At 42.7% G+C, this 70,178-nt stretch overlaps 5 protein-coding genes and 1 long non-coding RNA gene across 23 annotated transcripts in view; 1 reads left to right on the forward strand and 5 right to left on the reverse strand.

The window, feature by feature from the left end:
• The first annotated feature begins 1,940 nt into the window (after nucleotides 1-1,940).
• Nucleotides 1,941-13,235, forward strand: Znf235 (zinc finger protein 235). Of its 6 annotated transcripts, none has more exons than XM_078031928.1 (5): nucleotides 2,065-2,168; nucleotides 3,576-3,624; nucleotides 5,576-5,702; nucleotides 6,545-6,628; nucleotides 10,534-13,235. In XM_078031928.1, the coding sequence occupies exons 2-5, from the start codon at nucleotides 3,610-3,612 to the stop codon at nucleotides 12,447-12,449; spliced, it is 2,142 nt and encodes a 713-aa protein (XP_077888054.1). In that variant the 5' UTR covers nucleotides 2,065-2,168; nucleotides 3,576-3,609; the 3' UTR covers nucleotides 12,450-13,235. The 6 variants fall into 6 exon arrangements, with proteins under 6 accessions (XP_077888055.1, XP_077888057.1, XP_077888054.1 ...); XM_078031930.1 differs by having other exon boundaries at nucleotides 2,076-2,141; XM_078031932.1 differs by lacking the exon at nucleotides 2,065-2,168 and adding an exon at nucleotides 3,199-3,222.
• Nucleotides 5,986-14,202, reverse strand: LOC144370789 (uncharacterized). Its single transcript, XR_013430744.1, has 2 exons — nucleotides 14,159-14,202; nucleotides 5,986-6,467 (listed from the first exon to the last, which is right to left on the reverse strand). It is a non-coding gene; the product is annotated as an uncharacterized LOC144370789 (long non-coding RNA).
• A 7,089-nt stretch (nucleotides 14,203-21,291) lies between these two features.
• Nucleotides 21,292-30,996, reverse strand: LOC101963856 (zinc finger protein 235-like). The gene is made up of 6 exons (XM_040279141.2): nucleotides 30,889-30,996; nucleotides 30,104-30,173; nucleotides 27,357-27,438; nucleotides 26,053-26,179; nucleotides 25,803-25,874; nucleotides 21,292-22,488 (listed from the first exon to the last, which is right to left on the reverse strand). Exons 3-6 carry the CDS (start codon nucleotides 27,369-27,371, stop codon nucleotides 21,431-21,433), a joined length of 1,272 nt encoding a protein of 423 aa, XP_040135075.2. The 5' UTR covers nucleotides 27,372-27,438; nucleotides 30,104-30,173; nucleotides 30,889-30,996; the 3' UTR covers nucleotides 21,292-21,430.
• A 6,551-nt stretch (nucleotides 30,997-37,547) lies between these two features.
• LOC144371124 (uncharacterized) lies at nucleotides 37,548-47,865 on the reverse strand. The gene is made up of 2 exons (XM_078033338.1): nucleotides 46,391-47,865; nucleotides 37,548-37,699 (listed from the first exon to the last, which is right to left on the reverse strand). The coding sequence occupies exons 1-2, from the start codon at nucleotides 47,367-47,369 to the stop codon at nucleotides 37,548-37,550; spliced, it is 1,131 nt and encodes a 376-aa protein (XP_077889464.1). The 5' UTR covers nucleotides 47,370-47,865.
• A 905-nt stretch (nucleotides 47,866-48,770) lies between these two features.
• On the reverse strand, nucleotides 48,771-63,709 carry LOC110599477 (uncharacterized). The gene is made up of 5 exons (XM_078033339.1): nucleotides 63,575-63,709; nucleotides 62,440-62,549; nucleotides 62,294-62,354; nucleotides 49,848-49,972; nucleotides 48,771-49,092 (listed from the first exon to the last, which is right to left on the reverse strand). The coding sequence occupies exons 1-5, from the start codon at nucleotides 63,707-63,709 to the stop codon at nucleotides 48,771-48,773; spliced, it is 753 nt and encodes a 250-aa protein (XP_077889465.1).
• Nucleotides 61,184-70,178, reverse strand: part of Znf227 (zinc finger protein 227) — a 25,991-nt gene continuing 16,996 nt past the window's right edge. For 4 of the 13 annotated variants that reach the window (XM_005338193.5, XM_078031925.1, XM_078031926.1 and 1 more), the window contains one exon: nucleotides 61,184-70,178. This exon is cut by the window's right edge and continues 6,391 nt beyond it. The gene's annotated coding sequence lies outside the window, so the exon portion shown is untranslated. The other 9 variants (XR_013430734.1, XR_013430732.1, XR_013430733.1 and 6 more) reach the window with 9 other exon arrangements.

Here is a 70,178-nt window from a genome sequence, read left to right on the forward strand (position 1 = left end):
GCTTCACCCATTTACTTTATATTTTATTCATTTATTTTTTATGTGGTGCTGAGGATCGAATCCAGTGTCTTACATTTTCTAGGCAAGCACTCTACCACTGAGCCACAGCCTCTCATCCATTTACTGTTAATCTATATATGTCTTTATAGTTAAAGTGATTTCTAAAAGCTGGGCACTGATGTGCATGCATATGATCCCAGATACTCAGGAGGCAGACACTTGAGGATTGTGTGTTTGAGCCCAGCCTGGCTGACATAGTGAGACTCTGTCTCAAAATTAAATTAAAATTAAAAGTAGGTTTCTTTTGGATAACTGTCAGAAAAGCATTTTTTACCTCTGGTCTTACACCACACTAAACACAGACTTGTGATGCCAGGTGTGTGGGGATTTCCTCCCCACCAGCAAGTAAGCAATAAATTCTGCAGTGGTCACCAGCATGGCCTCTAATCTAACTCAGTTCATACTCTCTTTTCCTGGAAACCTATTAGTTCCAGGAGTTTGTTTTTTTTTTAAATCAATCCTTTGTTATCTTCTCCACAGGCAAACATCTCATTTTTCAAACAAAGTTTGGTTCTTTTTTATGACTAGTGAGTATCTCAAACTTCCTCCCTTACTTCAGATGCCAGCCACAAGCTCCAGATGGTTTTACCTGTGCTTCTGAATGAACAATTGTGAACTGGGGTTCCTACAACCCTCCTTGGGTTCAATTAATTTTCTTGAATGACTTACAAAACTTGGAAACACATTTACTGGGTTATTGAAGAGGAAATTATAAATAATAAAAGAGATGCATGTGATGAGGTATCAGGGAAGGACACAGAGCCCTCTCTGGGGCACCACCCTCCAGGAATATCCACATGTTCAGATATCTGTAAGCTTCTCAAATGCTGTGCTTTTGGAGTTTATGGAGATTTCATTATAAAGGCACGATTGCTAATAGACTTTGTGGGGAAACCCAACAGACCTGTATATTCATATTCTTCTTGGCTTTCTGTGGAGCTGCCCTCCTTCTAGGGTAAGGGATAGGACCCGTGTTCCCAACTCACGAATATTCCTTTATCTTAAAATATACATTCTGGTTCACTTTTTATTTGCTTACATTATTTTTTAATATTTTCCTACTACGAATTATGTGGGCCAAGCTCATGCTCAAATACCTTCCATTGGACCTGACAAATGATTTCTGGGCTCAGGAGAGCGCTAAAATATTAACAGACTGGGCCTTAAGATTTCTTGCTCAAAAAAATATTCCCTATTTCCATCAATCCTGGACTGTATCCTCCAGTTCCTTATGCAATCCTAATCAAATCCCCCACTCAAAAGACCCACCTGAACTCAAAAAATTTTCAATAATTCCCAACCTTACATTGGCAGCCCCGACACTTAGCCCCGTCACGATGCCAATGCTGGGGAGGTGGTGCTCTCTTAATACAGGAGATGATTCCTTGAGCCTTGATCTTATCAACGGGTTGTAATGTTGGTCTTTGGGGAGCCGGTATTCAGCACGAGTGTTCTTACTTTCGGAGTCCAGCGCAGCTCAGCCTGCCATTCAAGTTTCTCATTCTCGTTTGCTTCCCCTAAAAACCGTGGATTTGAAACTGACTTTCATCATGTCAGCTTTGCTCTTCTCCCTCCCGCTCTCTCTTCCTTCCTCCTCAGTATTAGGGGTGGAACAGGAGCACTCTACCAGCCCTTTCTAGTTTTAATTTCACAGTCTTGCCATGCCATCCAGGCTGGCCTTGAACTTGCAGTCCTGCCTCAGCTTTGGAGTAGCTGGGATTATTACCTCCACACACACAACTGTTTTCGCATGAGCTTTAAGAAACGGACAACAAAAAGGAATCAGCCAGAGACGTGAATAACCCCAAACCCAACTCGCTTGAGTCAAACAGATACCCGTAAGGCGCAGCGCTGTCCTGCCAATGTTCTGGGAAGTATAGTTCTGGAGGAGCGTGATGCCAGGCATTCCGCCTAGGGATTCTGGGAAGTGTAGTCCCGGAAATACGTTTTCCAAGCACTTCCGCTTAGGGATTCTGGGAAGTGTAGTTCTGGAGGTGTGTGATGCTAGTTGCTTCTGCTTCTGGGAAATGGAGTCCAGGGACTGTGGGCGGGAGGAGGCACTTCCGCTCCCAGAAGGCGAGGTCGGTTCCGCGATTGCTCTGGGGGAGGTGAGCCAGCGGCGGGTCCCTGCGACCTCTCCAAGCCCTCTCAGTCTGGGCTTGAGGCCAGCGGTGACCTGGTCCGCGGCCTGGATAAAAGAAGCCAGCAAGGAGGGCGGGGTTGGGAAGCGGCGGCGTTTTGCGTCCTCGGGGGCAGAGCTTCCCGTGTTGGGGGTGGGCTTGTGCGTGCATCAGTTTGAGGGTCTTCTGTGCCCTCTGCTGCCACAAACCGCCTCACCCACACCGCCGGACGTGCTTGTTCCTTGCAGTAAAGTGCTGGGCAAGTTAATCTCGTCTTATCTCAGTTTCCTTATGGCTTTAAAGGTTAAAAGCCTGCCCAGTGGTGTTTTGCAAGAGTTCAGTGAATTTTTTTACGTGTATAAAATGCTTAAAAACATTTTCATGTTGCATGCTCTCCCTCTGTTGTAATACTCAGAGTGGTTCCGGTTTGGAAATTCCTCTGAGTCCAGGGTGGAGTGGGAGCTCCACACGCAGAGCCACTGTTCCCTTTCAGATCCTTGCCAGATATGGGGTTCTGGGTTTCCCGATCTCATTTTAAGAAGGAGTAGCGGATTGCTTCCAGTAGGAGCATGGAGAATGCCCTCTGTGTTTAATGAGACAGAGAAACTGTCATGCTCTGATTTCCGCTTTGCAAGGTGACTCCTTTAATAAGTGTTACAAAACACCATTTCTTAGAGAGTTGTAAGTTTTCGTTGATCATTACCTTCATGCAGATGAAAAGAGACTTTGGTGAGGTTCTTCCAGCTTAATAACTTGCAAAGAGATTTACCTATTAGAGGTAAAAAAAAATGTTGACAATTTAGTTACTATTATTGATGGAACAGATTGTGAGACAACTGGCCACAATTACAGACTTTTCTGAGGGTAGTGATTACTCACATGACAGTGATCACTCAATTCTGAGTTTCCTTAAAGATTCACTTTTTGAAAAGCACATTGCCATGGCAGTTTTATGAAGCATAATAGTGCTTGCTTGTCTGAAGCTATAGGAAATAGCATCTGAATATTATTATCCCTATTTACAGGTGTACAGGTGACCGAGGTGAGGCACAGAGACATTCATAACTTGCTTAAGCTTTACACTGCTGTCTGTAGAAGATAAGTACAAATGTCAGAATTTGAACCCATTATGTTACCCTGTGTGTCTGCTTCCCATTTTTAGATACCCAGGTTCAGAGGTGCTCAGCGTGCTAGGAACCGCATCTGGGTTAGGACTGTAATATGGATGGTTAATGAGCAAAGTCAACTGTCCGTAGCTGGCTCCTGGCTCCTGTTCTCTTCACTAACCTATGTGCAACTGTGTCCCCTGCAGAAAGGGGCACTTCTTTCTCACATGAAGTGCTTGTGAACTAACTGCACCCCTAGCACTCTCTCATGATGTCTTTCCTTTTGCAGAACTCTGCATTTTCCCAGAAGGAAGAGGAGAACAATGACCAAGATTCAGGTCAGTGGGGTTGGCCTTTCTGTTTGTTAAAATGACATCTCCTTTCACAAAGATCAGACATACTTTTATCTTGTTTGGGAAGGGTCAGAGAGCACCAGGCACACTTGAGGGATTGTTATATGCCAGGATCCTGCCTTTTATTTCCAAATATTAGTGTAAAAACTAACAGGTTTTTTCCCAAATGAAAAGCAATTCCTACTGAAGCCCACTCTGGGCCCAGCTGACATGTTCATGGCCTAAGCCAGGTGTTTCAGATGTTCCTTTCTGGTGAATGAAGAACCAGAAGAAGTGGGAGTTCTCCATTCAGGAACCTAAGGCCATACTGCATGTGTGCCTGGCACATCCACATGGACGAAGGGCTCCAAATGTAGCATTGCCCTTCACCTGGTCCCCTTTCTTACTGCCTTGCTCAGGTGTCACACCGGTCATTTATTACGTAGGTGTTGAGAATCCCAAAACAAATGCAGAAATAAGCAAAATCTTTAGAAATTTCCATGAAGAAAAGCACTATATACAAAGTTATGGGACAAGTAATAAATAGGGATGGAAATGTGAAATTGTACATGCCTGAAAGAGGTTTAATATTCTTGGTAGGAATCTTCCTGATGCACAGTATACTCCAGAATGACTGAGCAAAGTAGATGAATAGACAATATGTGAACAAGTCTTTTTTTAATTAAATAAATGGAAGTTTTTAAAAAGAATTGTTTTATCACTTACCAAATTACCCAACATTTAAAAAATGAGGTAATGTTCAGTTTGGGCCAGAATCGAGAAGCTTCAGGATTTATGATCTCTTACAGGACAAGTTATTTGGGAAAATTGCTGTTATATTAGCAAAATAAAAGTGCAATTTTTTTTTTGACAGTGCAATTACCACTCTTTGGAACTTATTCTAAAGAAATAACCAGACAAGTTTGGCTGAGACCTATGTAAAAACCTGATTTTGTAGAATCATTTATAGTTTTTAAATTTTAAGTTTTCAAATTGTACATTATCTGGAAAGACCAAATACACACAAAGTCTTCAGTTTTTGGTGCAACAATGAATATGATGAAATGGATGAAAATGATAATACTGATGATTGACATTTGTACATCAAGAATTCCCCTAAGTCCTTCACATGGTTTCACTCATCCCTTCAGGGGCCTAATGATGTAGGTACTGTTCTACAGATGAGCAAACTGAAGTATCTCAATACTTTAAAAACTTCTCAAAGTTAGATGACTTGTCCAAGTCACAAAGCAGATAGAGGACAGAGCCTTTGAATGTGAGCTGAGGCCGTTGGTTTCCAGAGCCTGTGCTCTTAACCTTGGTCCTGAATGCAGCTGCAGTTGACAGATATAGCCTGTTCCTGGGAAGACAGAACTAGTTACACACCTGCCCCAGAGGGTTACAGAGTGCCTGTTAGATTGGCAACAAAAGAGTGATAAGGTTGACTGTCCTTTATCCAAAATACTTGGGACCAGATTTCAAAGATCTTTGGAATATCTGCATAGATTTCTCTGGTTGAGCATCTAATAAAAAACCCAGAGTACTCCAAAATCTAAAACTTTTTAAGTAATATTGTTGCTTGGAAAATGTCAGATTTCAGAGCATTTGGGATTGTGGGATGTGGTGTGTTCAACCTGTACTGCCCAGAGAGAGAAGGAAATAGTTCCTATCAGATGCTATTGGTACAAAATATACACAAACTTTTTGACAAGATTTGGTACTCTCAGATTGTAACATGTAGGAACATCGTGATTTAACAAAGGCAGTTACTGTAGGGACTTAACTATGTGAAGGGCAACAAGTTACATGTACCAGGAGTTTTCTTTTTTTACCTGACAGCCCCCAGCCTTTTGGGTATGATTGTGGAAGGAAAATAACAGGAACTCACTTAAAGTGTTTCTCAGGTCCCAGTGGCCAGTGAGTGTAAGATTGAGGGTACACGTGCTTGATGTTATAGGAGGCAGTAACATTCAAGGACGTGGCTGTGGTCTTCAGTGAGGAGGAGCTGAGGCTGCTGGACTCTGCCCAGAGGAAGCTGTACCGAGATGTGATGCTGGAGAACTTCAGGAACCTGCTCTCAGTGGGTGAGGACAGGTGCCTGTGTAATTGGCATCAACCCTTTGAGCAGGGTTCTCGATCTTGGCACTGTTGATATTTGGGGCTGGATAATTCTTTGTTGTGGGGGTGAGCCTGTGCACTTTAGACTATTTAGTAGCATCTCTGACCTCTGCCCATGATAGTTTAAAGAGTAGAACTCCTCAGAAATCAGTTTTCCAGTTCTTTTGGAAAGTAGAGATAAGGTATTGCTGATGTTTGTTCTAAGGCAAACTTATCTTTTATAAATGAATTAGAAATGAGCAGTTGAGCTTAGGCTGCTTCTGGGTCTTTATTTCTTATCGATGGATCATGAAATTTAGTGAGTTGTGTCACATTTGTGTAATGAGAGGGTAACAGTGTCGGAGCTCCTTGGCGAGAATGCAGCATGTTGTAGCAATAGCTGTAGATGCCAGCAGTAGGGGACACAGGGCTGGCAGGGAAGTGATGGAAAGAGGCCCAGGGCTGGGGTTATGGCTCAGTGGTAGAGCGCTCAACTAGCACATGTGAGGCCCTGGGTTCGATCCTCAGCACCACATAAAAATAAATAATAAAATAAAGGTATTGTGTACAACCCCAAAAGTAAATATTGAAAAAAGAGAGAGAAAAAGAGAAAGGCACTGGTTAGAAACTGAGCATTAATTCTTTTATCTCAACAGTGTGTATAAAGTATTTCTAATGATGGTAAATATTTCTTACCCTGTGTCGTGATAGAAATGTTTGATAGATGCTGCTGAGAGGTGGGCAGGCAGAGCCTACAGTATGGGATCAGAAACAGAGTTTTTCAGAACTTTTGGCCTTAAATATTTTCACTTAAATCATCTTTTCACAGGACATCAGTCCTTCAAACCAGATGTGATATCCCAGTTGGAGCGAGAGGAAAAGCTCTGGATGGAGGAGATCCACACTCACCCAGGTAGGCTCTCAGATGCGAGCTGCAGCTGGAGTCATGGTGGGCCCATGTTCTGCCTCCATTTGGTATGATTTCTTCTCCACCCTCCACCAGAGAGACCTTAAACCTGTCACACCACACCACTCTCCTCTTCAGACCCCCAAAGGCTCTCATTCCACCAGTAAGATCCAGCCTTTGTACGGGGCTTGTACGGCCAAGGAAGGTTTGCTCATTCCCATTACTTTACCATTCTCCATTTTCCTCCTGTGATCTCCCTCCTTGTTTATCTCTGCTGCCCTTGTTGGTTCAGATATGATCATTATGGTTCTGCATCAGAGCCTTTCCTTTTTCTCTGGCTAGAATGTGTTTATCCAATAAACCTCCAACCCCTCTTTCTGTCCCTCCCTCCCTCCCTCCCTCCTTCCTTCCCTCTCTCCCTCCCTCCTTCTTTCCTCTACTGAGGATTGAACCCAGGGGTGCTCCACCATTGAGCTACACCCCCAGCCCTATTTGTATTTTGAGACAGCGTCTCCTATATTGCCCAGGCTGGCCTTGAACTTGTGATCTCCTGCTTCAGCCCCTTTCTTATTTCATTGGTATCTGCTCAGAAGTCTTCATGAGAGGCCTGCTCTGATCAGCCTGCTAAAAGTGCTATCTTCCCCTCCCTCTCCATGGCAGCTTGCCTCAGTTTGTGTCTAAGCACTGTGCCACCAAACTAGCTAACATGTTTGTTTTTAGTTGTAAAATATATCACATAAGCTTGAGCATTTTAACCATTTTTCGGCATACTGTTGCACTAAGTACATTCACATTATTGTGCAGCCATGATAACATCCATCTCCAGAACTTTCCACTATTCCAGACTGAAATTCTGTACCCATTAAGCAATGACTCCCTGTTCTTCCTATCCCTCCAGCCCCTATTCTGCCTTCTACCTCTATTAAGTACTACTCTAAGTACTTCATGTAAGTGGAATCATGTATTTGTCCTTCTGTGTCTTTTTTCAGTATGTTATCCCCAGGGTTCATCTATGTTGTAGCATGCATTGGAATTTCCTTCTTAAGGCAAAATAACATTCAACTGTGGTCTGTACCGCATTTTCTTTTCCCATCCACCTGATGGACATTTCGGTTGTTTTCACCTTTGGTCTCTTGTTGAATAATGCTGCTGTGAACGTTGGTATACATGTCTGTTTACCTTCCTACCTTCCTTTCTTGTACGTTGATAACCAAGAAGCAGAATTGCTGGGTCTTATGATAAGTCTGTGTTTAATTGTGAGAAATAGTTAGTTTTCCCCAACAGCTGCCTCTTTTTACATTGCTACACCAGTGCACAGGGATTCTGATTTCTCCACATTCTTGCCAATACTTGTTTTATTTTTAAATAATCATCCCGATGGGGTCAAGTGGTATCTCATTGGGGTTTTGAGTTGCATTTCCCTAATGATTACTGATATTGAGCATCTCATGCTTATTGGACTTTTGTGTTTCTTCTTTGGAGAAATGTCTATTCTAGTCCTTTGCCTATTTATTTTTAAATCTTTCTTTTTTTATTGTTGTTAAGTTTTAGGAGTTCTCTGTTTTTTTTTTTTAATTGAGTTCTGTTTTAGACTGGATTTTAATCCCTTATCATATACATGATTTGCAGATCTTTTCTCTTGTTGTGTTTGTTGCCTTTTTAACTATTTGGTAGTGGTTTTTGAACAAAAGTTTTAATTTTTGTGGACTCCAGTTTTTTTTTTCTTTTGTTGACCCTGTGTTTGTTTTCATATCCAAAAAATTGTTTGTAAATCCAAGGTCGTGAGGCTATTTCCATGTTTTCTTCTAAGAGTGGTACAGTTTTAAATCTACATTTAGGTCTTTGCATTTTGAGTTGACTTTTGTACATGGTATAAGATAGGTTTTTTGATTTGTGTTGTTTTGCAAAAGCACTTTACCCCTAGGCTTATCTTCATTTTTTGCATGTGAATTTCCAGTTACTGCACAACCATTTACTGAATTTGTTGAAAGAAAAAATTGTCCTTTTGCCATTTATTTGTCCTACCAGCTTTATCAAACACCATTTGACGGAAAGTGTGAGGCCTATTTCTAGGCTCTTATTTCATTAGTTAGTAGGTGTTTTTGTATGTGTGTGTGGGAAGGTATACCAGGGGTGAAACCCAGAGGTGCTTAACCACTGAACCACATCCCCAGCTCTTTTTATTTTGAGACAGGGTCTTGCAAACTTGTGGAGGCTGGCTTTGAACTTGCGATTCTCCTGCCTCAGTGTCCCAAGCTGCTGGGATTACAGGTGTGCGCCACCGTACCTTGTCTTTATGTATTTATGTCTTTATGCTAGTACTACATTTTGATTATGATAGCTTTGAAACCAGGAAGTATGCATTTTTTCTTCTTATTAAAATTGTTTTGCTATTTAGGTTCCTTGAGAGTCTATAAAAAATTTTAGGGTGAGTTTATCTATTTCTGCAGGGAAAAAATATGATTTTAGTGAGGATTTTTATAGGGATCTCATGCAATGTGCAGATTACTTTAAGTAGAAGTGATAATATTAAATCTAATCTATGAAAATAAGAGGTCTTTCCATTTGTTGATGTCTTTCTTAATCTCTTTCATCAAGTAGTTTCTGGTGTACAAGTCTCTTACCTCCTTAGTTAATTCTTGTGTATTTTATTCTTTTTGATGCCATTGTAAATGAGATTTTTTTTATAGTTTGTTGTTATAATGTAGAAACAGCTGTTTTAGGGTGTTTTGTATCCTGCTACTTTGTTAAATTGATTTATTCTATCAGCTTGTGCATGTGTGTAATCTTTATGATTTTCTACATATGTCATCTATAAACAGTAAAAAATTTACTTCTTCCTTTCTAATTTAGATGCCTTTTTTGTTTTCTTGCCTAACTACTCTGGTCATATTACATTCAATGTAGAAAGCATGCATCCTTGCCTTGTACTGATCCTAGAGGAAAAGCATTTATTCTTTCAACATTGAATATGTTTGCTGTGGGGTTTTTCATTTATAACTTTTATTATGTTGAGGTGGTTCTGTTCCTGATTTGTTAAATGTTTTTATCATGAAAGGATTTTTAATTTTGTTATGTATTTTTCCCACATCAATTTAGAGGATCATATAGTTTTCCCCCTTTGTTCTGTTCATTTTGTATATTACATTGATTTTCATGTTAAACCATCATTACATTCCATGAGTAAAACCCATTGTTGTTTCTGGGCATGTGTAGAGACTGAGAGAGAGTGTGTGTGTGTGTGTGTGTGTGTGTGTGTGTGTGTGTGTGTGTGTGTGTTCATTCTTCCAACTCCTCCACACACTGGGAAATTAGATCTTTAGAACCAGAGTCAGATCCCATGTCAGGGCCTGAAGGGTTCTGTCAACACATCGCCTCTGTTCCCTCGCTGGGCCTCTTGGTCCCCCTGCAGCTATCCTGGCCAGTGCTCACTGTGCTTTCTCGTGCATTTTCTCATCCTTAATCTGCATTGGACCCCAACAGACCAGCCTTCATGTAGCTCACATGATGTTAGAGGAACTTCTCTGCTCCCTCCAGTTTGGGGGTAGGTACTGGATCCCTGCTTCCTTCACCATGACACACAATAAATAAAAATGCATTGAGAAGTGGCTTTGTAAACTGGAAAATGGGAAAGGCACACACAGGTGCAGAGAAGCACATGCTCAGAGGAGAGGAAAACTCAGGTCTGGCCCCGGCTGACCATGGATTTCATGCCATTTTAAGCATGGTTCCTTCTTGATTCAGCATTCTCCTTATCTCTGTAGGCCTTTGTTTTCCAGAGCGCCTATACCGTGACTGCAGCAAGTCTTCAGTGTTTTAATGCTCACAGAGGGGAAAGAGGGCTCGGAGCTCCCCAGTCCCCATCATTGCTGCTGGCACTTTCTGTCCTTAACTCCTCTTTGCCCTTTCAGGAGGCAGGAATCAAAGCAGGGTGGAGAGTCGTCATGAAGCAGGATGGAAGTGCCTTTCCTTGGGAGAGCTTTCATGCTGGCAAATCGGGAGACATGTTGTGAACGGAATGACTGAAAGTCAAGACTGCGGGATAGACAGTCAAGGGAGGTGCTGTCAGTTCCCCAAGCAGTGCGGGGTCTCCTGCCACGTGGGAGTGGGAGAGCCCGTCCAGGAAGCTCGGGAGGATGGCTCTCTTGTGAATCTCCTTGGGGATCATCCCATTATTGAAAACCAGGGGTTTCCAACTGGAAGAGCGCAGAGTTCTTGGAGTGAACTGTGTTGCAGTGAGACACAGAACCATCAGAAAAGTTGTAAACAGATGAAAAACAGACTGTGTCTGTTTGCCCCCCATGTTGACGTTTTCAGTTGCAGTTCACACCGCCACAGTGATGCGGGGCAGGACAGGGCGAAGGCTTCCCCTCTGACCGAGCATAGCCTTCACCCAGGGCGGAAAACTCAGCAGACGGCTGGACATGAGGAAGCCTCCAGGCACAGTCCCAGTCCTGCACGTCAGCAGGTCCTCTTTGGAAAGAAGCCTCTGGCACGGAGCGTTCATGGGGCCGAGCCCTCGGGTGTTCCTGCACTGCAGACCGTCCACACGGGAAAGAAGCGCTACTGGTGTCAGGAGTGTGGCAAGGGTTTCAGCCAGAGCTCCAACCTGCAGACCCATCAGCGGGTCCACACTGGGGAGAAGCCCTACACCTGCCCCGAGTGTGGCAAGAGCTTTAACCAGAGCTCACACCTGTACGCCCACTTGCCTACCCACACGGGAGAGAAGCCCTACCGGTGTGAGAGCTGCGGGAAGGGCTTCAGCCGCAGCACGGACCTCAACATCCACTGCCGCGTCCACACCGGGGAGAAGCCGTACAAGTGTGAGGTGTGCGGGAAGGGCTTCACCCAGAGGTCCCACCTCCAGGCCCACGAGAGGATCCACACAGGGGAGAAGCCATATAAATGCGGGGACTGCGGGAAGCGCTTCAGCTGTAGCTCCAACCTTCACACCCACCAGCGGGTGCACACGGAGGAAAAGCCGTACAGGTGCGAGCAGTGCGGCAAGTGCTTCAGCCTGAGCTTCAACCTCCACAGCCATCAGCGCGTCCACACCGGGGAGAAGCCGTACAAATGCGACGAGTGCGGCAAGGGCTTCAGCTCGGCCTCAAGTTTCCAGAGCCACCAGAGGGTCCACACAGGGGAGAAGCCATTCCGCTGCAACGTGTGTGGGAAGGGCTTCAGCCAGAGCTCGTATTTCCAGGCCCACCAGCGGGTGCACACTGGAGAGAAGCCGTACAAGTGCGAGGTGTGTGGGAAGCGCTTCAACTGGAGCCTGAACCTGCACAATCATCAGCGCGTCCACACCGGGGAGAAGCCCTATAAGTGTGAGGAGTGTGGCAAGGGCTTCAGCCAGGCCTCCAACCTTCAGGCCCACCAGAGCGTGCACACTGGGGAAAAGCCCTTCAAGTGCGTGGCGTGCCAGAAGCGGTTCAGCCAGGCCTCGCACCTGCAGGCCCACCAGAGAGTCCACACCGGAGAGAAGCCCTACAAATGCGACACCTGCGGCAAGGCCTTCAGCCAGAGGTCAAACCTCCAAGTCCACCAGATAATCCACACCGGGGAGAAGCCCTTTAAGTGCGAGGAGTGCGGGAAGGAGTTCAGCTGGAGCGCGGGGCTCAGCGCCCACCAGAGGGTGCACACGGGAGAGAAGCCCTACACCTGCCAGCAGTGCGGGAAGGGCTTCAGCCAGGCCTCCCACTTCCACACGCACCAGAGGGTCCACACGGGCGAGAGGCCGTACATCTGCCACGTCTGCTGCAAGGGCTTCAGCCAGAGGTCGCACCTTGTCTACCACCAGAGGGTCCACGCTGGAGGGAGTCTGTAGAGGAGACAAGGTGGTGTCACCCTCAGGTGGCTCCTTCAGAACAGAAGCTTCGAAGAATCTTCACAGGAAAGCAGCTCTCTAAAATGCCATTTTAAGGAGTCAGGCAATAAATTCTTCACAAATGTCAGAGTTCGCAGATGAAGAAACACTTCTATAGATAAGATCAGTGTTTAAACCAGCGTTCCAAAGTGTCACCATTTGTGACAAAGAATCTTGATGTTTGATAGTCTTCTAGGAAAGAGATTCATGAATGAGGACTATGGGTAGGACTTTGATAAAAGAATGATGATTGACAAAATTTGATGTCAACTAAAGTGTAACTTCCACATGGGAAGACCTTCTCCCCAGGTCTCTGCCATGCAGAGCTGTGGTTGGCTCCAATAGGAGAAAAATTTATTTGAAAAGTGAGTCCCTGTCCTAAATTCATACTAATTTATATGCATATGGACTCCTATAAGTAGCCTTAATAATAGTTTCCAGAATTGTTGAAGTGCAGAGCGTTATTCAATATCACCATCCACAGGACACATGTAGACAAGCCTCGCGACTGCCCCCTCCGACACCCAGCCTATTCTTTGTTCAGTGTGTCAGTTTTGTACAGTATAAATTTTAGTGACATTTGTATTTTATAGACTAAAAAATGCTTTTAATTTAATCTAACAAGACATGACAATTTACATGATTGGAAGTGTGGGGCACTAATTTATCAAGGTAGAGCTTGACTCTTAACTCCTTGAGTAGTAGTTACTGATGACAAAAAGTTTCTAAGTAAACTTGAGTTTTTAATTGGCTTCTTCTCATTCTTTCCGTCCAGGCTTAGGTCAGCTCCTGTTTCTGTGTAGTTCTTGATCGGGGCCCTGAGGCTTTGGCAGTGGTTTAGCCTCTTCGTTCTGCTCTATAGGATTCCTGAGACTGGGTAATCGATAAGGAGCAGATTCCTTAGAGTTCTGGAGTCTAGGAAATCCAAGATCCAGGGACCAGCATATGGCGAGGGCTTCTGAGTGCATCCTCTCAGCAGCAGGGAGGGTAGGAGAGGGGATGTGGGCCACTCCCAGGACGTAACAGCTTGGATCTGTTTGTGACTCGATCACCTCCTAAAGGCTCCTCTCACCACTTGTATTAGGGAATAGGATTTCAAGACAGACTCTAGGGGACATGTTCAAACCATAGCCGGCAAATTTTTATTAAATGTAATGAGTTCGGTGGATTTCCATTTCCACATTTTCACAGCATTCTGTGTGCACTTGTCACTATGAGTGAACAACGTAAGTTTTGAAAGACTGGGCGGCCAGTATGTACCAGAAAGCCCTTTTTGCTTAAGAGATTGTTCACAAAGATAGCCTGAGTTTTTTAAAGTAGGACAGTAGTAAATGGTTTGAATAAATCTTGTGTGTTAATTGCAGCCGTTAAAGACAATGACATGAAAAGAACACAGATTTTTAATGAGAAAGGTTACAGCCTCCCTGGTGTGATCCAGTCAGTGGAAATGTGTGTCACTGAAGGTGATTGAGGGCATGAGGAGAATGTGCAGAAGAACATGCATCAACTTGCTAACAGTGGCTTACTCTGGCAGGGGGCAGTGGGATGATTTTTGTCTAACTTCAAAAACTTGTTTACAGTAAACTATTAGCAGTTTTACCAAAGCTGTGAAACCAAATAATGCAAAAAGGACAATCTCTTTCAGCAAAATCTTAGTTTTGTTACTTTACCTCATGGCATGTAAACCTGTGCTACAGGGGTCCATAAGAGAATGTTCATTGTAGGTAACAGCAAACTTTCCATCCATCGACTGGATTGCCAGCACTCCTGCAGCAGAATACTGTGCAGAAGGAAGTCACAGAAGGTAAATTTATGATTACTGACATTGGTAGATACCCAGAATATGTTTAGAAAAATAGTCAGAGACAGGATTTTGTATGATCATGTGCATATGTGAGTGCACATCTATATACCTACACACAATATATATGATCTTGATACTTTTAAAGGTAATAGTATTTTCTTTTACTTGTAATTTCTAAATATGCTTTAAAAACTTTTATGAACATAGAAGATTCAAGAATTATACAAAGAATTCCATATATTTTTGGAGTCTAGCATAACTGCAATCAGACCTGTTGATTCACATGTTGAGTGTCTGAGCTCAAAGGACTCTCTTTGATGCAGGGGACACAAGACTAAATCAGTCAGAGTCACTCCAAGTGAATTTGGGACGACTAAATAAAGACACACACACACACACAGAAAGTACCTTTTTCTTTGGGTTCGGTGACCGCTCCTCAGCCACAGCTCCCACAAGGGGGGCAAGGCAGGCAAGAAAGAGAGGGAGCACACCTCAAACCCGAGTTTTATTGGAGAGAAGCCATTCAAATGAGGCAAGGGGTAGGGTTACAACAAACAGTGGGTGTAATCCAGCGCCCACTCCTGGAGTTGCTCCTCTCTTATCTGAGCGGAGGTAAGGCCCAATTGCAGAGCAGTGGGTGCAATACCAGTTCAGTAGCTCTTTACGCTGGACTTAAAGGTGTGTACAAAGTTCCTGTCCAGAGCGGCTCCCCACATTTTGGTGTTGCATCACACAACTAAAGTGAATTTGGGGAATAATAAAGACAGAAAGTACCTTTTCTTTGGGTTCAGTGACCGCTCCTCAGTTGCAGCTCCCACAAGGTGGGGAAAGGCAGGCGAGAAAGACCAAGGAGCACCAGCACATGCTGAACCCTTCTATTGGGGAGAAGCCATTCAAATGAGGCAAGGGGTCAGGTTTCAGGGTTGAGTCTAGCTTCATGAGGTCTTGCTGTCAGCAGGTTGACTGACATCTAGGAAGGCCACAACCATCTCATGAGCTATGTGGGGGTCATGGCAGAGCAAGTAAAAAGACCAGAGCAAGGCCCCCAAAACAGGGGCAACTTTGGTTCAGTCCACTTTGCGTGCTCAGTGCCCATAGTTCTCACACACACACACACACACACACACACACACACACACACACACACACGGCCCATGGCTGGCTTGCCACAGCCCCACATTCTCATTGCTCAAAGCTACGGTGCACTCAATACCCACATGGCAGCTCCAGACATTTTGGTATTTTTCAGAAAGTCTATCATGTGGCATCTGCAGCATTGACTTCACAGTAACTGGACATCACACTGTGACCCAAAGCCACAACGCTTTCCTGAAGAAAGCTCACACAAATACTGTGGCCTTTTCTATTTGTCCTTGGAAGATGCCCCTTGTGCCTCAGCCAGTGCACTATGGGGTCATGAGGAGGAGAAATTCTAAACACATTATAGGACCACTATGTGTTGATGATAATGTTTCCTATTCTAAGTTTATTCAAATTAGACAAGTGCCCCATATGTGCACAGCACTGTTTTAGGATCTGATCTAGATTGTCCATACCCTGCAATTTAGTTTTCATGTTTGTCTTTAATCTGGATCAGTACCATAGCTTTTTGGTCTTTCATGAAGTGGACATTGCTGAAGAGTACAGGCTAGTTATTCTGAAGAACATCCCTAAATTTGGGTTTGAGTCTTCATGATTAGATACAAGGTAAGCGTGTGTGGCCCAAGTAACCCATGAATGATGTGTCACAACAGGAAATGTGTTGGCTTCATCGGTGATCCTAGTTTTGATGACTTGAATAAACTGGTGACTGCCAGGTTTCTCCGTTCCTGTTTTGACTTTGAAAGTAGTATTTTATGGGGAGATCTCTGTATTTTGTAACGACCCCATTAGTTTTTGTCTTAGTGTTTGCTGATTCTTGCCTGAATCAATTATTACTGTGAAGACTACGAGTAGTGTCTTTTGTATTCCATCACTTTTTCTGTATTTAGCAATGGCTTCCTATTGTCAGTATGAGCCCTTGTTTTATGGCACAATAAAAAAAAATCTTGGATATTCCCTGCCCCAGATTCTGGAGAGATTATCTAGAGAGCTCAATTTCTTTCAGTGAGGACTGGTATAACCAAGCTCTTGGTCTCCTGTGTACTCATCATTGAGATTTCAGGGTTATGTGTAAACTACTGATACCTCCAATATCAAGTAACTATTGCACAGTTCTTGTCTTCTCCACCTCCATACTGACTTCTATTTTCCAAGAGGCAGAAACAGGTCCCCAATGTCATCAATATGTTACTCATTTGTTTAGGCGTCCAGTGTACAGCAGATAGGTTTAGAATTACTAAATATTATTGCAAAAGACAAGTTTTGGTAGTATTCAAGTATTGTTTGCAGAAGTTTTTAAAATCATTAGACCAGCTATGTATGGACAAGGACCTTGTTGTAGTTATTTAATCTAATTATTTTTGTGCTCATAGTCTGTGGGAAGCTGTCTTGCTGAATGATTCGTATTCTCCTTCCCATGATCAGAGAGGCTCTGTCGGTCACTTTTGTAGTGATCTGGACATTGCCCTGATCCTCAAGGTAGAGGATGTGTCTTCAGGAGTAGGCGTGCTGTCCTGCAGCCCCTTGGACTCACCTGTCCTTGTAACCCTGCCCTTCCTGACCTTTTTTGGATGGAACTTTCTAAGAATGAGGGTCCCCCCAATAAAAGCTCACTTCCAAAACTGCTCACTCTCTCTGACTTTCCTCACTCTCCCATTTGAGGAGCTTGAGGCTGAGAGTGGAGGAGCCCTCCTGAAGCTTGGTTTAAAGGTAAAGTGTGTCTGTGTTTTATTTGGTGTCCCAGGAAATTCACACCAGCGACCCGTAGTTCAGCTGCCCATGCAGGTTGGGGGCAGCAATATTCATTTTTATATCCTTATATTTAGACAGATTTTTGTTAAATAATTTAATTAGAAGAAATACTGACATCCATCTTCTCTCTCACACCTTTAGCACGAGGCCTGGAAATGGGATGTCTTTGTTTTCTCGAAGTCTGCTTCCCTGGCATGGATATTCATGTCAAACTGCCCACTGCCCACTGCCCTTCTCCATCCAGTCATCAACAATCTGACTCTCCCTTCTCCTCCCTGACAGATTTTCTCTCCACACTCAGTCTCTCCCCCTGCCACTACTCTTATCACAGGACTTGCAGGGTACAACATCTAAAACCTGGCCTCTCGGTCCCTGGCCACCATACACTGTCATCTCACTTTCAAACAAATGAAATTCTGCAATTGCCACTTCCCTCTTGGAGCTCACCTCTTTCGTTCTTATTTTTTTTAAAAAGCCCCTTTGAACTCAGAAGCATATGGCATCCATCATCTGCCACCTCTTCACTCTACCACTGTGTGTCCTCTTGACCAATCTCCCCCCGTAAGCCTGGAAAGGCCAGCAAGGTCCCGGTTACCCAGAACTGCATCTTATGTGAAATGCTAGCAAGAAGGAAAGTTGGTCATATATTTTTCCAGTGATTATAGAAAAGGCAGAGAAGAGACAGTTGGGCCAGAGTGTTTGCTGGATGATGCGAGGTATGCTGTGTGGTTCAGATCAGTTGTGGCCTGCACACATTTTGTGCCTGCTAGTGCCAATACCAGGTCTGTCTTCAGAATGCTACAGGAGTGAGGAGAAGGAGGCTACAGTGTAACGGCAACCCTCCTGGGTTTTTAAAATTTTGTAACAATTGATCAAATCTGAAATTGGTCATCTGTGAGACAGTTCTTGAATCGGCATGAGATGGTTGGGAAGCCTGTAAAGAGCAAAAGAGGAGTGTGGTAGAAGCATTTTCAATGCTTTTATATGGGGTTCCATTCCAATAAGTCGTTCTTGTTACACTGAAATTTCAGCAGATACCAACTTTATGTAAACTCTAGACTAAATACTAGAATACTTGATAAGCTTACCTATCTTCTATATTTTAAAATATATTTGTCGGTGTGTATCCAATGGCCCTGGAGAATAAGCAAGTGCAGGCAGATCCCATGGGTGGTTTCAGCACTGACGGGAGCGAATGACAGAGTTTTCTGTTTTTTATGTACTGGGAGCAAGTCCCAATTGGCAAAACTGAAGGTAACTAAAACTCTGAGGGGAAATCTGCAGTTTTCCAACTGAAAAAGACTCAGAAGAGTTCAAGCAAATATGATGGAAAGTTTGGTAGTGTGAAGACCCTGGGAAGAAGAGAACCAAAGGGAGGAATTCCCAAAATGTGGGTATAAATGCCACCACATATCTAGCTAGCACATACCCTGGCTAGCAAACAGAACAGACTTTAATTAAAACAATGTGAAGAACCTAATTGAGATTTAAACTGCCACACATGGGAAGCAGTTTCAGTCTGAGGCCAGCTGATTTAATTATCAAATATAAGAATGAAAATCAGTACTCTTTGGAGGAATATTATAGAACTCAGATATCCTCAGTATAATAATCACAATTTCCAGGCTATGGTCCAAAATTACTGACCCAGGGAAAAACAGAAAAACATGACCATTTTCAGGGGAAACAAATCAATGAATATCAACCTTCAGAATCCAGATGGAATTAAGAGGCAAAGATTTTTCTTTAATTTTTGTTTAAAGGAACTGGGTTTTTTAAACTTTTGTTTAAAAGACCTGCAGGTCTCAGACTACCCTCAAAGAGGCAGTTGTCCACTGATGCTTTAGCAAAGACTTTTGCAAAGCTGCCATAACTGTGCTTTCAATGAAAGGGAAAAGATTATTATAATGAAGAAAATATTACTGAAGGAATAGAAACTAGTGGCTCAGGAGGCTGAGGCAGGAGGATCATAGGTTCAAAGCCAGCCTCAGTAACTCAGCAAGGCCCTAAGCAACTCAGTGAGACTCTTTCACTATATAAAATATGAAAAAGGGGTGGAAGATAGGGCTCAATAGGGCTTAGTGGTTAAGCACCCCTGGGTTAAATTCTCAGTATCAATAAATAAATAAATAAATATAATACTTTCTGTGATCCCTGCAGCTAAACCCTAAATCCCAGGCACGGTCCATGTTTCCACTAAATGCTCTTCTCTAAATAAATGGTTCTCATTTAGGAAAAGCCTACTTGTTGGTATTGCAGCATCATTACCATAACTTCTCATTCTCTGATTTCTGATTATACATTCTGAACATGCTGCGTTCCAAAAGACATAGTTTTACTGCCACAAACAAAGAGCACATAATTTTAATCCTGCCCCAATAAGAAATACATTCGATGAAATTGCCAAACTCCATTTTATTCAGCATGTATTTCACAGGGATAGAGAAAGATATGGGGTAGGGAGTTTGACAAATATCATTCTAATTTTGCATAGTTCTGACCTAAGAAGATGGATTTTAAAAAAAGCTACAGCACCAGAGACAATCATGTCAAACCCTGCCTAGAAGTGCAGAGAACCTCAAGTCACGATCAATTCAGGATTAACGAACTACATTAGAGCCTTTGAAAGTGTTACTGTAAATCTTGAACTAACAGTGCTGAAAATTTAGTTGTGAAATAATCAGTGGTATGTTATTGCAGTTAACAAAACCTTTCAGGCTGTAGTATGAAAAAAAATTCAAAAGATTCAGAGACTAGGGAGAAGCCAGGAGGCAAGTGTAATAATATCAAAAATAGTGCTCTCAATTGCAGCTCTAGTTGCATTCTGCCTTTTAATTCATGTTTGTTCTTCAAGTTATTTTCTGCAGGTTTCCTCTTCTTGATACAATTTTCAAATATTGTATGTTTTCTACTTTTGATCCATTAATAAACAGGTGCTGAACACACCTACCAAGTGCTAATCAATGTTAAAGTTGTGGAGATTCAGTAGCAAAGTCCTTGCCCTCAGGGACATGTCTAGTAGACATATGGGAATCATTATACCTAACCAACTTATTTTTCCTAAGGGCTATCTTTGAATGATGACTATAATTGTCAAACTTCTGAATGAAACCCTTACTTCACCACTTACAAGGGTGCTCCACTATGTGGTCCTGAGACCACTGGGACATGCTGAGCTGGGGTGAAACATTTCTTTTTTTTTTTTTTTAAAGGGTTTGTGCAAGCTCTGTGTATTATTTCTTTTTTTAATATTTATTTTTCAGTTTTTGGTGAACACAACATCTTTGTTTGTATGTGGTGCTGAGGATCGAACCTGGGCTGCTCGCATGCTAGGCGAGCGTGCTACTGCTTGAGCCACATCCCCAGCCCATGAAACATTTCTTAATGAATGTTTTCCCTTGTAAACTTCCTCGGATAACATTTTTCACCAGCATGGATTCTTTGATGAAGTAAAGGTATGAATTTAAACTGAGTGTTATCACCTTCACCCCCATTTATGAGGTTTCTAATGAGACTAGTTATAAAGACTGACTAAAGACTTCACCACAGGTTGGGGTTATAGCTCAGTGGTAGAGCACTTGCCTAGCATGTGTGAGGCACTGGGTTCAACTCTCAGCACTGCATAAATAAATATAATAAAGGCCCACTGACAACTAAAAGTATATATATTAAAAAAACAACAAACAAACAAAACATCACCACATGCATCTCATTTCCAAGGTAATTATCAGGGGTTGGGGGGTGCTCTAATGCAGTTGAAATCTTAGGGATGACCAAAGCAATTACCTCACTCTCCATACCTGCTTGGCTTCTCTCCTGTGTGGGCCTTATAACACAAATCAAGATTCAAGCTCCACTTCCCACAGTCCTTGATTTCTAAGGCATTTCTCTACTGTGGACTTTCTCTTGGTCTTTAATGTATGATGTGTGTCCAAAGCTCTTCCCACAGTCTTCACAATTGCATGGTTCTGCTATTGTGGAGTCTCTAATGGGTCAAATGAGTTGAGGCCTAGCTGAAGCTCTTCCCACACTCCTCACACTTTCATAACTTTTCCCCATTATGGACTCTCTGATGGAAAGGAAGTTGTGAATTCTGAGTAAATCTCTTCCCACACAGCTCATATTTGAATTGTTTGTCTCTACTGTAGAGACTCTGATGTGTCAACAGACTGGAGTCCCAGAAATACCTCTTCCCACATTCCTTATTAGCATAGGGCCTTTCTCCTGTGTGGAATCTCCTATGCATGCCTAGACTACACTTCTAGTTGCAGCACTTACCTCATTCCTAACATCGGTAGGGCTTTTCTCTGGAGTGCACCCTCAGATGGCAATGAAGATATGAATTCTGAGTAAAGCTCTTCCCACACTTTTCACACTTGAATGGTTTTTCTCCTCTGTGGACTCGCTGATGGTTCAAAAGGTAGGAGGACCATCTAAACCTCTTCCCACATTCTTCACAATTATAGGGTTTCTCTCCTGTGTGAACCATCTGATGCTTATAAAGCTCTCGCCTATCAATGAAATTATTCCCACACTCCTTACATTTGTATTGCTTCTCTCTTGTATGGACCATGTAGTGTCTATTAAGGGCTGATTTCCGACGAAACCTCTTACCACATGTGTCACATCTGAATGGTTTCTCTCCTGTATGCACCAAGAAATGCCTGTGAAGTGTTGATTTAACACAGAAGTTCTTACCACATACGTCACACTTGAATGGTTTTTCCCCAGAGTGGATTCTCTGATGTTCCTGCAGCTGTGAATAATGAATGAAGGCCTGCCCACATTCCTCACATTTGTAAGGTTTCTCTCTTGTGTGTAATTTGCAGTGAACATTAAGTACAGATTTACGACTGAAGCCTTTCCCACACTGCTCACATTTGAATGGTTTCTCTACAGTGTGCACATTCTGATAAGTTTGCAGCAAGGAGGATCTCTGACTCAATTCCTTTCCACACTCATCATACTTATAGCAATTCAGTCCCATGTGAATTCTCTGGTGAATACGAAGGCCTGGGCTACAACTGAAGCTTTTTCCACACTCAAGACCTCTATGAGACTTGCCTCCTGAGTATAACCATTGAAGGTCAAAGTTGGAGACATCACTGAGGGACTGCTTACATTCATCATCCAGGTAAACTTCCTTTCTTGTGTCAATTAGAGATAATCCTGGCCCGTCCTGGCACAGTGAGTCACCTTGGCTGGGGAACTGAGAGCTATGAATACTTGAGTCTTGACTGAAGGTTGAGTCACTTGCAATTTGTTCCCAGATTTGCTGCCAAGATAACTCTTCATGTGGTCCTGCTTCTGGAAAAGTCTCTAGTTCAGTTTGGATCCTGCCTCCTATCAGGACAGAGAATTCAGAAATGTGGACAATGTAAGGCTCTGTTTAGAGTTTTCAACATGAAAAAGGACACGAGGCTTTAATGAATACAGGTTTTGTACAGGAAAATGTTGTTTTCATTGTACACCATGGTATCTGGTTGTATGAGACTATTTAAAACACATCAAATCTCAAATGTGACTTACGAGAAAAAATAAAAAGATTTTAAAAATGGTGATGTGATAAAAAGAATTAACCTATTAATATTTTCTACTGAATTTCCTAGGCAGACTAGGATCTTAAATTATTAATTATCATAATAATATCATGCATATAATGAAATATTGGTCAACAGAACATTAATAAAAAATGGCATAGTTAATACTTTGTGTCTTTGGATTTATGTTGGAATTCTAGTATATTTTCATGAAGGAAAGAAAGAAACCTTACCAAAAGGAGTCTAGATTTGTTCAGAGAGGTAATCGCCAGGCCCTTGTAATACCTAGTTTGGGAAGAATCTTTTTTTTTTTTTTTTTGGCCTGGGGAGTCATGGGTCACTCTAGAGAGTCTAACAATATGATTTACTATTATGACATACACACATTTGGGTGGGGATGTTCCCATGTCAAAAAGGCTAACAATGTGATTTAAGGTGGGGCTTTAGGTCATGACCAGGAGATTGAAATTAATCACATGGGAAGTTATCAAAGAGTCAGACTTATATAATGATGCCTATGGAACGGAGCCACAAAAACTACTCTGAATACCAGGTCTCTGTACAATGTCATACTTTAATCCTGGGGAAATAACATGTCTGGAGTCTATGGGAAGAGTATGATGAAAACTTCACTCATACACAGTTCTTCTCTGGACTCTGTGCTATAGGATTTCCCTATAGGAAAATTGTAATACACATCTTTTCCTGTAACCATGAAAGTAAAACCAATCAGTGAGTTTTGATTCTTTCTACTTCAAATATAGCACTAGTCCCTCTATAAAAATAAAGCAAAGTTGTGTGAATCAGTCAATGTGAAGGTAGTGCTGGGAAACTACAAATTTTAGTTGGTATAAAGTGATTGCAGTCTTGTATAAACTGTCTCTCTGAACTTTGTAGTTGGTTAAATTCATGACATTCATAAATATCAAATACCTGAGAGTGTTAAAATCTTCAAAGTATTTCTGCACAAGAATTTTATAACATGCATACCTAATCTTATACCAAATTAACATGGACAATAACTTGGTTTTGTGAAATAAGAAAAGGACAGACAAGCCATGCATGGTGGTGCACACCCACAATCCCAGCAACACAGGAAGCTGAGACAGGAGAATCTCCAGTTCCAGGCAGCCTCAGCAACTTAGGAGATCCTGTCTCAAAATAAAAAATGAAAAGTGCTGGGAAAGTAGCTCAGTGGTAGAGTACCCCCAGGTTCAATGCCTAGTAGTACACATATACACACAAGGCAGAGTGGTGTGGTGTAGAAAGGAATCTGAAAGCCCACACCAGTCATCTATAAAAAGGTGATACTCCAAATGAAAAAAATCAAAGGTAGCAAGAATTACCAGGTGTGAAACAAAAGTGTGAGGGGCTATGCCCTGGTTGGTTCTACCAGCAACTACTGCACTCTTCGAAAACATAGTGTCAAAAATTTAGGATGGAATTATGCCTTTATAACCATTTTCAAACCGAAGACTACAAACCTTTAGGAAGCTATGAAATAAATTTAAAACCTTATAGTAAGGATTTAGAAAAAAGGACTAGAATAGAAACTATCAGAGCTTCGTGACAAGAAATGTGTTATTACATGAAATGCCTTCTGAAGTCTCCCAGGTACAGCTACACAAAGAGAAAACATCCATCATAGATATGGTGAAAGATGTATTTCTCATGCTCATAAAACACTAAAAACTTTGGTCAGGATAGTACCAAGTCCTGAATTAAGTGTTTCAAATTGAATGTTAACTTCCAATGACAAATCTTGGAAAACATTAACAGGTAAATAGGTAACTACTGATACACATGGGAATGCAGATATATTTAATATACTGTCACTTAGAGATAGAAGTTTTATGAGTAGAAGGAAGCATCTCTTTCAGGAAGTTTATGTTTTGAGAGAGCAGTTTACCAATTCCTTCCAGGGTATAAGTTCACCAGTTCAAAATACAAAATTATATCCCTTATATAATAAAGGAAAAATTGTGTGAAATCTATGTTCTTTAACATATTAACAACTACATTTGTTTAAAATATTGATGAAAAAATATATATAAATATATATTGTGTATTTAAGAAATATAGGCAGCATTCAGCCATGTCCATCAGCTCCCTTTCATGCACAAGGAAGGCAAAATCTGGGTGCAGCGATGGGCCTTTGAGTTTGGAGAAGACAAAGGGCTGCAGAGAGAAAATCATTCAAAGGAGAAAGGTAGCCTGAAAGCTGGCTGTTGTCTGAGACCTCAGGAAACGAAGACTTCTTTTCCCTTGATTGAGGAGCTGCCTCAGAGGTGGATATCAGGAAGGATTTCTTCCTATAAATGAGCTATGGAAGGCTCAGGAAAAGTCAGAGTAAAGGCACATTACTCAGTGAGGTAACCTTGACTAAAAGAATGATGAGAAGTTTTCCTGGGAAGTAGGTCAAATGCACATAGTACAACACAATCATGTCGAGGAAAACCAAGGAGGCTGAAATTGAATTAGCAGCCATTCAAAGATTGAAAAGATCTTTGAAAAAAGAAAATAAAGAAAAACCTCCCCCAACAGTTCTGATTCATTTAGTTTATGTATCACTCATTAGCTATTCTGATGACTCCTAGAGACAGTGAAGTCCCCCCATCCCTTAATTCATTCATTGGGTTAAGTGTTTGCCAAGACCTGCAATATACCAGAACTACTCTACAAAGTGAGGATACAGGTATAAACAAAAGAGACAAACTCCCCCTTTCTTGAGATTATACAGCAAAAGGGAGAGATGGGAAAACAAAAATTCAGATGCTCCACAACTTAAAATGGTATTATACCTTGATAAGCCCATGATTAAGTTAAAAAATGCATTTAATATACTTATCTAACTCAACACCAGAGCTTAGCCTAGCCGACCTTAAACATCCTCACAACAACCTACATTAATCTATATCTGGGAAAAATCATCTAACACAAAACTTAGTTCATCAAATACTATCTCACATCCTTTACCCAATATAGTACTGTACAGTATCAGATGTTTACTCTCTTGGTGGGATGGATGACCCGGACCTGATTGCTGCTGCCCACCATCTTAAGACAGTAAAACAGATGGAAGAGTCAAGTACAAGCACACATTTGCTTGCTTCATACCTGAATTCCCTTCTCTTTGGGTAGCTGTCTTCATCATCCAAAACTTCTCTTTCCTTATCAAATGGAATGCATCTTGTTTGAATGGTCGGGAACATGCAGAGACACTCAGGATTAAAGCACATGCTAGGTAACAGCTAGATAAAATTTACTAGGAATTGAGGTTCTCGTTGCATACTCAAACTTGAACACCCAAGGATTCAAAACCACTCCTGGGAGCTGAAACGCCATCAGAGAGGGGAACTAAACTCACCCACTGAGAGCAGGTTCCTGAAGTTTTCCAGCATCACATCTTGGTAGAGCTTCCACTGGGCAGAGTCTAGCAGCTCCAGCTCTTCCCCACTGAAGACCACAGCCACGTCCTTAAACGTCACCATCTCCTATAACATCAAACACACTTGACCTCAATCTTATCAATGTTTACTGGGAGGCAGAGAGAATGGGTGGGAAACTGTTCTGGATTTTGAAACTTGGTCATCTCAAATTTCCCTCTCATGCCATCTGTACCCCCACAATGACACACATAGATTTTCCTGGGATTCACCAGAAGCGCAGTGATGAAAAAGTCCCGCACCTTTACTTCAAACACTCAAGAGTACTATTAAGGAGTTACCATCTAGTGTGCAACTGTGCCCAGTTTTGCTGTTTAAGCAACACTTAAACACAGAATGACACAGCCATGGGGACCATAGAGTGCAGCTCTTCCTGGGTAAAAACCTTCAAGAATATTTGTGTGGAACAGCAGAGACAGCCTATGGTGCAGTTTTTGGATGCTTTATCCATAAAACAGCTAACAAGGTACATGTCCAAATGCCTTTTCAAAACTGAGCTTAAATTATGCTGCTGAAACAAAAAAAAACCCCACCTGATACACTGTTTTCAATATTGATTTTGGGGGAACAGTCTCTATGTAGGAAAGTTGTCACTACACTGTTGCTTAAAAAAGTCAAATGCCTAAATCAATTAAATGTGTATAAGCACGATACACCATAAAAGATGAACATCGTGTAACATTATGAACATTACAGTGTATAAAATAGCACAATTAAACTTACAGTAATCCTAAATTACACAATTAAAACTGCCTGTAATCCTAGCAACCTGGGAGACTGAGACAGGAAGACAGCAAGTTCAGGCCTCTCTTAGCAATTTACTGATATTTTCTCTCAAAATAAAAAGTAAAAAGGTTAGGGATTGTAGCTCAGAGGAAGAGTGTCCTTGCATACTATCCCCAGTAACAGGAAAAAATACTGTGATTTACAATTCAAGGTGTATCGACAGTAGGAATACAATTGTGTATTCATATGAAGAAGAATACACAAAGACAAAAATGGTAAATATGTGAGCAAGGAAGTACCAAGTGCAATAATTATCTACTCAAACAAGTTCTTCTACTCTATAAAGTAAATAATATAAAATAAAACAAGAATTAAAAACAAGGTCAACTCAGAGTGAACAAAGGAAGCCTATGGCCAACAAATGTCTTCAAAAAAGAAAACCTGACAATATGAGTTGCAGGATGGAAGTTTTACAGTGAGAAAAACAAGCCTTACTCACATTGAATGTGGTCATTTTCCCTCCTCCTCATGGAATAGGCAGAGTCCTAAGGCACGTCGATATCAGGAGAGCAGAACTGTGCCTAGAAAGTGCCACAGAAGGCAGAAAACAAGACATGAAAGGGTGCCAGGGTGCTGCTCACCAACACATTCCGGTTCAGTGGAGTAGCGCGTGAATGCTCTCAGCAGCATTATTCATAAAGCAAAACCAAAATCAACCAAAATGCCCTCCTGTGGATAAATGGATAAACAAATCAGGGCATACACATACAAGGGCATGTTACTCTGAAACTAAAAAGGACCAGGTACTGACGTATATAATACAGATGAATTTGAGGACATTAAACTAAGTGAAAGAAGCCAGTCATGAAGGAGCACATATAGTATGATTCTATGAAATATCTAGAATGGGCAAATGAATTATAGAAAAGGTAGATTAGAGGTTGCTGCAGATTTGGGGTGAGAATAAGGTTTAACTATAAGTGGCACATACCATATAACTGAGGAAAGAAAACAATCTCAACTAAGTTAGATGATGGTTATTCTACTAACTTCAGGTTCTACTAACCTAAGTACCTTAGGATCACTGAATTGTACACTTGAAATGGTGATATATAAAATATAATTTAAAAAGTTGGAAAATAATTATTAATCTACATGTTTTTTAAATCAGCTGAATTCAGAGTCCACATTGATTGAATATACTTGAATGAATGAATTAAAAACAGGGAGAGGAAAAGTTTTCTTTACAACAGAATATCCACTAATAAAATATCTCCCCAAAAGTAACTTTATGACTATTTTTTCCCTTTTTTTGGTACTTGGGATTGAATCCTGGATGTTAAACCACTGAGATACATCCCGTTCTTTTTGAGAGTGTCTCACTAAGTTGTTTAGGGCTTCACTAAGTGCTGAGGCTGGCCCCAACCTTATGACACTCCTGTCTCAGCCTCCCAAGTCATTGGGAAGACAGATGTTTGTCAGCACACCCAGCTCTTAAGATTGTTTTTGTAAAGGGAACTTTATTGTGGAAAAATCTGATAGATATTATTTGGCCAAGTAAACCAAATTTAGATTACCAATACGGGAAAAAAACGAATATCACTCAGTTCCTGGCATGCCACAATAAAAAGGACCCTTCACCACTTCTGTAGCATCCCTGCCAAAAAATGCATAATCTGAACCTAAAGAGAAAACATGTTAGACACTACAATGAACACCTTTGTCCAAAATAATCTGCCTATATTTTTCAGTTATGTGAAGAAAAAAAAGACAAAACCTATCCAATCTTTCCAGTTTCAAGAGCATAAAAACATGGCAACTAAAGTCAATACAGTAAACTTTGACCTGAGGGAAAACAGTTCTAAGGACTTTATATGAAAAACAGAACAGATTTAAATATGAGACTGCCAATTAGACAACATGCAGTTATATAGCACAATCTAATAGATAACAGAAGTAATTATTAGTAGTCTTTTAATTGATATTAATATTCCATAGATAACATTATCAAGTATAGTATTTAAAATTATCTAGCATGTTATGTGAAACCCTATAACTTGATCTTCCCAAATGCCGCTTATCAAGCATTGATGAATCCTAGACTGTGGGCTTCCTTGCTGGAGAAGGCTAAAAAAAAAGCACTATCTCTAGAATTCATAGTGACTTTATTTGGCTGAGGAGGATAAACAAACCAAACAGACAAAACGTGGTAAGTTTTCCCAACAGACGAGAGGTGCTCTTATGGTTTTCCACAAATTTCTATATATTTAAAATGATATAAAATTTCTTAAATTTTAGTAAAGTCAAAAGAGTAGTAAGAAAAAGAATAAAAAGAGTAAAAATGAGCATGATAATGTAGCAATTTGCTAGTTTACTCTCTTGGAGGTGTTTGGAAATTTCCAGGTAAAACAGATAAAAAGGAAAACAAAAAATATGATAACATTTTTCATAAATAACTACTAATGCACACAAGGAACCACTAAAGAAAATGCTTTCAAAGTTTAACAGTCACTATCCTATGCTGGATTCACAAGCAGTCAAAAGGTTTTTCCTCAAACAGGCATGGTGGCGAACACATAGGAAGATCACAAGTTCAAAGCCAGTCCCTGCAGTTCAGCCAGGCATTAAGCAAGTAGGCCAGACTCTGTATCAAAATAAAAAATAAAATGGACTAAGGATGTGGCTCAGTGGTTAAGCACCCTGGGTTCAATCCCTGGAACCAGAAACAAACAAACAAAAAAAAAACTTTTCCTCCTAATGTTTCTGAATGCTCCACAATGATATGACTCCATAAGTGTGTGAAACATTAGAGATAAACTAAGGGAAAAGAGGGTGTTATTAAAAATTCAAGAAAAATCCATGAGCCTTGCTCTCACAGTCTCTACTATCAAGTCCCAACTTATTCTCTCTAATTAATTCCAAAAGTTCTATGGCTCGATGAGAATGTATCACAGAGGTTATGAACTCAGGCTGTAAACCAGGCCTGCCTAAGTTCCAACCCTAACTTCCACTCTTCCTAGTTGCTGTGTATGATCAAGTAATAAATACTCCCTGCACTTCAGTCTCCTCATATTTAAATAAGAAAAAAAAAATGTACCTCTCCACAGAGCCATAGGGTGGCCCTACATGTATTTATTTGTCTAGAGTCCTTAAAGTCAGCAATTAAGGTCAAAATTCAGGCCAGAGCTCATGTCCTATAATAGACTTGCAAATCCCTGTAAGAGAAAAAAGTCAGGTCGCACTCACCAGGAGCTTTGCTGCCAGCTGTCAAGAAGTCGACTACCTCTGCCTCCACTCAGGCAGGGAGAAAAGCCTGCTGTTAAATAAAAAAAAGTTCAATCACGGCCTCCCTCTGCTCAAGTTGGAGACAACCCCACCCTTCCTAAGAGAGAAGAAAGTAGGCACCAGAATGAACGGGTCCTGCAGAGCCAGACAGCAGCCAGAACCCCCGCAGCAGGAGCTCTCGGACCCCAGCCCGGGCCTCCCGCCCATTCAGGGACGAGAAAAGCCACCATTCAGTAGGAGCTCGTGACTGTTTTAAGTCTTTGCTTTGAAGGCCCTCTTGCAATTCCAAACCATGCTATTAGGACGGTTAATTCTAAAGAACGACAATGAGCGCCCCCCCCCCCCCCCCCGAGATCGGGTAAGTCCCCAACGTGGGCCACCCGAGGAAGTGGCCGCGCGAGCGGTGGAGGGGGGCGGATTAGGCGAGCCGAGAGCCCCGGAAACCCTCAAACCAGGCGACACACAGCCTGACCAGGCCACGAACCCGGGGACTCCACCACAGAGAGCCCCAAACGCGAGCAGGCTCCGCGGGGAAAACGGAAACTGCGGCCGTCACCGCCCCAAAGCCCTGCTCTCCGCCGAGGCTTCCTTTCCCCTAAACCGAAGGCAGGTCCTGGAGGGTGCCGGGGGTGGGGGCCAGGAAATTCGGAAGGGCTCCCAAGACCCAAGAAACTAATCCTAACTACCACGGAAAAAAGACAGCAACTTCCCACTCAAGGAGCAGAAGCTTCTATAACTCAGCCCACCTTCCCGAAAACACTTCCCGGAATTCACGGCATTCGCCCTTGTAGGCAGAGACACCCGCAGGCCACAGATCGTGTGGACTACATTTCCCAGAATTCCCAGGACCCGCCTGTCGGAGCGGAAGTACATGCGTGTCCAGGAGCGTCTGAACTACATTTCCCAGAATACTTAAAGGAGCCGTTTCCTCTTCTGCTAACTTGGCTGCTATACTGTTCTGAGCTCATGGGAATTGATGTGAACTGAGCTCAGTGCTCATGTTTTCCCTCTTCCTCAAAAAAAAATTATTCCATGGACGGAGTAAATACCTTCAAGGCTTGCAGCGTTATTAAAACAAATTTGATATGATCTTCAAGGAATTGACAGGGAATGACTATGGGGACTCAGTAAAGAACTGAAAAGGTGTTTACCATAATTTACAGAATGAGTGAGGTAGCCTGGTATCTAAAAGTAGTTTTTAACATACATTTTCTGTATTGTAAATGAAATAGGAAACCTTTTGGTTTTCAAAGGTCGTTATTACATGTTGGAAATACACGCCCTTAAGTCCTGAGCAAGAGATACTGAACAATTATTTGCAATAACTTGGGCTTTACCTCTGCTCGGATAATGAGGCGTGGCTCCAGGAGTAAGCCTTACCCGGTGGAGTTGAGTATACTCACCTGTTCATTTGTAATCCTACCTTTGCCCCCCCCTCCTTTTTTTGGATAGAATATTCTAAGCAGTAGCATCCCCCAATGAAAGCCATCTCCAGAACATACATGGGGCGCACTCTCTCGCTGTCTCTCATCAGCCTCTCCTCTTGCCCCACCCCCATGGGAGCCTGAGGCCTGGAGCCTGGGAAGCCATCCTGAAGTTTATAAAAATATATTCCATGTCTGCATGGTATTTTGTGTCACCCCAAATTTACATGAATGACTTTCGTTCAGTTGCCGGTGCTGGACAGGGGCAGCAATTACATTTTTGATAAATTATCCAAATATTTTGCCCAATTTTATTGGATTTTCCCATCATTTTTCCCTCATCATTTAAGTATTATTCATATACTCATGATTCTCTTTTCTTGCTAATATTTTCTGCCAGTTTTTTTTTCTGATTGTTTCTCTTTTTTGCCATGAAAAGAAAATTTTTAAGGCTATGACTTTTTTTAGCTGTATTTTATATATTATTTTTATGTGGTGCTGAGGATCTAACTCAGTGCCTTACACATGCTAGAGAAGCACTCACTGAGCCACAATCCCAGCCCATGGAAAATATTTTTAACATAATGTTTAGAAAATATGTTGAGAGGCTGGGGATGTAGCTCAGGGGTAGCATTCTTTCCTAGCATACATCAGGCTCTGGGTTCATTCCCCATTACAAAAGAAAAAAAGAAAAATAATATTTTTGATATGTAACTCACAAAATTAGCTTTTTTAAAATGTGTACAACAGAAGTGACATTGCTACATTCACAGCGTTGTGAAAATAACCTTCTTCTACAACCTTTCTAGAGGAGTTGGGACCATCAGCCCCACTCTCCTCTGACATCTAGGAAGTGGCAGAGAGGCCACAAATGGAGCTCAGTCAAAGGGTAAATGTCATTAGCCACACGTACATAGTGAAATTTCCATAAAATCCCTTTGAGCGTTCAAAGTTGGTGAACACAACGCTACACCTTGATAGGTGCTGGGAGGGCCATGCAAGGGCAGAGAAACTGCACTGCCTCCCCCACCCCCAGGTGCCTCGCCCTATGCACCTCTTTCTTGTGACTCAAAAGAGTTTTATCTGTAGTTATAGATTGGCAAGAGAAAGGTCTTTTCCTGAGTTCTGCAAATCATTCTAGGAAATGATTGCACCCAAGGAGCGAGCTAGTCAGTCAGAACTAAAAGAGGCCTGGGACCTCAAGTTTGGACTTGATTAGGAGCAATCATATGAAAATGAGCCCTTAATCTGTGGGATCTGATGCTTAGCATCAGAAATGAAATGAATCATTAGACTGGACCTAAACCTGGAACTCACTGTGGAGTCTGGCTCCCAATCTTTGTCACTAGGCTGCTGCTAGGACCCACACATCTTGCCCGTGACATGCCCAGCCAAGATCAGCTGTGTTCCCCCACGAGTAGTGAGCTGGCAGTGAAGTATAAGAAAAAAATCACATGACACAGAAATAATTCTGGAATTGAGGGTGGGATGGTTCTGTGACCTTAAGGGTCCTGCTTCCACTCTAGAAGGAGAGGACAAGTGAGCCCATTTTGGTTTATTTATAACAGGGACATCAAAGGCAGGGATGAGGCCTCAAGGGTGGAGTCTTGCTTCCTGGTGTCTTGTGGTCAGCAGATTGATTGACATCTTGGCAAGTCACACCCATCTCAGGTGCTGTGGGGGATCTTAGGCAGAGCTTGAGGGGGAGGTTCACCTGCATCCGGCAATCAATCCCTGAGGGGGTACTGCCCCCTACCAGCACGGGCAGCCAAACTAGAGGTCGCTGGAGTGAATTTCCTAAGGTATCAAATGAAACACAGACACGCAGTTTACCTTTAAATCAAGCCCCGGGATGGCTCCTCTGCCCTCGGCCTCAAGCTCCCCAAATGGGAGAGCGAGGAATGGAGAGAGAGAGAGAGAGAGAGAGAGAGAGAGAGAGAGAGAGAGAGAGAGAGAGAGAACGTTCCGGAGTGGTCTTTTATTGGGGGGACTCTGATTCTTAGAAATTTCCATCCAAAACAGGTCAAGAGGGGCAGGGTTACAAGGACAGGTAAGGTAACTCGATCCCTGGGGATGTAGGAAGGCACACCCATGCATGAAGACACATTTGGTGACATTTTTATGACTCTCAAGATTGGGGCCACCATCTATGGCCACTTTGATGTGGCCAGATCAAGGGACTTGACCAACAGAGCCTCACCAATCAGGAAAGGAAAATGCTGGTCACGTGACATGGTGGCCGCCCACAAGGGGGTGCTACAAGGCGTTCACAATGCCAGACCCATCCCCTCAGGAGGCTACTATGAGCAACAATCCACACAGCCCATGGACAGCTTGTGACACACAGAAGAGGGGAGGGTATTCTCCCTGGGGAGTTGCAAATATCAAAGGGACTATGGGGTGGCAGCTCAGTGACACTAGACAGGGCTTCTTCCTGGGTCTGACTTTGCAGGTTGGGCCTTGCTGAGCTCCAGTCCTCCCAGCCTCAGCAGGAGGCCACCTGGGAAAGTCTCAGGCTCTTTTCACTCTTAAAGAAAATGGAGAGTGAGTGAAAGCTCTCTAAGTAAAGATTTTATTTATTGTATTTAAATAGTCACAGACCGGCTCTCCTTTACCTGCAACCAACTTGCTCTTCAAAGCCCCTCTCAGGTGTTGCCTCATGAAGACTCCAGATGTCTCAGGATATCTTCTAAGCAGCCTGCTTTGCTGCTCCCAGTGATGAGCCTGGTTTAGCTTCACAAGGCCAGAGGAATGAAGAAACCTGATTGCCCACACCAAGTTTGCACTAGCTGTTGATTGCTATTAGAAAATTCAGTTGGTGCCGTTGTTGCACGCCTGCAATCCCAGCAGCTTGGAAGCTGAGGCAGGATGTTTGTAAGTTCAAAGCCAGACTCAGCAACATAGCAAGGCCCTAAGCAACTTATTAAGACTCTATCACAAAAGAAAAAATGAAAGGCCTGGGGATGTGGCTCAGTGGTAAAGCACCCCTGGGTTCAATCCCCAATGCTCCCCCCCAAAAAATTGCTCAGTCAAGTTTATTGCAGCAAATCAAAACCAATTCATGAATCAGCAGTTTGAAGCAATTCAATTCATGAATTGGTTTTGCTTCCTGACTGCAGCAGATTCTGAGAGCTTCCACCACTCATCAGACAGCATTTATAGGAAAGCAGAAGTTAGTCTTCAAAAACCATGTGATTAGCTACAGCCTAGTCAATCCACCAGACACAGGGGTATAGCTTAACTAGCTAGTTGTTTACAGCCTACTCAGTTATCTGGCTGCAGGATGTTCTGTGACCAGCCAAAACTCAGTTACTAGGATTAAGCTCCATTGGTTTGGCCTGCTGGGCCCAGGGCAGGTTCCAGCCCAAGTTTAACAGGCCTGATATTCCTAGAGCAGAGGATTTGGGGGCAGCAGTCTCATTTTCTGGGTTGTTCCTCTGAGTTCCTCAAGCATTTTCAAGGACATCTGTGGGACATCTTTGAAGATGCTGAATTTTTCCTGTGAAGTCTCAGACTTCAGCCCCTGCTCATCCCAGTGCCTCCCTCACAAAGGACCTGCCTGCTCTCTCGCCCATGTCCTGTGTGGGTAGCAGAATTGGGGTCCCTCTTCATGGAGTAGGCTGGCTGCAGAATAAAAGCTAAAAGAAGGAAATGGCAAAAAAAAAAAAAAAACCCACAGTACACAGGAACTAATTTTAAAGAGCAGGGGCGGACGGATCTTCAATCTTTAAGCTTTCTCACTGGAAAGAGATGGAGCCTGTGCTTGCTTTATTTATATGCAATAGATACATCAAAGGTTTTCCATGGAATGTTCTTTGCCAAATAAGGTAGGGGATGGGCTGTCCAGTTCCCAATGGGTTACGCCCAACTGCAGAGCTACAAGAGCTGTCTCACCTGTAGAGCAAAGATCTCATACCTTGGGTGGTCTGATACCACAGGAAAGCCGGGATGGTTCCCAATCATGTATCTCCTGGGTGGCTTCCCCCATGCTCTATAAAAGAAGAGCCCTTTTCTGTTTGAGACACTTGTGTATTTGAGATCAGAGCTTTCTCTTTAATACTCTATTTGAACAAAGTCTCTCCTGATTCTAAATCTGGACTTGTTATTTCACAGTCCAGGCTCACAAGTGAGGACTGCATCCTCTGTGTCAGACAGACCCACACTCCTGGCACCCTTCTCTACCCTTCCTGACAGGCCAGCCAGTCGCAGTCACACTGTGGATCCTGAAGTGGCCCTTAGGTGCAGCTCCAGTCCCTACAACATGCTCAGCTGCGGTCTGAGAGCCAGTCCTGACCACCCAGGATCTTGGGATCATCATGCTCATTTGGCCACCAGAGGCAGCCCGCAGAGCTCCATCTTGGCTGGGGAACCTGGACCATCCCTGTAACTCAATTCCACCCCTCTTGGCCATAGTCCAGAGCCAGTGCTGACTGCCAGGGACTTATCCACTGACCCAGCAGAAGTCCTTCCAGGGCCCTGGAGGAAGCCCCAACCCATCTGCACACCTGGTAACTGGCCCCCTGTTCATGGTCCCTGAAGTGGGCCCTCAACACCAGTGCAGAATACTACTTACCACTGACATGGAATCCTTTGGTGTCACAGGAATCCTTTGGTTGACACAGGACTCCTTTTGTGTCCCTCACAGAATGTTAAAATCCCTTCATAAGACACACATCCATTATCTCAGAATAGAAAGGGATTTAAGAATGAAAACTCTGTTTACCTGGATTTCATTCAATGTCTCAGGGCAGGATACTGAGTGTAAGGTCAGGCCCCAGTGACCAAAAGGAGCAGATTAAAAGGCTACTGAACAAGGCTTTATTGAGATTCACTCCCAGGTGAGACCCTCCAGTCCAACCGAGCAGGTCTGGGGAAGTTGTGTGCAGGCTCAGCTGTATGGGAATTTTATGGGGGTTATGGCAGGATAGGAGGAATTGGGACAGGAAAGGGTGGCTTTTAAGAGTCCCTTGTCCTACTGGGGTTAGTCGGGCAGCTTGCTGAGATCCAGGATTGGTCAGGAGGCCCCACTGATTGACAGGTGGTTCTGTCAGGATCTGATTAGTGGTTCTTTCATGCACACAGGTTGCCTGGTGCTTTGTTCTGTTATCCACCTCAAACAGACCTAACATACCAGTCTTTTTCATGATACAGGCTGCCGAATTACATCTGGCTACTTCCTGCTGGCTAGGGGCGCTGGGGGGAAGTGGGTGGCTCGGGTGTCAGTTGGATGGAGAGGCGACTCTAGGGGTGTAGGAGCATCTGGTTGTAGGTCATTCTGGCAATTTTACCCATGTGCTTTCAGGTGAACCTGAAGTGAGAGGGAGCAATCATTAATAGAAACCCTATGACTAATATAGGAGTGAGAATGGGAGTCAGCCATGTAATGAGGGCAGAGTTTAGCCAGCCTGGCCAGGGGTCATTTGATTGTTGTTGTTTAAGACTTTCACCCAGTTGAAAGGATGGAGGGTGTCAACATTCTTTTCAACCAGTTCAGTTTTGCTGATATAGTAGCAGCATTCTTCTTTCAGGAATAGACAGGTTCCTCCTTTGTCTGCTGTCAGGAGATCAAGGGCTTGACAGTGCTATGATGAAACTTGGGCAATAGATGTTATTTGCTTTTGTAGAGAAGTGAGAGAGGTGGTCAATGATTCTGTCCCTTCCTAAAGTTGTTGTTCAAGCTTCCGAGTAACGGTTACTGCAGAACCAAGTCCTCCTGCCCCTAGTCTGGAGGCAGTGAGTGAGGAGGGCAGGGAGAGTCCAACCACTACTGGTAGAAAGACGGCTCATCTTTCCCTGGAAAGGGAGGTGGTGACAAGCCATGTTAACTCAGCCTCACTGTACAGAGTTAATTGGGGGACCAAGATGGAAGGAGCACAAAAAGTGAAGGGCATGCTGAGGCTTAGATTTTTGTTAAGGTACCATTGCACTGGGAAAAGAACCCTGGCAGAGCAAAGGTTGGGGAAGAAATCTAAAAGATTGGGTCACAGGCTGCTGAACCAGAGGCAGTGTAGCAGCAGGAGAAATTCTCTGATGAGAATTTCCTCAAAGGCTGGAGAGGGGGGTCCTTGGGGTCTAGTTGAAGTGTGGAGAGGAAGATCAATGGGAATCGCAGTTAACAGAGTACGATCCAAACCTGCGCAGAGGAAACAGTCGGAAATGTTATTAACTTTGGGTAAATTGAGAAGCTGAAGGCCCTGATGTATTAGGGCCATCCAGAGAAAGGGTTAGCTTTAGGGTGGGCAACTGCATCCAGCTGGGGTTGGAGTTCCCTCTCTTGCTCCTGGATGGTTATGGGAATTTGACTTCTCCAGATTCTGATAGAGGCCAAGGGGAACTTGGCAAAACCCCAAGAATAAATTTACCATAAACACCAGAAGCCCATTTAGAGTCCCATAGGTCCCAAATGTTAATTTGGTGTATGCTCTTTTCTCATAGCAAGGCTTATCTAGGAAGCATTTCTTGCATGAATTATAAGGGCACCCACCGTAGGTGTCGGGCCAGCACTTACAAGATTCCTCAGTTTGGTCTGATATGAAGCAGAGCATTGCTGCACATAGCTGGGACCAGGTGGCTCCGTTGAATTCAGTACTGTTAAGGGTGACCGCCTGATTGTAGCCAGTGGAAGGGCAATTGACTTGACCCATAAACAGAGTGTGTGATGTCATCCTGATGCCATGTCACTTGGATGTAGAAGCGCCATCTATGGGTTGGGATAGAAGCTTGAGAGAGATTAATGATTAGTAAAAGAAGAAGAGGGTTGGTGAGAAATTTTGAGTTTGGTGGGTCCCAGCGTGGTGGAAGTCCAAAGGTGGACATTTGGAACAAGTGCCTTTTTAAGTCAGGAGACATGGTACCAGGAGGAGTAGCCCAAAATCTTGGCTTCCATTGAAGTAGTAAGTATGACTGTACGGGGTCCCATCCCTCGAGGTTCCAATGATTGAGGATGCAGCTGTTGAAGTAAGACTGTGTCACCTGGTTGAAGAGGGTCTGATTCAGATGCTGGTGTGGTGCTGGGATAGAGGTAACGGATGGCACAGGAAGGCACTGGTCTGCATGTTCTCTTAGGAGTTTGTGTAGAAGTGTGAGATAGGGCAGGTCGGACTCAGGGGAGGAGGAGTGACCGTAAAGCTTTGGTTGATGGAGGAAGGGCACCCATGGAGTAGCTCAAAGGGGCTAAGGCCTGAGGGGGCTTAGAGGCTGCCTGAATCCGGGTGAGGGCCAATGGCAGGAGATTGGGCCAGGAGAACCTGAGTTCAATAGCAAGTTTAGTGAGATGATCCTTGAGAATGCCGTTAGCCCTCTCAACCTGACCCGAGGATTGGGGTTGGTAGGTGATGTGGAGCCTCCAGTGATGTTGAGGCCTTTGGAGACTAGTTGAACAACCTGAGAAGTGAAGGCCGGACTGTTGTCTGACTGGATGGAAGCAGGAAGTCCAAACCTGGGAATGATCTGCTCAATGAGGATGGAGGTGACAGTGTCAGCAGTTTCCCTGGAAGTAGGGAAGGCTTCTATCCAACCTGAAGAAGTATCCACCAAAGTAAGTAGGTAGCAAAGATTTTTGTGCCTAGGCATGTGAGTGAAGTCGATCTACTAGTCTTCACTTGGCTGGTGGCCCCTCATCTGATGCATGAGGAGTTTAGGTTTGAGGCTCCCTTGTGGGGATACTGTGGAGCAGATAGAACAAGCCGAGTGGACCTGCTGGAGAGTAGTTCTCATTCCTGGGAAATAAAAGAGGGATTGTAAAAACTGAAAAAGGGGCTTGGGGCTAATATGAAGAGAGTTATGAATGTCCATCAGTAAGCTATAAGCTTGCTGTGTAGGGAGGGCAATTTGATCCCCCAGGAAGATCCAGCCAGCCTCCTGGAAATGGAGGTCCTGTCGTTCCTGTGGAGAATAGATAGGTTTAATTGTGGTGGCTAGAAATAGGATAGGGGCTGCTGAGGATTTGGCCATTAGTTCTCATGATATGGAGTCTGCTTTGATGTTGCCCATAGCTATAGGGCCAGAGGAATTTTGATGTCCTCTGCAGTGTATGATGGCCACTAATGATGCAGTTGTAGTGTCTCTAAGAGTCTAGTAATCAGAGAGTCATTTTCCACCAGTGATCCTTTTGTTGTCAAGAATCCACATTCAGAGGCCCAGAGTGGTCAGGCAAGACAGAATCAGTAGCTCTGGTGTCCACAAGGAAGGTTATGGACTTACCCACTACCTGGAACGTTAGCCTGGGCTCAGCGAGGGTGATGGGAGTCCTTGAGTCTGGGCTTCCTCAAGCTTCTGTGAACCCCAATAGTCAAGAGAAGGGACAACTTGGATGGTCATACCCCCATGTGGAGGTGCTGAGGAAGGGCCAGCCATGGGGCAGTCATTTTTCCAATGTCCTGTCTGCTTACAGGTGGGGCACAGCCTGGAGGGGGGGACCATGGCTTTGGGCATTGGCGAGCCCAGTGACCTTTGCATCCACATTTGAAGCCCCTGGTGGAGAGGAATGCTGGGTCCCCCGTGGAGCTCTTGCTGGAGTCATAGGCCTGGGTTTGCAGTGTTACTTTTCTCTGCAATTGAGCCTGCCTGCCTAGCTCAGTCGATTCTTCCTGAGCATTATAGACTTTAAAGGCCATTTTCTTCAGATCTCAGATAGGGGTCTAAGGGCTCTTCAGCCCATTTGGGCTTTTTTTCTAATATCATGGGCCAATTGAGGAATTAAATGGGTTGATAACACTGTAGCCCTGGAGGGAGACTCAAGATCCAGCTTAGTATATTTGGTGAGGGCCTCTGTAAGGTGGTTGAGAAATAAGGCTGGATTCTCAACTGGATCCTGGGTGATTTCTCTCAGCTTATCAAAGTTAACCACCTTGTTGGAAACCACCTGCATGCCCACTATAAGATTTTGGACCATGTGAGCACAGTGATGGCGACCTCCTTGGCCATCCTGGTAGCCCCAGTTTGGTTCGGTTAGGGGAACAGCTATTTCACCTATGGAGAGAGTTATATCTGCTAGACAAATTTGATCAGCATGATCTCATGTGGCCTGCTGGATGAAGATTCACTCATCCAGGGTAAGAGTGGAGGGGAGAACGATATAAACATCATGCCAGGTAAGATGGTAAGTCTGAGAGAGGTATTGGAATTCCTTAATATAAGTAGAAGAGTCAGAAGGGAAGGACCCAAGGCACTTTTCAATCTGGAAAAGATCTTGAAGTGAGAAGGGGACAGGTACTCGGACAATCACTTCAGCACCAGCCACTTCCCTGAGAGGACAAAAAAGCTTTGGGTTAGCTGATAAGAGGGCCTGGTGGGGCCAGGTGTGGGCACTGACAGGAGAAGAGAGGAGTGAGTGGGTGGAGGGATCCATTGAGGAGGAAGGGGAAGAGTTGTATCAGTAGAGGAGGGGGCAGAGGAATCCTGACTGCAGGAGAGGAGGAGGGAGAGGAGGGGAGAAGGAGGGAGGAGGAGGGTCCTGGAGCAACAGAAGAGGAACTATGGGGGAGCAGAGGAGGAGCAGCTGTGGTTGCAGGAGGAGGGGGAGGAGAGGAGGGAGAGGATTGGCCTAGGTAGGGAGGGGGAAGACAGGAAGGTGGGGATGATAGCAGCTGGGGGGATCTGGGAATGAGGAAGAAGATGTAGGAGAACAATGGGAAAGGGGTTTGGGATTTTCCTTAGCAAGAAAAACTTGAGCAGAGGACAGGTAGAGCAGAGGGTAAGACGGAAGTGAATCCCAAAAAATCTGGATGTAAGGGACTTCTGCCCACTTCTCTGTCCAGTGACAGAAATTGTCCAAAACAGTGAGGATTTGAAAAATCAAAAGTTCCTTCTGGGGGTCATTTTGATCCATTGTCTAAGTCCTACTGGAGCCAGGCCACAGTGGAGTAAAAGACCAGCCACTTATGGTGTAGGTCTTGAGTGAGTTCTAATTTGGCAAAATTGGAATATAAACAACCCAAAGGTGTTTGGGGTCTAAGGAGGACTCGCTGTTTCCCATGACCTTCCAGCACTCTTGGGGGTGGGTGGGAGCAGAAAAAGGTGTCCCAAATTTTGATCACCCAAGGAATGGATAAGGGCCGGGCGGGGGTTGAGACGTCCCTTCAATCCATGGGGGGAGGCCCAAATAGATCGAAATGGCTCACAAGAGGACTGGGGCCTCTCCACTGTTCCTGGGGCCTTGAACAGAATGGGTGGGTGTCTATGGCACGTGCATGGATAGACCCCCAGGACAGAGAGGGGCTGGAAGGTCAGGGAAACAAGGGAATTTACACCACTTCTGTCAGACTGGATGAAGGGAGAGGGAAAGAAAGAGCAGCTTTGGAATTTCCTGTTTCATTTGAAGGAGAGGGTGGACTCTACCCCAGATGTAAGGTATGGGGAAGGCCCGAAAAGCCCTCCCGGGTTTCGGCACAAGATGTAAGGTCAGGTCCCAGTGACCAAAAGGAGGCAGATTAAAAGGCTGCTGAACAAGGCTTTATTGAGATTTGGTTTTGGGTGAGGTGAGAACCCCCAGCCCAACAGTGCGGGTCCTGGGGAGTCGGGTGCAGGCTCATCCAGATTTGAATTTTTATTGGGCTTAGAGCAGGAGAGGAGAGCTTGGGACAAAAAAGGGAGGTTTTTAGAGTCTCTTGTCCTACTGGGGTTGGTCGGGGGCAGCTTGCTGAGATCCAGGATTGGTCAGGAGGCCCCACTGATTGACAGGTGGTTCTCTCAGCACCTGATTGGTGCTTCTGTCATGTGTGGGTTGCCTGGTGCTTTGTTCCCTTAGCCTCCTAAAACCCACCTAACACTGAGAGGGCAGATATGACAGTATATGGATTCAGCTTGATGTGATGGCAGCCATCTTGATTTGTAACCACCATGATTGCCCCAGAGTTATCCTAGTCTCTTTTTCCTGCACGGTTTCCCAGCAAACTGGACAAAATCATTCAAGTGGCATGTGGAGCTTTATAACCATAATCTGGCTTTATGCATGTTCCCCTTAGATATTAGTTAGAGATAAACCAGGTACCTTCCAGCCAGGATGAAGTCACTTTTTTCCTAACCCAGCTACCTGCTCCTCCTTCTGACCCAAATTATTGGAATTCAATTGGTTTGACTGTCACCCAGGACAAATCTTCCATCAGTAAGTCCCCCAATAAATCATGCCCTGTGAAATTCTGGATCTGCATGTGTCTTTCTTGGGTCTCAAGCACCTTAGAACTGGTCCTCCTACTCTGAGGTCCAGTTGTTCCGGAACAGGCTGAAAAAGAAGGAAACCATGATATCAGGCCTGCCAAACCACAGTCCTCCTGGACTAGTTGGTCTGGACATCACTTTGTAGGAAGTGTAACATTTAACCAGCTGTGGCTATCCGTTCCTCCTTCTATCAACCGGTTACTCACAGATTCTTTTCCTTGGGAACAAAACAAAACAACTTGACCTCTCTTCTCCTAGGAACAGAGGGCCATCCCTGAGCCCCCAGGCCTGGGGGTTACTCCCATCGGTCTCCTGATGCTTTTGAGTCAAAACTCCATGTTCCTTTTCTTTTCTAAGTTCCCACAAGTACAGTAAGGCTACCTAGGCACTAATTATCAAAGAAAGAAGATTTCAGATTCAGACTTGGAAAGAAATCTCAGGAAAGATTCTTACTAACAGGGGTACTTCTTTCACTTTCAAAATCAAGACTCTTTTGGGGCTATGTCCTGAAGAGGTCCCCAAATTCACTCTCTCCAGAAAGGATCCTTCCTAGAGCCTGGTTTTGGTGAATATTCACAGACTTACACCATAAGGCTGGTTGTCTGCCTGAAGAAGCCCACAGTCAACCTGAGTGCTGCAGGTTTCAGAAGATAACAGCTTATCCACTGTTAATTTGCTTTTAAACACTAGTGACTGTATTTGTCAAATCGAAGACTATTTGGTTCTTTTTAGATTTCAAATTTTTGGTGAAATTCCCCATATTTTCAGTGAATATGTTAATAGCAGCTATTTTAAATTCATGTCTAGTAACTCCACATCACCTGGAGCCTGTTGATTTTTTTTTTTTTTTTTTTTTTGCTTTTCAGTTAATCTGGGTTTCCTCCCCATTCCTGGAAGGTCTGTTAATGTTGTCTTTAGTATCAGACATTGTTTATAAAATTTTGTAAAGGCTCTGTATGGTACCTTTATCTATAGGGGAGTTTTTCTTCTGGTGAGTGAAGACAGTTCCAGCAGATCCTTTATATCCGGTTTAGGATTTACCCCATTACCCACGAGGGTCAGAGACATATGCAACCTCAAGCATATGTTTGGAAGACAGCTGCATATCACTAAGTCTAAAACTGATTATTCTTGGACACAGCACTAATTCTAGTTATTTCTTCCAAGGAAATAATAATACATGAAGATGAATGTCACCATCCTAAATTTTTCATTGAACTGCTGTTCAGAAGACACAATCTGAGCATTCATCAGATTAAACTGGTTAACACGTAATATATCCATATACTGAAATGCTGTGCAGGGGCTGGGGATGTGGCTCAAGCCGTAGCGCGCTCGCCTGGCATGCGTGCGGCCCGGGTTCGATCCTCAGCACCACATACCAACAAAGATGTTGTGTCTGCCGAGAACTAAAAAATGAATATTGAAGATTCTCTCTCTCTCTCCCCTCTCTCACTCTCTCTTTAAAAAAAAAAAAAGAAATGCTGTGCAATTTAAAAATAGATCAATATTGATAGAAAATGTTTCCAACATTGCATGAAGAAAAATGTTACAGAATTGTATGCATATTATTGTAAATTTGCTTCATAAAATAGAATGTGTCCATATACCTAGATTGATACTCGCAAAAATATTCAATTAAATATTCAGTTTATGTTAATCAGTGGAGTTTCCACTCATATTGTAGTAATGTTTTTTGTATTATTTTGCTTGTTTACAAACTTCAAGCATTATTTTTTAATTTTAGGAATAAAAATATAATTTTATTCTGGAAAAAATACAGATAGCTTAAGGTTTACTCTCTCATGTGTGGCTAAAATGGCAAATCGTAATTGTATATACTTATGTTTAGACATGGTATACTTAGAAAAAAGTCAAGACTCTAAATAACTAAGAGGGACAAAAGGTTCAGAAAATCAGCTGCATTAGAAGTTAACAGGGCATCTACTGAATCATGAGTTGGTGTGAACACATGTGGGAACCAACCAGAAGGGTGGAGATGAGGGAATCACAAATAGTCAAACCTGAGCTGTTTCAGCCAGGCCTGTGCCCTCCCACATGTGTATTCTTTTAAATTACGCATACCAGCAAATCTTCCTTAAGGTTTCAGCTGATTAAGCTGGATTTTTTAAATCTCTCAAAATTGAAAACACCCTAACTAATATCAACAACCTTGAGCACTGGTGGCCCAGAGTAGCATCTGGTGGTGACAAAGCAGAGTACAGCCGGACCTGGATTTTGGATGGTAACGTGACATTTGAGGTGCCATGGGGCTTCAACACCCATTGTCCTAGAAGGTAAGGTCCAGGGAAAAGATGGTGGGAGACCGTCCCACCTGCACTGGACATACACCTGGCTGTAAACCCTTCAACTGACAAACCTGAAAACTACTAAAGGTCTGAGAAGTATGGAGTGGTGTCTAGAATGCTCCGTGGGCTGATGAGCTTAGTCCAACGTCCAAACTGAATGTTCCATGATTTCCCCTTTCTGCACACCCTTTCCTCAGGAAGCTTATGAAATCAAAGGCCATTTTGTTTCCATTTGTTTCTGTCACATAAGACCTAAAGAGGACAGTGAAATTTATACTATCCAGAATTTACGGTACACTGTACAGAGAATGTCTTAAATGTTAAGATCAAAAACTAGTCCATTACTCTTGAAGCTGAGCAGAGAGCAGGAGCCAATTGTAAAAATCTTATACAAAGAGCAGACTTGGGCTTTTAGGTATTTTTATTAAGTTATCATTTATCTTGAGTTTATCTTTAAGGCTTTTTATAAGAACTCTTAGCACAATTGACTACAACTAACTGGGGTTGGGTTCACAGTTTTGCAAGTGTTCTCCTTATGATAGGTTTTTCCTCTTGTCATGGTTTGGATATGAGGTGTCCTGTGTTAATGCAGGAGTATTCAGAGGAGAACCATTGGATTATGAGAACTGTGGCCTAATCAGATTATCCCAGTTTGAAGGGCTGACTGGGTGGTGACTGCAGGCAGGTGGGGTGTGGCTGGAGGAGGTGTGTCACTGGGAGCAAGCCCTGAAAGGTGTATCTTCTCTGCCACCCCTTCCCCACGTGCTTTCTCTCTCTCTCTGCTTCTTGACCCTCATGAGTGAAGCAGCACTTCTCTGCCACACCCTTTGGCCATGATGCATTGGCCCACCTCAGCCCCAGAGCAATGGAACTGGCCAGCCGAAGACTGAATCTCTAACAGTGAGTTCAAATAAACCTTTCTCCTCTAATTCGCCCTGGTGGGGCATTGTGGTCACAGCACTAAAAAGCTGACTAACACACCTCTCAAGGTAAACAACTCTAGGGCACCGGCTATTCATTGGGCAATGGTTCAAGGTCATGGTCACAGTGTGGTGCACTTGGAGCTCACCTTCTAGTGGATGTGGATTTGTTAGTTTCGTCATTTTACTCCTGTGAAAGCCCTGGGCTGACTTTTCATTTTTAAGGTCTCTATTGCTTATGAAGGCTCTGGGTGGAACCTCTCTGGTTGCATCCTTCCAAGGTTTCTCTGCTGTGGGTTCCCTTGAAAACTGACATTTTAGTCTCTGCCTCAGACACGGTATTCATGCAAAAAAAAAAATAGATTTTCTCCAATGAAATTTGTAAGACTGTAAAAAATAATTTACTCATGAATTCTTAAAACACATTTTAAAAAATACTTTTGCCACAAGGATTTTCTGAGGAAAATGAGAGGTCTAAGTCCTGAAGAACACCTTTCCTGAACTGATTGTGTGGGTTGGGTTTATTGCCAGTGTGGACTTTCTGATGAACCTGAAGACAGGAACTCTGACTAAAGCCCTTCCCACACACGAAGCATCTGTGTGGCTTCTCACCAGTACGGACTCTCCTATGGGCCTGCAGATGTGAGGTCTGGCTGAAGCTCTTCCCACACAGGGTGCATTTATAGGGCTTCTCCCCTGTGTGGATCCTCTGGTGAACATGGAGATATGAGATGAAGCCCTTCCCGCACCCCTCACACGTGTAGGGCCTCTCTCCAGTGTGGACTCGCTGGTGGGCCTGAAGGTGAGAATTACGGCTGAAGCTCCTGTCACACACATCACATCTGTAGGGCTTCTCTCCAGTGTGGGTTCTCGGATGAGCATGAAGGGTTGAGGCCTTACTGAAGCCCGTATGGCCTACCTCACACGTAGATGGCTTCCCTCCAGTGTGGACTCCCGGATGGAGACCAGGATCCTGGTTGTGTCCCCTCTCACACGCCTCCCAACTACATGTTTTGTCTCTGGGGAGGACTCTCTCACAGGTGTCCAGCTTCTCTCCTGGCCGAGTAAGCTCATGACTTGGAAGAGAGGAGTTCTCATTGAGGCTCTGAGCACACACCTGACACCTGGAGGCTCCTCTCCTGGGTGGACACTGATGAGTCTGTAAGCAGGAGCTCAGACCAAAGCCCTCACCATTTCCATTCCTGCAGTGTCTGCCACCCAGGTGAGTGCTCGGGTGCAAGGTCAGCAACGAGCTATGGTCCGAGGTCCTCCCACACTCAGAACACACAGGGGGCTTCTCTCCCAAGGGCAACTGCTGGGGAAGGTCAAGGTCAGAGCCAACACTGAAGCCTTTTCCATCCTCATGGGAGGTTTGCTCTTGTGAGGGTCTGACCCTACACTGGGGTGATTTCTTCATGAATTCTTTTCTGCCATCGTTGGGGCTATAAGCTTCCTCTCCTTTGTGTGATTCCTGGTCATCACAGTCACATTGACACAGTTTATTTTTTATGTCAGTTTGATGGCATCTTCTCTGGTAATTCTGGGATTCTTCCACATTCACTTTTCTTCAGAAATCCCAGGTGGTCCTAATTGGAAACTCTTGCTTTTTGACGCTATTGGAACTCTCCCTGTGAAGCTTCACTACACAGATCTCATCTCCAGGAACTGGAACAGAGGCTCCTGTCCACACCTGGGCATCACCTTTTTTTTTGGCAACTCAGACCTCTTGCCTTGAAGACTTAGGATGAAGTCCTGGTTTCTGGTTAATTTACTTGTCAATTGTTTCCATATTTGCCAGCACATAAGGTCTTCATGTAAAAGGTATCTTAACCCTACTTCTTAGAGAGTCTCTGTCTCATTTTGACCCCTGCATCCTGGAAGGATAAAGAGATTTGGAGATGAAAATGAGGATGAATAAGAGTTTGTTCAGAGATTTAAAAAAAAAACATATCACAAGCTGACCACACTGGGAGAGCTATTCCCCCACTGGACAGGTGAGTGTGACTTTATCCTTGCTCTTTTCATGACTATAGAAACACCAAGGTGATCCTATTACCTCCTTGACCATAAGAATGATTACTTAAAAATCCTGTCCCTGGCTGGGGATGCAGTTTGGTAGCAGACTGTTTGTCTAGCAAGCCTGAAGCCCTGGGTTTGGTCCTCAGCACCAAACAACAATAAATACAAACTTCCCCCCAATGCAAACAGAAACAAAAACCCTGTCCTCTTTTCTGCAGCAGGTGTGTAGGATCAGCAGCATCATGGTCACACTGACAACCTACACATCACATGTGGCAAGTGGGCCCAAGGTGACAAGAGGACCTGAAGCTTTTCATGTTCACAGGCAGATTACCTCCTGATGCCAAAAGATCCCAAGGAGAGAGAGAGAGAGGGTGTCCTCCATAGAAGTGAAAAGAATTTATCTGCAAAGGGAAATGTCTCCTCCATGAGACAGTACATTTATTTCCTTTACTTAGCTGTTAAACCTACATCGTAAACAAGCATGATTTGAGAGAATTCCCCTTCATTTTGATGATTTCCTGCCATGTGAACTTAACCGGTGAACATTACATGAGCAAAGCCAGTAGAAAACTGATTCCTATGGCTGATACAACTATGGCAATAAAGTATTGCCACTTAATTTGGCTAACTTCCGTAGTAAATCTGAATATCCAACATTATCTTCTGGGTTTCACAGGTATGTGTCTACGTAGACCACAGGATAGACACTCGGCAGATCTAAGAAACAGCACCTTCATGCCGCTGGAAGGGACTGAGAAAAGAACAGATTAATGGAGTAAGTGAGTGGGTGGCCAGGTCATGCAGGACACAGAAGGCCCTTGACGGATTTTGGATTTAGTTGAGTGAGACTTAAGTCATGGGAGGGCCCGGAGCACAGGAATGACCTAACTGCCTGACAGATCTGGCTGGGTGACGGCTGCTGCAGAGATGGAGATGATGCCAAGGGGTAGTCTCCATGGATGGGTGAGAAGGGAAGACCTGGGCTGCCCGCTGAAAGCCTCAGAGCTGTGTGGCTCTCACCTGAACTCTCATCTTCTTCGGTTTCTGCCTCCATCATCCAAAGCTTCTCCTCTCTTCCCAATGGCAACATCATACCCAGTTTAAAGGGTTTATAGCCAGTGAAAAAGATAGGGCAGGGCTGGGATGGGCTCAGTGGTTGTCTAGCAAGGATGAGGCCCTGGGTTCCATCCCCAGCACTGCAAAAACTAAAATGAGAAATACCATACATAGAAGTGAATGTCTTAAATGCAAAAAAAAATTAATTCCAAGATTACAATCCTCATGCACTTTAAGTAGCAATTATTTTTCAAAATTCTATTGTGCCCTATTATTAAAAAAAATTTTATAATCCAGTATAGACATGTGTAAATCACTAAATCAAATGACCAGTGGATCTGATGCTAACCAACACCCACTGTTATTACCTCTCCTTTCCTATTTCATTCACTATTCTTGGATACTGTATGTGATTCCTAACAAGTTGTATTTCTACTCCACTGCATTAAAAAATGGTGTAACTCACCAATTACTTTTAAAACCCAACAAGATGCTGCAATTGAAATCTGAGAAGAGTAAAGTACAAAGTGTCCCTCAAGAATTAGGGAATCCATACTCCCAAGTTCAGAGAAGCATTTCAAGAATCCTAAAGTCTTGGGACTGGGGTTTTGACTCAGCAGTAGAGCACTTGCCTCATGCATGTGGGGCACTGGGTTCAATCCTCAGTACAACATAAAAATAAATAAACAAACAATATAAAGTTATTGTGTCCATTTACAACTAAAATAATTGTTTAAAATCCCAAAGTCTTAAATATTTTCAAACAATGTACTCCAGAAGGTTGACTTTTCAGTACTCAGGACACCTGTCCTCACTCACTGAGAGCAGGTTCCTGAAGTTCTCCAGCATCACTTCTTGGTACAGCTTCCTCTGGGCAGAGTCCAGTAACCCCAGCTCCTCCTCATTGAAGACCACAGCCACGTCCTTGAAGTTCACAGCCTCCTGCAACAGAGAACCCACAAAACCCACATCCACTGGGAGAGGGGCACACTGAGCAGGTGGGAGGACAAGTGCAAAGATGTTCTCAATTTTTTTTATGATGCTGAGAATAAAACCCAGAGCTTTGTGCATGTGAGGCAAGCACTCTACCAACTGAGCTATATCCCCAGCCTAAAGATGTTCTCAATTTTGATGACTCTGACAACTTTAAGTTGCTTCTTCTCCTCCTCTATCCTGAATGCTGATTCCATACACTGATTTTCTACAAACACAGCAAAAGCATACAACTAAAGGCAGGTGTGTTGCACACACCCATAATTCCAGCTACTCAGAAAGCTATCCCTTGAAATCTGAGGCAGGAAGATGGCAAGTTGGAGGCCAGCCTCAGCAACTTAGCAAGACCTTGTCTCAAAAAAGTAAAAGGGCTGGGATGTGGCTCACCCCTGGGTTCAATCCCAGCATGGGAGTTTATGGGAAGTACTTGCAAACTAAAAAATAACCCCTTTATATTTAATGTGGTGCCATTTGGGAGTATTCCAACAGTAAGTGCCCTAAAACTGTAACTGGTGAATCATGGGATATACATATTTTTTTTTAAATTTGACTGATACAATTTGAACACCTAAAAATATAAAATCTGAAAAGCTGCAAAACCTAAAACATTTTTAGCACCGACATGATGCCACAAGTGAAAAATTCTGCACCATGAAATTCCTTTTGTGCATAAAATTATTTAAAAATATGGTATAAAATTACCTTCAGGCTATGTGTGTAAGTGTATAAGAAACAAATGAATTCTGTACGAGCACTTTGCCAGGGTAATTTTTCCTGTGAAGGAGAGGATAAGCTGCCTGAGAAAATAAAGTCTGAAGTAATTAATGAGGAAATAAAAGACAGTCAGAATTATTGTTTTAAGAGAGTGTCTGATAGGTTATTCCAGTCCTGGTAGGAGCTGAAACAGAAGACTTAAAAAAACAACACTGCTCTGATTCTTTATTTAAGGGAGAACATCAAAGGCAGGGATAAGGTTTCAGGGGAGGAGTCTTGCTTCGTGATGTCTTGCAGTCAACAGGTTGATTGGCATCTTGGCAGGCCACACCCAGGCTGGGTGGCTACAGCGGATCACCCCGTCTCTGGTACTGTGTGGAACCTGGCAGAGCTAAATAGAAATTCACATGTATCTGGGCAGTCTTTTTTTTTTTTTTAAAGAGAGAGTGAGAGAGGAGAGAGAGAGAGAGAGAGAGAATTTTTAATATTTATTTTCTAGTTCTCGGCGGACACAACATCTTTGTTGGTATGTGATGCTGGGGATCAAACCCGGGCCGCACGCATGCCAGGCGAGCGCACTACCGCTTGAGCCACATCCCCAGCCCTCTGGGCAGTCTTAACCAGCGGAATTGCTGCTGGAAGTTTCCAGACACCAGGGGTACCATGCCAGTTTAGTCTACACATCGTCCACAGATGGCTCTCAACAATTTTGTGATTAGACTTGGATCCCATCCCCAAGATATTTCATTATGTGAATATTACAAAATCCCCCAAAATCTAAAATCAAAAACACTCCTGGTGCCAAGCATTTTGGATAAGGGACACACCTGTGCTGACCAACGATCTTAGAAGTGTCAGGTAAGTTTGGTCCCAGGGGTCTGACCACTTTCCCCTCCGTTCTCACACATCAGCTGAACCTGTGCACTCCTGTTCTGTCACAGTCTAACAAGAACATAGGCCTTCTGTGCCCTTCCTGGTACTTGGTGAACTATTTAAAGCCAAATTATTAAGAAAATTCATATGTTGTAATATTTAAGACCTAGCTGCAGAGGCTGTAATCATAGTAACAATGAATAAAAGAAAAGTAGCCACTCCAAGGATCATGAGACCAAGAGCTTACTTGGTCTGTTTAACTGGCATGCACCTGTTGTAAAGCATGGAAACCTACTTCAGCCTATCACATTTCTGAAATCTTAGCTGGCAACAGGACAAAGGAGGGTTGGTGAATGATGAATGTCCTTTTCCTCTATTATGACTAGTGATACAATTGGTTAAGTTGCATTATTTACAGGCTCCAAGATATTTATCATCCTTTCTATTAACACTCACATTTCCAATAAACAAAGCATAAAGAGATTAAACATATGCCTGCAGATCATACAGGAACTTCCTTATAATTCCTGCCTACAAAATCCAGCATAGGTCTGTCAGTTGTGCAAAGATTCTGGGGCAGCAATTAGGCAACAAACATCCTTCTAGATACCACCTTGCTGAAGGTTAGAATATTACCAATAAAACCTCCAGGTGTCATGGCATCCTAGCATAATTGTCTTTGTCAATTCTAGGAGACCAGTCTAAAATATATCCACTATTTCTAGACATTTTGTTGTATTGGCAAAGCATTTGCACAATTCATCCATTTAGGAAATGTGCCAAATTCTATTGTAGAATGATTAGGGCAATAATATATTGGTGGATATTCTATGTAAATAACTGACCTGTATGGGAAAATTTCATCTCAATACTCTTTCTATTTTGAAAACTGTCCAGATATATCAGTATAGTCTTAAATTCTAAGTACCAGCATGATTGGCTGGTTTAGGTTCCCCATGTTCTGTCTTTTCCTCAAAAGATACCCTTAGGCAGCCAGCATTCTTACCATGGGATCAACATATAGGTAGCTGACCATTATAGTCAATATCATTAAATATAGATGGATTTTCCAATCCACATTGTAAAGTACATTAAGGGTGGAATGGGAATGGATTGGGGAATGGATCCACAGAAGTCTCTTCATAGATTTTTCTTACCTGGCAGCTTGTGAATCTTACATGGCTGTGAAATCTGTGGGTGGAGGTTTACCCTCCTGTGTCAGGTTTTTCAGCCATTTCCATGATGACAGGTTTAGATTCTATCCCTTGAAATCTGATTTAACTTACTGAGCCATGTTCAGCAGAAATTTATTATAAATTAAGAAAAAATTTTTGAAATATTTTCTAAGATATAGTATATGCATGTAGGGTACTGTTCCCCCCTTTTATTATTTGTTAAAATTTAATAAAAGTTTGGCATAAGTCATAGTATCATTGGTTTTAAGTCATAGACAAAGTTTAGCATAGTACAAGTATTTAATAATAAGAAAAGACTTATTATATTTAATTGGTCATGAAACTTGACAAAAGTTACTTATTAGCTATGTTAAGGTCAAAATTATTGAGTTGGAAAGGGACTATGGTAAATAGAAACAATTTTCACTAAATGTATGATTTGATTTTGACTTTAACAGAATTACAAAATGAAGTATATAATAAGTTGTATATAACAATTTGTATTTTGAAGTTAGCTCTAGATTAACTTAAATAATTATCTTAATTTGAAATGAGTTGAGAGACGACAGAGTTAACTTAAGAGAGGTAGCCTTTACTAGGGGCATGAGAGAGATATATAGACATCTCTCTAGAATAGGAAGTACATGTTTAATAAGCATAGGAAAGATATTTTGTTTTTCACCACTAACTAAAAATAAAATAGAAAAATGAATAGCCCTATATTTACCAATCTATGAAAAACTGTTAGTATCATTAGTAAACCTAATGTTGATTTAAGTATGGGGAATCAGTACCTTCAACAGTAGATGGGTAAAAATAAGTCAACAGTATTGTTTAGGACAGTGGTCTCATTTAGAATTTTATATAACATAGAGTTATCAATGACATCTTAAAGGATTTATGTCAAAATAATTTTTATGTATAAAGAAACACTTATATGGACATCTTCAATAACTTGATGAAGCAAGATTAGCTTTAATAATTATGTGGAACTTATGACGTTACTTTGTGAAAAAATTACTTGCAGGTCTGTGAGGTCTTTTCGCTGCCAGCCACACCACGCAGAGGGATCCCAATTCCAACATCCATTGTGGGATGTGGGTGGTAGCTGGCTCCTGGACAGGGACTACTCATCATGTGTATTCAAGGTACATAGTGGGTCTGGTTTTATCTCACAGGAAAATTGCACTTATATTTTTCAGAGTATTGTGGATTGGTTTTTGAAAGTAGAGAGAAAAAGCTAGTTAGTTGTTAAGTATGGAGAATTCTGTGTTTTCAGAAAGGGAGATCTATTTTGCAATTCTGATGATGATAATTAAACAAAAAGTAAAAGATATAAAAAGAGCCCAGCTCGCTCAGTTTTTAGAAATGATTAGGGACATTTGTCCATGGTTTTATGAGGAGGAATCGCTTGATTTGTATACTTGGGAAAGGATTGGTAGAAAATTATTTGAAGGTTGCATTTCAGCTGACCTGCCTAAAAGTATGATCAAAAATGTACAAAAACATTGGACTGCAGGGCTGGGACCGTGGCTTAGCGGTAGCACACTTGTCTGGCATGTGTAAGGCACTGAGTTCAATTCTCAGCACCATGTATAAATAAATAAAAAATAAAGATCAACAACTAAGAAAAAATTAAAAATTTGGACCGCAATAGAGATGTGTTTATATTCAGACCAAGATTTTGGTTAGCGGTCTTCAAAAGACTTACTTGTGGGTCTTAGAGATGCAGTCAAAGCCTCAAACCTGGTAGGCAGCCTTTCTCAGCTCTGAGGATTTCTCTGTCTGCAGGTAACCTGACACATCAAAGGCAGGAAGAAAGATTAAGGGCAGAACAAAACCAGGCTGGATTTGTAACTCCTGAAACTCAGAGAGAAAGCCTCAGGGCAGAATCTAAGCCTGTTCCATTCTTAGCAGGTTAAAATCAAGAAATCCAGCGGCTGGTGCTTGAGTCTGCTCCAGACAAGTGCTAGGCAGGGAAATGCCCCAGATCAAATTTCATTAGGAAGGGAGATGCAAGATGATGGGGGAGGAACCATGCTGGGGGATTTGAAGGAGGATTCATAGTTAGGAGGAATCTGGGTTGGAAGTAGGCCTCCAGAATTTACATTTAAGTGGTCCTGCTCCATCAATCCGGATCTCTCCTCTCCCTTCAGGAAGGCTGAGGCTTAATCTCTCCAACATGGCCCTTCCAAATCTTTCTCCCCTCCAACTTGGTCTCAGAACTGCAATACAAGAGGGAGAAGATATTTCAGAATTAAATTCGTTCCAATTTTTTAACAGATAATTGAGCAAAACAAACATGTGTGAGCTCATGTTGCTGTTCCTTTTTAAAATGTTAAGAGTTAAAATTTGCTTGCTCCACATATGGAGCAAACTCAACTTTTGTTCAAAGCCTCATAGAATCCATAGAATCCATCTGTAGTGAGGCTCGGCCACCGCATACGTGGGTCATACTAGCTAAAGTGTGTCTTTCTAGAGGGGATTATTTACTGAGGAGATCTATTTGGATAGATCTTTGCTCTAAGCAGTCAGAAACTAACAAAAGACGTGGGATTGACATTATGGTAGAGATGTTGATTGGGTCAGAACAATTTACTGATTTGGAACAGCAGTTAAAGTATGATTTGCAAGTTCATAATCAGATTAGGGCATGTTCCAGTACCTCCGATGGGAGGGAATTGCCTAATAAAAAAGGAAAAAAAAGTAGATTTCAGTCAAATCCAACAGGGACCACAGGAGAGTTTTTGGATTTTGTGGGGCCTTTGTGCCAGGCTACAAGCTGCATGGTAGGGGATACAAGTGCCTCCAAGGTGTTGATTAAAAATCCAGCTTATGAAAATGTTAATAAAGTCTGTCAAGAAATAATTCAGCCACATCTTAAGAAAGGAATTGTGTCCAAGTTTATCCGCCTTTGTTCCAATGTAGGTCCAAAGCATTTGCAAGGTCTAACTATTGCTACCACATTAAAGCAGGCTCTGCAACCTCCCTCAAAGAAAAGTAATTACCAAAGGCACTGTTTTAATTGCTGTAAAGTCAGGCACGTGGCGAGGGATTGTAGATTGCCACAAAGGCAAGGAAATTCACCGGGTTTTTGGCTGCACTGTTGGAGGGGCAACTACAAGGCATGGGGAGGCCACGCCCATAAATGGCCAGCCTCTGATTCTGCTGTAGGGAAACTGGAGGTGGGGCCACCCAAACAGTAGAGGGCAGAGCTGGAGGCTCCAGGTCATGCTCATCCACGCTAGCCCAGCTTCCTTATGCGCAGGCCCAACCTTACAATTCATCAGAGACAGTTTAAGTTCAAAGGTCCGAGCTTGGAGCTCGGACCAGCCCTGGAATTCAAAATAAATCCCTTCAGGGATTTATGGGCCATTGCCATAAATTGATAGGTTTAATATTGGGAAGAAGCAGCCTAACTCAAAAAGGAATTCAAGTGTTACCGGGTGTTATGGATACAAATTTTAATGGGGAAATAAAGATTATGGTTCAAGCAAATTGCATTATTCAGTTTTCTCCAAGGATATAACTGCACAGATAATTTTTCTGCCACTGATCTGCAGGGAAAGGCTTAGTGGATTTCCACCATGCGACCAGCGCACTGGTTTCATTAAAGAGGTTCTTGGCATAAAAGTTAGCTAGTGAGATCGAAATAAACACACAGACTCAGTTATCGTTTTCTATGACCAGGTCCCAATCGGGGAGTTGCCCAGTCACGTGTGAGAATGGCTCCCCACAGTGGCTAGTCTGGGTGGAATCCTGGCTTCCAGGTCCCTGGGCAGAGCCTATTTGGCTCAATTGATCAAGCAAGAGAACCATCTATCAGATTGTAAAATCAACCAAATAATTTTAGCGGCATACGAGATATAGGAGCAGATAAATTAGTTATTTCCAGCAGAAATTGGCCCCCAAACTGCCTTTGCATACTGCCTCTGCCTGCTCAGAAAGGATTGGTCAAATCTCTTAGCCTTCTCAGAGCCCAGTACCTCCGATGGGAAGATACAGATGGCCATGCAGGACTTTTTAAAACTTATGTCTTCAATACTTTGCCAGTAAGTTTATGGTGATGAGTTATTCTATGTAACCTAGGTGTGTTATTAATAACTTTTAATTCTATGGTTTCACTTGAGATGTTTAATCAAGGATCTATTTCTCCTAAAGGATTAAAAGGGAATCAACAAGAGGGTATTTACCTATGATTCAATTTAATTCACCCAATCAAAGTTCTTTTCGAGGGAGCTGACTTCCTCCCCAGCCCAGAAAACAGCAGAAAAAAAGTATCTCGCTAACAGAAAAGCCCATCTGGGTTAGTCCCTGGCCCTTAACAGGGGAGAAACTTTGAATAGCCAATATTTTAGTCCAAGAACAACTTCAAGCTGGCCTTAGAGCCTACTTTTAGTTGCTGGAATACACACTAGTTTTTGTAGTTAAGAAAAAAAATCTGGCAAATGGAGATTATTACAAAATCTTAGAGCAATTAATCACATTATAGAACTCATGGGAGCTTTACAGCCTGGGCTTCCTTCTCCTACCACCATCCCCTTTGATTATCTTTCAATGGTAATAGGTTTAAAAGATTGTTTTTTCACTACACCACTGCATCCAGATGATTGTCAGAGTTGTTTTTTTTTTTTTTTTTCCCATTCCGGCTATAAGTTTCAAAGAACCAGTTAAAAGATATTGCTGGAGGGCTGGGGTTGTGGCTCAGTGGTAGAATGCTTGTCTAGCATGTACAATGCACTGGGTTTAATTCTCAGCATCATGTATAAATAAGTAAACAAATTGAATTTCCATGAACAACTAATAAAAAGATTTTTTAAAAAAGATATTGCTGGATAGTTTTGCCTCAAAGTATGTGTAACAGCCCAATGCTTTGTCAGAACTTTGTAGCTCAGGCTAGTGCTCCTGTAAGAAAAGAATTCCCTGATGCATATATTATCCATTATATGGATGATATTCTTTTGGATCATGCTAGTCCAGATGTAATTTTGAAAATTTTTGCTCCATTAGAAAATTCACTTACTGCAATTGGTTTATGCATAGCACCTGAAAAGGTACAAAGACCTCTCCTTCTTAATATTTAGGTAATGTAATTGAAGGACATATAATTTGTCCACAAAATCTACAAATAAGAGTTAATGGTTTACATACTCTTAATGACTTTCAAAAGTTACTAGGATGTCTCGATGCACATAGCTCACACACATCCATGGGTGGTGTGTGTGAGCTATGTGCATTGTAGATATATGAGGGCACAGGTCTGGTGGTGCTCACTGATTGGGCTGTGTGATGCAAGTGTGCCTCTCCTCTCATTCTGCCTGTGATCCCACACAGCACCTGAAATGGGTGTGACTTGCCAAAATGTCAATTTGCTGACCACAAGACATCACAAAGCAAGACTCCACTGTTGAGAGCCACAGCTGAAGGGGCCCCAGCAAACTTCCAGCTGATTGGCTCACCATGGCCCTAGCAAACTTCCAGCTGCCAGCTGATTGGCTCCTCTGCGATGATGCTCATTTCCCCGCCCTTTCAGACCACGGAGCTGCTCATTGGGGGACTCTTTTGGCTCCGCCCACGCAACCCAGCCAATCGGCCTCAAGAGCAGGAGGAGTGGGGGGGTTGAGAGGCTCCTGGCAGTTGGGCTCTGAGGGAAATCCTGAAGAGCTCCTGTGGTGCAGCGTGTGTTCTAAAAATAAAGTTTGTTTCTGCTTGACAAGTGGCTCCTGAATTGTGCCCAGCCAGACTGTGACACTCCACCTTTGAAACCTTATTCCCTGCCTTATTTGGTGTAGAATATTCTATTGAAATCCTTCATTGTCTTTTCCCTATAAATAAAGCAATTCAGGTGCACTTGCTCTCTTGCCTTCCAGCATGGAAGAGGACCCTTAAGATCACAAAGCAGTCCCACCCTCAATATGAAGATTACTTCTGTGTCCTGTGCTTCGTTTGCCATTTTCTTAGTTTAATGTTGCCACCAGCTCTTTTAAACCCAGCCCATCTCGTCAGCATGGGACACTGGTGAGACTAGGTGATATCAACTGCCTGAGACCAAGTTTAAAACTAACCACTGCAGATTTGAGTCCTCTGTTTCAGATCTTCAATGGGCTCCTTCTCCAACTTCTCCTCATCAACTTACAACAAAAGCAAGGATTGCCTTTTAAAAGATTGAATGTGCTATTAAGACTGCACATCTTACCAGAATTAATCCACAGGAGCCTATATACTGGCTAGCATTTCCCACTGTTCATACTCCTACAGGAGGGATATGGCAATCATTGGGAATTATTATTATAATCATTGGGAATGATCTATGGCTCCACCTAGATCATTCTCCTCAATGTTGTTGACTCTATTCCATGACTTTATTGCTCAGTTAGTTATTAAAGGAAGAACATGAGTTGTGCAGACAGTTGGGTCAGAACCCAATCACACTGGCCCCTGGGACTCAAAGCCATATGATAGAACAGTTATTAAAATGGGACTGTTTCATAACAAGCCAGTCATTTCCACAGAACATCCGCCAATACCTCACTGTCCCAACCTTTGTGCAATGGAATTTGGCACTTTTCCTAAATGGATGGATTGTGCAAATGCCTTGGAGTACAACATAAAGTGTCTAGAAATAGTGGATACATTTTAGACTGGTCTCTTGGAATTGACAAAGACAATTATGTAAGAATGCCATGACCCTGAAGGCTTTGTTGGTAATATCCTAACCTTCAGTGAAGGCTGCTTCTAGAAGGATGTTTGGTGCTTAATTATAGCCTCAGATTTCCTGCACTATACTGATAGCCCTAAGCCCGACTTCATATAGGGTTCCTGCTATGGCCTGCAGGCCTGTGCTCAATCTCCTTATGCTCTAATTATTGGAAATGTGAGAATTTAGAGAAAGGATGATGAATATCTTGAAGCTTGTAAAAAATGCAATTTAACTAATTGCATTACTAGCTGTAACAGAGGGAAAGGAACATTGATCCTTCACCAGCTCTCCTTTGTCTTATTACCAGACAACATTTTAGAACCATGGTATGCTGATGCTGGTGTCCAGGTTTTACAACAGATATATGCTCAGTTAACCAGACCTAAGTGAGCTCTTGGTCTCATAATCCTTGGAGTGGCTGTTTTAATTTCATTCATTGCTTCTACGGTTACAGCCTCTGTGGCTATATCTCAAAACATTCAACATGCAAATGTTCTTAATAATTTGGCTCAAAATACTTCCAAAGCCCTCCATAATCAGATAATATTGATGAAAAGATTGAAACTAAATTGAATGTTCTAGAAGTCACTGTCATAAATATTGGTAATGAGCTTTCTGTTCTCAAGTTTAGGAAAGGCTTAAGTGCCATGCTGATTATAAATGTATCTGTGTTACTGCAGCCAAGTACAATACTTCCCAATGGGATTGGGAAAAGGTTAAAAATCATCTAAGGAGTATTTGGCAGAGCAATAATAATAGCTAGCCTGGATCTTTTGGAGTTACATCACCATATCCAGGATATTCAAAAAAGTAAAACTGATCTTTTGGATCCTACCTCTCTAGCTGACCATATACTTCAAGAATTAAATGGCTTTAATCCTGGAAACATGCTTAAACATTCTCCATGGTATATTATTGCAATGTTATCTATGCTATTAGTTCTCTTTTGTATTGTGATGATAGGATTTTGTGCCCTCAGAACAAGAATCCAGGAACTTGAGATAATGGCTCATCATTTACTCTTCCAAAGTGAAAAGGGGGAATATGTGGGTAGCTGCCCATGAGCTATTAAGAATTCTCTCTCAGCCTTGAGCCAAGGGGGTGTTGGTCTGCCATTGCCTGCTGTGGGCTGCATGATACAGGTGGCCTCCACCTTCACTCAGCGAAGAAATAAGTCTGTTTTCTCATAACTCTGGACCTGGGCATTACCCACTGGGGCTAGGTCAGCCCATCCCTGCCTTATTTGAAAAACATTTATCAAAAATTCTTTGTTAATTTCCCTATAAATAAAGGGATTCTGGGTGCACACTCTCTCTTGCTCTCTTGCCTTTCAGTGTGACAGCAGGACTCTTAAGGTTGCAGAGACATCTTACCCCCGCTTTGTGAAAAAATTACTTTTGTGTCCGTGTGGTCTTTTTACCACCAGCTCACACCATGCAGAGGGATCCCGATTCCAAGTGGGATGTGGGTGATACACGTGACATGAAAATATAACCATTTGGGGGCTGGGGATGTGGCTCAAGCGGTAGCGTGCTCGCCTGGCATGCGTGTGGCCCGGGTTCGATCCTCAGCACCACATACAAACAAAGATGTTGTGTCCGCCAATAACTAAAAAAATAAATAAATAAATATTTAAAAATTCTCTCAAAAAAAAAGAAAATATAACCATTTGCACATTGACACTTTTACATGGAACAATTTAAGTTGCAAAAAGAATCATGTTTATTCTTCAAAAGGATAAACTGCTACATACTTATAATATATAATACAATTCAGGAATGAGAACAATTGATACATGCAATGACACTGTACTAAGTAAAGAACATTAGACAAAAACATGACTGTATTACACAATTCCACTAAGTATGTCAAGTTTGATAACAAGGAAATATACATGATGATGTATCAGAGCAGGGGTAGCCTCTGGGGAGTAAGGAAGTGCCTGTAATGAGACTCAAATGAAGTTTTTATTTAAAAATTTTTTTTATTTGTCTATGGGTCTTTATTGTTATTTATTTATATGTGGCACTGAGAAACAAACCCAGTACCTCACACATGCTAGGTAAGTGCTCTACCACTGAGCTACAACTGCAGCCCTCGAAGGAAGTTTTGGGGGAAACATAGATGACTGTATCTTGTTTTGGGTGATGGTCTAATGCAATAACACAGCTGTCAAACGGGTGTATGATTGTCACTTTCTTATGATCTGTGTGACTTTTGTAATTAAATTATATTTCATTTCAAAGAGTCCCATGTGAAATTCTTACAAATCAAAAACAAATTTATTTAGATGCATGCAGTGTATATGTTTGTTGGTAGTCTCTGAAAGATTACATTAAAAATGGAAAATTTTGGAGACAGGTATACATAAAAAATGCTGGATCATAACAAACTCAAGTGATGCTATTTTTAAAAAATTGAAAACTACATCTACTGTAACTTAATTACATAAAATATATTTTTAAAAGCATACATATATAAAATATACAAGATCTATAAAGGTATGCAAATAGTATGGAGAATAGAGATGATTTGCAACTAATATAGTAATGTGTATTTCCCCCTATTTTTGATATCTATGAGTTTCTGCACTATTATTTGCAGAATAAAGATGATGATAAAACAAAACTAAAAAGTAAACAAAAGCTAAATACAAAAATTTTAAAAATTGACCCCCCAGAAAAACCCAAGTAACTGGAAGGTCACAAATATATCTTCCTCCTTTGTCCTTCCCAAGGCAGAAAAAAAGAAGTCGTTTCATCTTTGAGAGATGTCATTTTAAGAGATGAAAATCCCAACTCCACTCACTTGAAACTTGTCATCTTCTCCTGCTCCTTCTGGGGAGGGGCAGAGTCCTAGGAAGTCAGAACTGGGAAAGAGGAAAGAAGCCATGAGACAGGCATACAACCCATTTGCTGCTCTGTGGGAATTTCTAAATGGAGAGTAGCACATACCACTGGCCCCGAATGCTGGGGCCGTTGTACAATGAACAATCCACTCTACTCTCAGCAGCAGGCCTCCCTGGACAGTCCTTGTGGCTCTCAAGGTTTTTGCCATTCTCTTCCTGGGTGTTGTTGGAAACAAAAGTTAGTGGAATGTACCAAACTCTGGAACCAAAGGATCTGTAGTAAAATCTTGGCGCTGCTGATTTGGTCAAGCTAATTACCTCCCTTTCCCCCAAACTTGTAACCTGTAAAACTGAGAAAAATAGTACTTCCCTCTCGGGATTTGAGTAAGAGTAGATGGAAAAGTTTACACCTGATTTTCTTAGTCTTTGCCTTCAGTCTGTGAGTCCCGTTGGCTATGTTACTTAGTACTGTGTTGTTGTGTAGTAATATTTAATTGACATCAGTCTGTGGTTTTATAAAAGGTACAAACACTTCTCAATTTTCTTTATGTAGTTAGGAGGGTCTCAGTGGTACAGCCTCTTCCTCCTACACTCTCTGTGATGAAGAAAAACTACAACTAGGACTGTTGATTTGTTTTCATTTTAAACAAATGTTCAGCAGTCAAAACAGCTACTTTTTTTAAAAAGCATTCTCTTTTAGTGTTATTTATTTATTTTTATATGGTGCTGAGGATCAAACCCAGTTCCTCACACATGCTAGGAAGTGCTCTACCACTGAGCCACCACACCAGCTCCAGCGGTCTCATTTAAATGAATAGTACTGTAGGAGTAATGACAGATCCTAAGTGACAGAGGTGCTTTGGGTGTTGGGTGTTCAGTGAGCTAATCAGCAGCCTTGGCCATGCAAATCCATAGACACAGGGTCTGAGTTGCTGCCAGAGGCTGGGGGCAGGTAGTAAAGCAAAAGACCTGTAAGGTTTTTTTTGTTTTGTTTTGTTTTGTTTTGGTGTGATGAAACTATTCTGGAAACGGGTAGTGGTGATGGTTGAACAACCTAGTGAACATCCTGAAGATCACTAAATTTCACACTTTAAAGAAGTGGATTATATGTGTGTGAATTACAACTTGATTTTTAAAATAGGAGAAAAAAATCTTGTCTCAGTGCCTGCCATGGTATACAAACTCTCAAGAAGGGATGTTCCCGTTTAATGGATGAGGAAACTGAGGAGTGGTGCGATTACCTCACCCAGGGTGACAGAGCTGGTGAGGAGAGACTGCATCTGAATCCAGCTGACTGCATCTTCCTCTCTAATCTTTAAGTCTGAAGAGATGACTGAGGTGTCTTTCAGATCAGAAAAAGGGGAGCTGGAGGACATGGACTCTGCTGAGATGCTGAAGCCAGATCATCAGAATCCTAACACTGACCCCTGACTCATTAGCTCTTTGTGCCTCTTTCCATCACCACATCTTCAAGATGGGCATGGCAACAAAGTCAACTTCAGAAAGTTGTTCAGATCACTCAATACAGGAGAATGGATGTTGTTCCTGGGTCTTTCTGGTCAAGCAGGAGCCCACTAGTAGGCACAAAAGCAATGTGGCTATTTCTCAAAACATCCAGTTCCCTTGTCCTGGCCCTCATTCATCTGCACCTTCCTGCTTTGCTTGGCAGCAAGGTTTTGAAGGAGACCTGACATTACACAGCAGTTTGAGAGAAAAGCAAGAGGGCCTGGCTCCATCCTGCTCATGGCAAGCTGCAGGGTCACTTTCCCAGGCCCAGGTTCCCAGCCCTTGCCCATTCCTGGGTTGCCAGGTTCTCTCCTGTCCCTGTTCCCACCACTCTTCCTCCCCAGAGAACCACTTCCTTTTCTTCTCCTGTAATCCCTGCCAAGAAGTCTTCAGAGGAGTTGGGGGAAATGATGAGATTAAGCATCTGTTTCTGCCTGTGAAACATGGAACACCTAGGTACCTTTTTGTCCCCAGCAACTAAAATGTAGCAAGTTCTCAAAAACACAGGGAATCCAAGAATGACTGAAGACACATGCTCAGACAAGGACGGTATAAACTCACCTGTGAGGTTTCTTGAAGCTGTAAAACTCTGAGGTTGTCCCTAACTGGGAGGAGGGGAGGATGGACCGTATTATCTCATTTCTTCCTTTGGCTTTTAAAATTTTGTTTTGCCTGAGCAACATCAAGATCATCCTTAAAAATGAAGTGGTTCATAAAAGGGTCAATCATGGCTATGGATGATGTAAACCCTATCAGTCTTAACAACACCATCAGGTAGTTACATAATCTTCTCAAAGTGTTCTTCTCTGGACATGATTTATATAATTTTAACACCCACCCCCCACACGCCATTTCCCTTCTTCTCCCATTCACTTTATATATTTAGCACTCTCACTCTCTAACAATGTTGTTTATGTTGTTTATTTTCCGTCTACCCCCCCGCCCCCCCCTCGCCTTTGGGAATGGAAGCCTCCTTGTTTTGTTCACTGCTTTTTATCCAGTGTAGAGCATTCGTTAATGCAGCAGGCAGGCAATATATGAGATGCTGAAAAAAATGAATGATTGGATGAAAAGATGATCAAGATACATTTTACATTAACTGAGCACCTCATTACTGCTGACCAGGTTTATTCGTTTCTTCATTCAATAAATCTTCAATTCTGTGTATTAAAGACAGCAGTGAAGAAAGTCCCTGTGCCCATGAAATGGATACTACAGTGGGGAGACAAGTAATAACCACCACCAACAGATCGGGATGAAGGGTGTCAGGGAGAAAGCGATGGGGATATGCCATTTCAGGTGGCTTTACTTCTAGTGATGGCTGAGTGACACTCTGTAGATGAATTATCCCCTCGGGCCTCCTCTGTGAATCAGGAATAATAACGGAGTTGAAATGACATGCATCCTCTTACATTAGATGGTGTCACCAAGGGGTCACGCTCTTCAACTGTCCGCAGTCCTTTTTGAGAAGTGGGGGCGGAGGAAGGAAAGGAGGATGGAAGATGATCATAACTCCCAGTGAGCGACCCCAGGCGCGACAGAAGGGAGACACAGGCCACGGGTCATGAGGCTCAGCGCCACCGCGGCTCCGCAGTCCTCAGGGGCCAGGGCTTCTCGGGAAGAAGTGGCCGCCGGCAGCAGCCGCGCAGGATGGTTCTGATAACCCTCACAGCCCCTACCAGGTCGGCTACAGGTAAGCCCCTGTGCAGGGGAAACGGCGCCGTTGGTAACTACTAAGATCACGCGGCCAGAGAGCTGCAGAGCGTGTGCCAAGTGGGGGAAGCAGGAGACCGAGGGCGGGGAGACCTCAAAGCAGCGATGCGCGACCGCGGCCCGCCCCGACTCGGGACCTGCGAGAGCCCTACAAGCGAGGGGGACGCAGACCGTCGCCTCTGCCGCCAAGGCTTATTTTCCCCCGAGAGTTAGGGCCCAGGAAAGACCCGAGCGGACCTGAGGATCGGCGCTCATTCACCTCCCAGTGGGCATCGATGAGGACGGCCTTGCCCTCCTGCGGCGGAAGTGCTCAGGCCGGACTCGGCTCCGGACTACACTTCCCAGAATTCCGCCGCGCGGAAGTGGCTGACCGCCTGGAGCTTCTGGACCACACTTCCCAGAGGAGCCAGCAAAGGAGCTCTTATGCAAGGTTGTCACTTTTATTTCTAAAAATATATAAGTGCGTTTGGTTCACAGCGTCCTCAGCGTTTAAACTTTTCGTCCTTTTACTTTTACATACCTCCCTTTTCCAGCTCAAAACTGCTTTCATCTACAACCAGCCGCTCTGGAAATCATAAATACAGGAGAATATTTTATTTTTCTATAAGTTAGTTGAACACAATGAGCAATTACTTTTCAGAAAGTAGGGCTGGTGGGTTTTTATTTGCAGGGGTTTTGGAGATTCAACTCAAGGGTTGGCCCATGCTAGACAAACGTCCTAACATGAACTACACCAACAAACAACAACAACAAAAAACCAAACAAAACCCCCAGAAATCTTGTTTTTTGTCTTGTTTGCCAGCATCCACAAAAAAGTGTCAGGGTAATTTGTTAGTTTGCAAGTTATGCAAAATCCTGGAATCTTCAATTTAAGGTTTAAAGGCTTCATTAGATTTGGGTCCATTCTCTGTGGCAATATTTCTTAGGATGGGCTAGAAATATCTGAAAAAAGACCCATAACTTATCTGTTGATTTAGTGTTTTCTGCGTTAACAAGTAATCTTCATACACATTTATTTTAAATGGTTGTGCCATATACTTGTTAATGTTCCTTTACTGCACTAGCTAGTATCTCTCATTTATCAGTGAATCCATTAATTAACAGTTCTTACTTGTAAATTTTAAGGAATATTCCAGGCATCACATCTATGCATTCATAACTTTAAAATTTTTTTAAAAAAAATTTGACAGACTTTGTTTTTATATGGTCCTGAGGATCGAACCCAGTGCTTCCATACATGCTAGGCGAGTGCTCTACCACTGAGCCACAACCCCAGCCTTCATAACTTTTTTTAATACAAGAACCACTATACTGTAAGGGACAACTCGACTTAGGCAATGCCATTTGGAAACATAGCCTCCATTTTAGAACTGTCACCTAGATCACTCTGATGCAGAACAATGGTCAGCATGACCTAATCCCAGACAATACCCTGTACCCTCTTGAACTGAAATCTTGAGAAACATTTTGTTCTACATGGAACAGCAGTGACCATGAAGAATGGCATGATGACCCCAAGAATCCTTCTCTGACAATACCCTAGCAACAGGTAAACTGCAAAAATTTTCCCCACCCTCTCACTCCCCTAGGCTGTAAGCAGAAGACAGGCTCCAATCTCAGCTGGGACACCTTTCCCCAGGTTTATCCCAAATAAGCCTGTTACTGTTAAGGCGCTTCTCCTCTTTATTTCCTTCATTAAGTACTTTCTTCACATATACCTATATCATACTTTTAAAAGTTAGCAGTATTTCTTTAATATCAAGTAATGCTCACTCCAGAATACCATTTATCCTGTTGTTCCAAAGATCCTGTAATGGTTGTTTTGGTTGAATTAAAATCCAAACAAGTTCCACTCACTGAATTTGTTATGACTCCTAAATCTGTTTAAATCACAATGGTCCTCTCTTTTGTCAGTTATTTATTGGGGAAATCAGATCATTTGTGCTGTGACATATGCCATCTTATGGATCATTCCTTCTTGTATTGCTGAACTTGTTCTATTTCCATATTTTCTGTATACCGATGGAATACGCATCCAAAGTATAATAACAAAAGCAATATACTGATTAAAAAACACTGGAAAATGATTAATCAATGGAAATTGGGAGCCAAGACACATCTATGCATTTGATTTTTTTTTCATACCAGGGATTGAACCCAGGTGTGCTTAACCACTGAGCCACAGGCTTAGTCCTTTTATTTTTTGAGACAATATCTCACTAAGTTGCTTTAAGTTGCTGACACTGGCCTTGAACTTGCAATCCTCCTGTCTCAGCCTCAAGAGCCACTGGGATTACAGGTGTGAGCCACCATGCCCAGCTGCATTTATGATTTTTTAAAGTAACAATGCAATCAGTGGGAAAGGAACTTCTCAATAACTGATATAGGAATGGTAGGCATATGGAGATAAAAATTATGTGATGTAATAATACTTTAATGATTCCATGAGTTGATTTTAATTAGCAACTATAAGACAGAGGGAAAGAAAGAGGGAGAGTGAAAGCAGCCAGTTAAAATTAAAGGTAAATTCTGAGTTTCAAGGAAAAGTGGTGCAGTGATAATGGATGTGGCTACTCTGGAATTCTATTCACACGATTACAATCACATTACAATTTTATCAGGGCAATGGGCTCGGGTTCAATTGAAGCAGCAATGCTAGAGGAGCCACAGGAGCAGCCAGCTGCCCCACTTCCCAGCTAGAGTGACTTTTAGGAAAAAATGGATCAACCAACTTTTATTTTAAAATATATCCCGAGGCCTGGGGTTGTGGCTCAGTGGTAGAGCACTCACCTAGCATGTGCAAGGCCCTGCGTTTGATCTTGAGCACCACATAAAAAATAAATAAAGGTATTGTGTCCAACTACAACTAAAAAATATATTAAAAAACACATCCCTAAGAACTGTCCTTAACCACAGTGGACCAAGGACAGGGGTTTGTGTCCTAATCACACATCAGAGACCCCTTTTAAACACTATCTTAACCTCCCATTTATACTAGCATTGATCGACTGTGAAGTGACCGTTGCAGGAGATGAGAGAAACTGAAGACTTCTGTGCTTGTGTCAGAACTAGATCTTTCTAGCCACAAACTTGTAAGGCTGGCATAAAGACAGTGAGATGCTGTTCAGTATTCCCCACTTGGAGTTTCTGAGTTCCAACCCTGAGTTTCTCAGTTTTAGAAAAACCATTTGCCAGGTCTTTCTCTGGGGTTTGAGATCTTGACCTTGACAACAGCAAAGCTTCTTGGGCAGGAGGCCACATATGCTCCACAAATTAATGGATTCTCAGGAGCTCTTCTCATGCCTCAGCACCCTGAGGCAGCATCTTGTTCTTTTATTTGCTGTGTTCTCTTAAGTTAGCACATCAATACAGCCACAACCTTCAAGACCAGACAATGAAAAAGTTGGGAGTCTCATTTCTTCCACTGGATACACCTGTCAATGTTTCTCAGGAGCCTGATGACTTAGAGGCAGTGTCATTTTCTAATCTACATCCATTAATCACTGTAAGTCAGTGCTCCAAGGAAGACACTGATAAATTCATTCCTGAATGCTTAAGAAGTGAGACTGTTAAGAATTCCCTTCTGCAGCACTGTGCCTCTGATAAGCAAAAACTATTGCCAAATTGCTGCATCAGTTTCCAGGCAATGGCAGGGATTCTGAGATTTAGATTTTTTTACTATGCATTTTCCATGGTAAGCGATGCCATTCAGGCATTGGAGACATCATGAACTGATCCCAAAATGGAAGTGGGAGCCTTTGGCAGAATAGGACAATGTAAAACTAGAACTCTACTGTAAAGATCAGGTGAAAGAAATGAGCACTCACCTGTACTAAAGACTTGCAGAACTACAGAAACAATTTAAAACTACTGAAATCCACCACAAGCAATATGTTTTTCTATTATTTTGACTCTATAAAGTGCCCTTTGCCCAAAGAAAATGAATTATACTTTGAGGCATTATATTCTGCACTAATTTCCTCAGACTGAATCCAGTAACAAATTATCTCAAACATACGTGGCTCACAGCACCTATGTTTCTCACAATTCTGGAGCTGACAAGTCAGGAACCGAGGTGTGGACAGAGCCACATTCACTGAAGACTCTAGGGGTGTGCTTTTCCTTGACTCTTCCTAGCCTCTGGCAGTCTCTGAAAGCTTTGGGAACTCCTTGGCTTGCCATGGTGTCACCTTGGCCTCTGTCTTCACTCAGCCTTCCCCTGTGCACACACCCAGCTCCTCTTATAAGGACACCAGACATTGAATCAGGACCATCATCCCATTCAGTACAACTTCATCTTACTGGATTAAAGATCCTATTTCCAAATATGATCACATTTGCAGGAATGAGGGTTTAGGACTTTTGAACAATAGCTTTTGGGGAAACAAAAAAAGTTAGGTGGAATCCAAAACAAAGTAACCTTTAGCAGCCCTGTAAAAGCACACACACAAGGACTTCTTGCAGGATATTTCTTCAACTTGGTTTTGTTTCAGAAGGAGAAAGCTGTTTTAAGTTGGGAGAGACACAGTATTGTAATATTTTACCTCAATGTGGATAGGGAACTATTTTTGGTATTTTCTACCATAAATGTCTTCAACTCAGAAGAATTGTTTTCATCCCAAAGCA

This window comes from Ictidomys tridecemlineatus, chromosome 15 (genome assembly GCF_052094955.1).
Source record: "Ictidomys tridecemlineatus isolate mIctTri1 chromosome 15, mIctTri1.hap1, whole genome shotgun sequence".
Lineage (NCBI taxonomy): Eukaryota > Metazoa > Chordata > Mammalia > Rodentia > Sciuridae > Ictidomys > Ictidomys tridecemlineatus.

What these genes read in the sequence shown, in the direction of transcription:
- LOC101963856 (XM_040279141.2), bottom strand. An exon ending in CAGGAACCTGCTCTCAGTGG is followed by an intron (nt 25,875 to 26,052) that starts GTGAGTTTAGTT and finishes CATTCAAACAAG; the next exon opens with ATGCATTCCATTTGATAAGG. An exon ending in CCAAAGAGAAGGGAATTCAG is followed by an intron (nt 22,489 to 25,802) that starts GTATGAAGCAAG and finishes CTGTCCTGATAG; the next exon opens with GAGGCAGGATCCAAACTGAA.
- LOC144371124 (XM_078033338.1), bottom strand. Translation starts at nt 47,369, where the DNA reads ATGAAGAAATCACCCCAGTGTAGGGTCAGACCCTCACAAGAGCAAACC. An exon ending in AGAAAATCCTTGTGGCAAAA is followed by an intron (nt 37,700 to 46,390) that starts GTATTTTTTAAA and finishes TCCTCTGCGCAG; the next exon opens with GTTTGGATCGTACTCTGTTA.
- LOC110599477 (XM_078033339.1), bottom strand. Translation starts at nt 63,709, where the DNA reads ATGTCCTCCAGCTCCCCTTTTTCTGATCTGAAAGACACCTCAGTCATC. An exon ending in GAGAAGATGACAAGTTTCAA is followed by an intron (nt 49,973 to 62,293) that starts GTGAGTGGAGTT and finishes TCTCTGTTGCAG; the next exon opens with GAGGCTGTGAACTTCAAGGA. An exon ending in TTCAGGAACCTGCTCTCAGT is followed by an intron (nt 49,093 to 49,847) that starts GAGTGAGGACAG and finishes TATCTTTTTCAC; the next exon opens with TGGCTATAAACCCTTTAAAC.
- Znf235 (XM_078031929.1), top strand. Translation starts at nt 1,956, where the DNA reads ATGCCAGGCATTCCGCCTAGGGATTCTGGGAAGTGTAGTCCCGGAAAT. An exon ending in GAACAATGACCAAGATTCAG is followed by an intron (nt 3,625 to 6,544) that starts GTCAGTGGGGTT and finishes ATCTTTTCACAG; the next exon opens with GACATCAGTCCTTCAAACCA. An exon ending in GGAGATCCACACTCACCCAG is followed by an intron (nt 6,629 to 10,533) that starts GTAGGCTCTCAG and finishes TTGCCCTTTCAG; the next exon opens with GAGGCAGGAATCAAAGCAGG.